A 61798-nucleotide genomic window follows, 5' to 3' on the forward strand; every position below is an offset into this window, starting at 1 on the left:
AGAGAATTCCTAAGCTGAACAGAAGTCCCATTTATTAATTGTTTCTCTCAGTGTGTGTGCTGCTGGGGTTCTATTTAGGAAGTGGTTCCCTGTGCCAATGCGTTCAAGTGTACTTCCCACTTTCTCTTCTGTGAGGTTCAGTGTGGCTGGCTTTATGTTGAGGTCTTTGATCCATTTGGTCTTGAGTTTTGTGCATGGTGATAGATATGGGTCTATTTTCATTCTTCTACATGTTGATATCCAGTTATACCAGCACCACTTGTTAAATATGCTTTCTTTTTTCCATTTGATATTTTTTGCTTCTTTGTCAAAAATCAGGTGTTCGAAGATGTGTGGATCGATATCCAGGTCTTCTGTTCGGTTCCATTGGTCCTCCTGTCTGTTTTTATGCCAATACCAGGCTGTTTTCAGTCCTGTAGCTCTGTAGTAGAGTTTGAAGTCAGGGACTGTGATGCCTCCAGAAGTTCTTTTATTGTACAGGATTGTTTTGGCTATCCTGAGTTTTTTGCTTTTCCATATGAAGTTGAGTACCATTCTTTCGAGGTCTTTGAAGAATTGTGCTGAGATTTTGATAGGCATTGTGTTGAATCTGTCAAAATATCATAATCTTTTAAAAACACTAAAAAATGCTTAGAAATGAATAAAACCTGAAGCACTGGGAATTTGGGATAATTTTGTTGCTGTTAAATGTGGGACTTGTGGGGAAAGAAAGACATTGCAGCAGGTATGGCGGAAACCAATCTTAGAGGGAAATGGTCACCTTTAAATATGATTAACAGGAACCAAAATTTAAAAAAAAAAGAGTAGTGTGAGCTAAGCACAGGTGAAGAGGGAAGGAAGTGAAAAGATAAGAACAGCAAAGCGAAGCGCCGAACTCGGAGCGGTGAGGGACCAATGCACACAAAAACTGGAGACCTCACGTAGACGTGGTGTTCCAGGAAAGAGGGTGAGGAGCCGGTGCACCCCACTCCGGTGTAAGGACTCTGCATCGCAGAAACGAGCAAGGAAGCACACGAGAGCAGAACATCTTCCGTGCTTCATAAGACGTGTATATACAAACCTGAGTAAAGGCGCAGTAAACGGCGAGCTGACGGGCATAGGGGGCTGCGGGGCGCTTCACAGACAAGAGTCTGGGGCCAGAGAGGTGGCTCAGCAGTTAAGAGCACTGACTGCTCTCCCACAGGACCTGAGGCCAAGCCCCTCCTCCCCCAGCACACACCGCTGCTCATGGGCCATCTTTGTGATCCCTGCCCAGATCCACTTGAATTACTGAGCACTCTCCGCGTTCCTTGATTTCTCCATCTTTTGGCAGAGGAGAAAAGCGTGGCTGGAGTGGGGAGCGTCGCTTGGGAGAACACAGTGACTGTGGATGTCAGAGGGCTACCACCCTCTCCCCTAGACCTCACACACATTGAAACCATCTAGGGCAGAAGGGTCCCCCCCCCCCCCCCCCGTAATCTCCCTCCCACCCACCGCGGTGAGAGTGCAGTTTGTCTCCTGACCTGTTCCCTGCCTCATCAGACCCTGGTCCCCAGATTCCCACACAGGTGCCCACATACAAGTGTCCACAGCCCATTGCTCTCCCTCCTAATCCTGTTGGGTTAAACTCCTTCCTGGCTTATCTTCATTTCTTTTTATGCCTTAGGTTTCTCTTACTTTTGTTATTAATTTATTCATTTCTGTGTGTGGGCATTTGGATTGCATCTGTCTGTGCACTGATCCGGGTCCTCTGGAAGAGCAGCCAGTGCTCTTAGCCACTGAGCCATCTCTCCAGCCACACCTTTCCTTTTCTGGCCGGCAGCTGACTTCCCAACTCTAATTCCAAAAGCAACTCCACAGACCAACTTTCTACACCCAGCTTTGTCTCCGCTGGAAAACAGATGTCTCCTGACGGTCCCCTCTGCTCTAAAGAAGCAATCGCCCCTTCCCTATTGACGCTATGGGAGGAACAACCCGAACACTGAGCAGAGACCGCAGAGACCACTGCTGTGGGCTCTGGGAATGCTGGGTGCATTCGTGGCTCTTTACATACGTGATCATAAGATCCCTCACAGGTTGGCAAGGTGGATCAGTGAGTGGAGACACCCACTGCCAGGCGAATGACTTGAGCTCAACCCCTAGAACCCACAGAGTGGGAGAAGAGAACCCACTCCTGCAAAGTGTCCTCTGACCTCTAGATGTGTGCAGTGGCAAGTTCCCTCGAATGTGCATGTCACACACACACACCACATACATGCACACACACACAGACACATGCACATATACACACACAGTAAATAAAATGCAGTTTCAAAAGGCCTTTTATGAGCTAGGCTGTTAGCCCCTCCCTCTCCCTCACACGGTGACTCCACCTCATTACAGTTTAACTTCTTCTTACGAATTATGATTTCGAAAGCTGCCTGCAGATGTTTATACAGGAGAGATACTGGGCGGTGCCGCTGGTTATGTCACAGGAGAGGCTCGACTTCAGCCTCACTCTGCCGCCATCCCTTCTCCAAAGCCGCAACAAGCTTGAGGAAGGCCAGTGATTCCAGCAGTTTATTTCTTAGGCATGGTCACTCACAACATAGTCATGGGGTGGGGCCTTCCGGAGGGCCCTGACCCCTCCTCAGATCAGCTCGCCTCAGAAAGAGCCCGGGACAGCGACTGGATTATGAATACCTCCAAGCTGCTAATATTTACATGGGGACAGGGAACCAAGTAGAGGAAATTATGATGCAAGAAAGCGGGGTGTCCTGAAGACGTTGGAGGCCGAGGAGGCATCCTCAAGAATCGGAATCTCCTTCTCTGTGTGGGATTCTGTCCTCTAGTGCCGTCCTGGAGACAATAGGAACCAGAGTGAGCGAAGATGGTCCGACAGACCAACATCTGTCCGTGTGACCCCCACCCCCAATGCCAGAGGCTTCAGACACTGACAGCGCCAGCACTCAGCTACCATGACAAAGACAAAGACGTGACCTCCAGCCCCTCCTCACAGGTACCCTGCAGGGTCGGAGAGGGAACTCAGGTTCCCTTCTTCCATTTCTAGAACCATAGCAGCCTGAGTGTGATGTCTTCACCCAACCACCCCCTTTGATAAATGGTCCTTGCTCTGAGCACCATTAACGGAACACAGCACCCCACCCCTTCTGAGGGTCAGTGAGCCCCAAATCAACAGGAATGGTACCTTCTGGGTAAGTGGATCCAGGGAGAGGTATGTAGCCTAGAAGAGGAAGACATTGATTAGACCAATCCTCGTGGATGGAAGAATCGAACTCTTTACAGCAGAAGACGTGGGAATGAGAGAATTGAGCACAGAGACTGAAGAACCGGGAGGGCTGGGAGGGCTCAGGGGATCACTCACTAGAGAAGCGGGACTTCCGCCAACTGTAGAAACCAAGACAGAAGATGATGAAGCCCAGGCCCAGGGTGGTTGCAGACACAGAAACCTTCACCGTCTGGATGGGGGACAGCCCGACCGCTGCAAAGTAAAGGAGAACCCTTAGAACTAATGTCTACAGCTTAGCCTCAGGCAACTTGGTTTCCTTCGGCCTGCACCTACAAGGGTCAAAGGTCTTTATTCTTTGACCCTTATCCCCAGCATCCAGCCCGGAGAGTCTGATGCTAACCAATTCACTCCCAAGAAAATGGCTTTTTTTGACCCCATCATCCACTTCCAGACATCCCTGGGGAACCTGTTTACCCAGAATTACCTCCCAGTTCTATCTCCCAATCCCCAGTTCTCCACAGCCTCCCTCCCCAGGTGGAGACTCTCAAGGCATTCTCTGTGGCTCCTCCATTGCCAGGGCACCCTCCCCAGCAGCCAGGGGTCCCTCACACCCATGGTGATGTTAACTCCCATCTCTGCTCTGAGCAGCTTCCTATTAGAAGGTCTCCTTTCTCTGCAGGCCTCCAAGGTCCCACGGTAAGAGTCCCCTACATTCACATTGCCCACATCTCCCTCCATCCTACCTTTTGCCACCCCGCCTGCCAGAGATGCTTCTATCTGGACTATAGTCCACCTGGATTCTGGCCCCATCACCAAAGGAACTTGTTGTATGCCCCACAAAGGAGACCGACCCTGGGAAGCTCAAGGGCATGTGTGCCCCCACTCTCCTCTTGCTTCCCACCTGTGCTGGCTAGTCCTGTGTCAGCTTGACACAGGCTAGATTCATCTGAGAGATGGGAACCTCAACTGAAAAAATGCCTCCATGAGATCGGGCTGCAGCTGCAAGCCTGTAAGTCATTTTCTTAGCTAGAGATCGACGGGGGAGGGCCCAGTCCGCTGTGGTGGGGCCACCCCTGAGCTGGTGGTCCTGGGTTCTATAAGAAAGCAGGCTGAGCAAGCCATGAGGAGCGAGCCAGTATACGGCGCCCTCCATGGGTCCTGCTTTCAGGTTGCTGCCCTGTTTGAGTTCACGTCTTGACTTCCTTCAATGCTGGACCAACGCGAGCCAATTAAACCCTTCCCTTCCAACTTGCTTTTGGGCGTGGTGTTTCATCACAGCCATAGTCACCCCACCCGGACACCATCCACTCCCAGGGACCCACTAAAACAGACACACACTCCCCATAGGGGAACCGACTCCCCGACTCTCTAGCTGCCCTCCCCTGTCCTCATTCTTTCTAAGATTTATTTATTTATTTTATGTTCACATGCCAGAAGAGGGCACCAGATCTCATTACAGGATGGCTGTGAGCCACCATGTGGCTGCTGGGAATTGAACTCAGGTCGTCTGGATGAGCAGGCAATGCTCTTAACCACTGAGCCATCTTCTTTTCCAACAATCTCCAAATCTGTATGCACCCCCTCATTATGTATGCACATCCTCATTACCTTTACGTACCCCCAGTCCTAGGGTTCAAACAGTGTCAGTGAGTTCTATATCAACTAACCCTTCATGTGTCCACCAAGTGTCTACAGCCACGGCTTCATCCCCTTAGGCTCAAAAGAGGCTGCCCAAATCCATCAGAGCCCTACACCGAGAGAAGAGCCCTTCTTCTTCAGTCTTCATCACTTTTTCCATGCCCAGTCCTGACCTGACAAGATGGCTGAATATTAGGAAAACTAAAACAGCCAATTTCAGAGCTTTGTTCCGGAAGTGTTATCAAACCTACATTCTTCTGGGGAGACAATCGGCCTCTCCTCTCTCCCTCAAACTGATGGATGACATCCACGCCATGACTCGTCTGTCCTTTAGTCCATGGCCCTAACTTGGCTGCAAACCCTTAGACTTCCCATCCCAGCATCCCTTTCTCTACCACGTACTAGGCATCTCTCCACGTCTCACTCGGCCAAATACCGATGTTCCTCTCCCAACCACCAACGTCCCAGTTCCCACCACTTACTCCAGTCCTGACGGACTGGCTCAGAGGTCCCTTCGTGCTGTACCACACAGGTGTAGATGTCCCCATAGGAGGGGGTTAAGGCTAGGTGAGAGACAGTCTGGTATGTCCAGTCCCCGTTGGTCTGGGCAGTCCTCTCTCTGTTGTTGTGAGGCATGACAAGGTGCCCGTTCTTCATCCACATGATGCTCACGTCCGCTGGATAGAAGCCCCACACATAACAGGCCAGCATCACGGGCTCCCTCGTGTTAACCGGAGCAGTCTGGGCTACTTGAACAGACGGCGGTCCTGTGTGGGAGAAACAACTGTGGTTTGAAAGTCCCATTTCGTTCCTTCAAAGACTTCTACAGCCACCAAGTGAGAGAGAAAGGATGCGTCCCCACCTGGCTGGATTTCTCTTCCTCTCTTGTTGCCCCTTTCTTTCTCCTTCAAAGTCATGTTTGATCACAGATGGGAAATGCCCCTGGGCCATGAGCTGTCTGGACAGTACCTGTGTTTATCTCGCATAGGCACATGCTGTGTATTTTCTGAGATGGAGTCTCATACAGCCCAGGCTAGCCTCACACGCACAATGTAGCTGGGGATGGCCCTAACTCTTAGTCTCCTGCCTCCCCACAAGTGCTGGTACCATAGGCCTGCACCACGGTGCCTGGCAATGGGATTATTGATATGGTCATCATCTACCAGGTTATCCCCCCAAGTGACTCTCCTGCTTGCCTCTATCAGAGTATTTTTTTAGCAATATTTTAGTGAAAATACAAGAATTTATGTTAAAATACAGACTCCCTTGGCTTCACCTAAGGTATTTTCTCCTTGTCTAGAGTGGGACCCAGGGATTTGTAGCCAAGCAACGCTGAAAAGGTGGCTCAGCAACTGTATCTTATGACACAGTTCTCTGACCTATGGAGATTTTCAAAGTTTACTTATACAACTTTAAGCCATTCTCATGAGCTGTTCTCAGTGTAAAGGATTCGGGGAGGAAGAGAGCTGGCATTGGAACAACCCTAGATGTCCCCACGCCTGCACCCATTCCAAACACCAAAATCTGAGCTAAAGAACCAGGAACAAGCCAGGTTGGGGATCCAGGCCTGTAATTCCAGCTAACTGGGAGGCTGAAGCTGGAGAGTCACAAGTTCAAGGTCAACTTGGGCAACTTAGGGAGACCCTGACTCAGAACAAATAGGAATAAGGGGTCTTGGACATAACCCAGTGGTAGAGCGTTTGCCGGGTACGTGCAAGGCCCAAGTTCAATCCCCAGTAGTGAAAAAAAAATTCTTTGACTAAAACAAATAAAAATAAGAGGCAGGAACATTTTGGGGAAAGTCACTGGGGGTTTCTGACTCAGCCCTAAAGCACTGAGATTCCTGCTTCTGGGCCTCGTCAGTTTCTTCTCTTTACACCTCCCATCCTGCGTCTTCTGTTCTGTTTCCATCAGCCACACTGCTCCCCTCGCTGTCCAGCCTCCCACTTCCTGCATTCCAGGTCCACACCGTTTCTCCTGCTCAGGTATCAACCCCTCGACGCTCAGTGATCTACTTGTCCACCAGCTCTGCTTCCGACGGCCCCTCTGCACCCCCTCTGCACCCCCTCTGCACCCCTCTGCTCACTTGTTCTGTGGGTCAGTGCATTCCAGAAGGGCTTGGTGTGCATGGCACAGTCCTGAAGCCCTTTGCCCAAGCGCTGGAGTAGCTGTTCATTTTTGTTGAGGTAATTTGAGATGGATTTAGCCAAGTTATAGAGCATCCCAAATTCACAGGGGGCTATTTTTCCTTCCTCTGGATCCCAGCAGGCCAGCAGATCTTTGTTGAAGGAGATACAGTACGTGAAGTCTTGTGGGTTCCCATCGTCATCCAGCAGGCATGTGCTCTCCACGTGGGCCACAAAGCCACCTGGAAGAGCCAGAAAACTTCCATCATTGTCTGCTCGCTGTGTAGTACCATTGCAAATACCATCTCTGCACAAAGTTCCTAAAACCCATATAACTGCTTGAGTGGTGGGAGCAGGGAATGGATACATTTTCTGTCCTAACATCTGATCTTTAACGTGTTTCTGGACAGAGCTCTGAATCCCTGGGAACTGGGTGACCACAGGGTCTCTTTTTCTAGTGGGGTAAATCTTAATAGAACTTTGGGATAGGGCCTGTCCATGGAAAGACTGAGCCGTGATTGGAGACCTGAGATTTGTACCTCCATCCTTGTGGATGGGTACTTGAAGCTGGGTTAAAAAATAATTCCTATCTATTTAATGAAGCCTAAAAAACCCAAATTGTAGGGTTCTGACACCTTCCCAGTTGGTAAACACATCCGCATGCCGGGGGAGTGGCTGACCCCACCGCCTCTGAGGGTCTGGACTTCCTCCTATAAAACCCAGACTGTGATCTCTAAAATACTCCTCGTGGGGCTAGAGATGTGGCTGAGTGGTTGAGAGCATGTGCTCTTCCTGCAGAGGACCAGGGTTCCAACTGCAGCACCCCCAGCCAGTGGCTCGCTGTAACCCAGTTCCAGGAAGTCTCATACCCTTCTGGGCTCCTCAGATACTACACGGGTGCGGTGCACACGCGGACAAACAGGACATGCACACATACACACAGATAAACTCTTGCAATAAGTGAACAATATTAAACTATTCGCAAAGATTGTTTCTCCTCTCTGTTACCCAAGGGGGTCTAGCTCAGCCAAGCTGGGCAGAAGCTGTGGGAGATGCTGGGCTTATGGCTTGAGCTCGTGTCTGACGTGGGGAACTGTCTCGTGGGTTGAGCCTTCAGCCGCTGGTCTGTGATAACTTCCGTTAGAGTTGGCACTGAACTGGACTGTAGGTTGTCTATCCAGTCCATGAGAATGGGGGGGGGGGGCCACCCACCCGTCACAGGAGTGTTGAATTAAGCAGCTGCAGCCAGTCTGGCCGAGATCTCCTGCCTCAGGCTGCGCCTGCCGACTACACTACCACTCTGGGAGCTCCGGCCGCCGCAGGAAACGGGGGAATGACAGCAGCAGAGACATTTTTAGATCCTTTCCTCTAATTTCCAACCTGAGACTTAACTATTTTTTAAGACTTATTTATTTTGTTTTATGTATATGGTGTTTTGCCTACATGTATGACGGTACACCATATTTGAGCCTGGTGCCATCAAAGGCCACAAAGGGGGCATCAGACCCCCTGAACCTGGAGTCACAGATGGTTATGAACCACCATGTGGGTGCTGGGACTTGAACCTGGGTCCTCTGCAAGAGCAGCCAGTGCTCCTAACAGCCGAGCCACCTCTCCAGGCCCTAAAACTAAACTCAGCCCTCGTTGTTCATGTGCAGTGGTCTTAAGTTTTACAACAATAAGTTTAAATGACTCAGTTTGCCAGGCTTTTTTGACAACAACAGCAAACAAAACAAACAGAAACACAGAAAAGTCATTTTAAAGTCAATCCACTTTTCTACCAATATAAAACCATACAACATGGTCACCTTCACACCATCGGAGGCATCCAGGTTGGGAATGAGCTAGAGATTCACGTGCACAAAACTAAAAACTGTTAGCGCCGCTTCCTCTACACCTGAGACTGGGTGACAGGGGAGAACAGCCCGAGGTCCCCACGTGGTAAGCCTGGTGGTCCACCCCAAACACAGGCCTTCAGAGTAGCTCATTACTGACAGGGAGCTAAAGGGCCAAGCGAGTGTGGTGAGCACCGTGGTAATCCCAGCACTGAGGCAGGAGGATTGCCATGAGTTCAAGGCTAGTCTGGCTATACCGTGTGACTCTCTCAGATGAAAGAAAGACAGAGACAGACAGACAGACAAAGGGGAAGGAGAGGAGAGAAGAAAACAGAGTCAAGAAAAAGAAGTCAGCCTTGCTCTATGCTGGAAATAGTCCTGACTTTTGACTCTGTACAAGTCTACAGAGCACTTACTGTATACCAGGTGCCACGCTGGGACCCAGGATGAAGGGGCACACAGTCCTAACCTACATCCCAGCAGGGGCATCCGTTACACAATCTACAAAACTGGCCCATTATTAAAACTGCTGTAAAAGCACAGTCCAGTACTGGAGGAGTTGCCGCAATGGGGAGACTGGATGGTGGGGGCACTCAGGCCTGCTAGAGCAGGACGTGGGGGGTTCCAGAAGGGGACGGAGGTTCCAGGGAGGAGGGTCGGGGGAGGTGGTTCCAGAAAGGGAGGGAGGGTTCCAAGAGCGGATTCCTTACCTACTCCCACACAGCCCAGGCTGAGGCCCAGCAGCAGCGGGAGGAGGATAGCCATGTTGTCCTCTCTGAAGGTGCAGGAAGGTCAGGCCCCTGGGCGGGATCTTGCAGGGACCACTAGATCGCTACTGACCCAGCCTGGACAAATGTCTCCACGCACTGAAGAAAATACGGTGCCTGTTGCTCTGGTCCCCTGTTCCTTGCTGCAGAACTGTCCCCAGGTCACTCAGCCCCCTCTAGATCCTAAATTTACATCTACTAACTCAACCAACCTGAAACCCAAAGGGAGAGTTGTCAGATTAGTTGGGTAGGCAGATCAGACCAATCACTTAGTGTCTCAGCCTAGCATCATCAGTTACTAGGTAAACCTCCTCGCGCCCTAGGCTTTGAGGACCGGACTGTAGGGGGTTTCCTGAGGTCCGTGGGGGCGGTCGCTGAAGCATTCCCAGGATACGCAGGCCTGACCTGCGCATGCGATTAACTTTTTTCCCCTTATGCCCTTCCAAAAGACCGCTTCTAGACAACCTTCTTGTCTCTGAAAGGGAGGTCACCTAGGAGGTAGTGCGTAAACCCCCCTGTCACTCAGAGGGACGCAGGTGGCAGAGGCGGGGCTGTGGGGAAGGAAGGAGGCACAGAGTGTCAAAGCAAGACAGTGAAAGACAGAAGCATTTAACCGTAGAGAGCCGGCGCGGGTCTGGGAACCCACTCCCTCCTGGGCGGTTTATCAAGCTCCCTTTCTTCCTAGGCTATAAAAACTGTTTTGGTGGAAAGCTGACCACGGACCCAAAGCTCAACTGTCCGCCCCACCCCCACCCCCACCCCCAACCTCTCCACTTCCCTGAATGTGTCCCCAAGCTCCGCTCCGCTCTATCTCCAGCTGGTCTCCGGATTACAAAGGTACTGGAATAGTGAGATGTGGCGCTCCCATTCTCCTGGAAAAGACAATGTCTATCGAACACGCTTTGTGTATATATACACATGTGCACACATGTTCCTGTATGAGGGTGTTTGTGTGCCTACAGGCATGCATGCACGTGTGTGAATATATATGAAGGTCACTGTGAGATCCGCCACCTGGTAGGTTGTTGTTGTTTAAGACAGCGTCTGTCACTGGCCTGGAGCTCGCCAGGTAGGCTGGGCTAGCCCGGAAGCCCAGGGATCTACCTAACCCCCAACCCCGTGCCTCCAGCACTGTGCCCACAGCCATGAATGAGCACAACTGGCTCTTTTCTTTGTTTAAATACGGGTCGTGGGGCTGAACTCAGACACTCACCCCGCGCAGTACTTTACCAGCCGCGTCTTCTTCCAGATCCTGCTGTACTTCTTCTGCTTTTGTTTTTGTTTGTTTGTTTTTGTGCTAAGTATTTGACCCGGAGCCTCACACATGCAAGGATGGATTTTAAAAGGGCATTGCCTCTTCCATCCAGCTATGAGTTACATCGCGGATAGTCTCTCCTTGGGCATCTAAAGCCTTAATTGACTCCCCTGCCATCAAAGGGCATTGAGGCTTCACCCTCTCTTTTCACTTTCTCTTTCTTTTCCTGATTTGGTTTGGTTTTTAAGCAGGGTCTCACTGTGTAGCCCTGTCTGGCCTCGAATTCACTATGTAGACCAGGCTGGCCTAAAATTCATAGAGATCTTCCTCTCTCTGCTTCCTGAGTGCTGAGATTAAAGGTGTGGCCACCACAACTGACTCAGCTGGATTTCTGAAACTCTTGGATTAACTAGTGAGCTAAAAAGGGGAAGAGGGACCGTGAGGGAGTCTCTGGACACCATGCTTACCTGGGGTCGCCAAAAATCCTCGACTCTAGGTGACTTAGGAAGAAAAAGAAAAGCATGGACCACATATAGTCAGAGCCAGTGTCAGGAGCAAGGGCTAGCTGGGGTGACCATGTCAGGAGCAAGGGCTAGCTGGGGTGACCGTGTCAGGAGCAAGGGCTAGCTGGGGTGACCATGTCAGGAGCAAGGGCTAGCTGGGGTGACCATGTCAGGAGCAAGGGCTAGCTGGGGTGACCGTGTCAGGAGCAAGGGCTAGCTGGGGTGACCGTGTCAGGAGCGAGGACTAGCTAGGGTGACCGTGTCAGGAGCGAGGGCTAGCTGGGGTGACCGTGTCGGGAGTGAGGGCTAGCTGGGGTGACCATGTCAGGAGCGAGGGCTAGCTGGGGTGACCGTGTCAGGAGCGAGGGCTAGCTGGGGTGACCGTGTCGGGAGCTAGGGCTAGCTGGGGTGACCATGTCGGGACCGAGGGCTAGCTGGGGTGACCGTGTCAGGAGCGAGGGCTAGCTGGGGTGACCGGCTGACATTAGCCAGATCAGCCCCATTTCCCAGTCTTCCCCAGTCTCCTGCCCTCTCCCTCCTTGGCTATAGACTTAACTTCTAGAATCAGCCAGTGGGCGAAGCTGCTGGGAAGCCAGAATGGATGTGATGTGCTCCAACACTGTCCCAGACACTGTCCTAGGGTTGGTTTGGGGTTTTTGTTTGTTAGTTTCAGACAGAGTTTTCTGTGATCCAGGACAGCCTTTGAATTCACTGCATAGCTCCCCGCCAGGGGTTGAGAGTCCAGACTCGGCTCTAAGTAGGTCTTCTGTCTTCTTTCTCATTTAATATTGAGATGTGTTAGTTGTCTGCCTCTTCAGAATGAAAACCAGTCTGGAGGTTCACAGCTCAAGTTTAGAGGCTTCAACGCCTTTCCTTATACAACTCCTATGCACGCATGCACACACACACATACATACATACACACAGACCATATACACACACGTATATTTATACACATAGACCATATACACACACTCACACACATGCTCACACACAGACCATACATACACACATATACACACACATACATACATACGCACATATGCATACATATATACACATATGCACAGACCATACACGCACACACATGCAAGCACACACTACAGAAAAACACAAATGTATACACTGACACACACATATACACATGTACATACACATACACACACATGGACACTATACACACACATATATATACACACTCACACGCACTTGCACACACACAGACACACACACCACAAGCTACGCCCACGCACTCACTTCATCCTGGGCTGGGATGAACCAAAATAACGGAAGTTCGTGATACAGCTGCTAAGAAAAGGAGGAAGAGAGGAGCCACCGTCCACCCAACCCCTCCCGCCACCGTCCACCCAACCCCTCCCGCCACCGTCCACCCCACCCCTCCCTCCACCGTCCACCCAAGCCCTCCCGCCACCGTCCACCCCAACCGCCCCGGCTCAGAGTTCTTTCTGCTCTGGGAGTCTCAGGTTCTTCTACTTGCTGTTAGGACAACTTCAGAACAGTGTGGTTCCCAGCCACCACCTTTCCCAGAATGCCTTCCTCCCCTTGCAGGAATCAGCGCTTGGCACCCTTTTCTGCGTCCCCACTTCCAGCCCTGAGAGAAGCCCTACTGTGCCTGCACCCTCATGGGCGTGGCCATGGCGGAGACTGTGTGGAGTCCCCTCCGGTGTCCAGCTCTTTACCCCAGCAGTCAAAGGAGATGTGAAACCTCCTGAGACACCACAGGAAGCAGTAGGAGATTTCACTTCCATATTCATGTGAAAATGGGAGGGAGGTTTTTAGAGTCGGAAAACCCAGAGACCTGTGCTCAGCAAAGCGGTTCCTCGCTCCTTTGCCCCCTCTTCTGTTACAGATGCAACTGTGATCTCCCAGTTGGTTCGGGCACCTCTGCTGCCCTGTCCTCCGTCACTTTATCATTACACAGGAACAGGACCCCCAGCCAGGGCCCCATGTGCTTTCAGCTCCTCTATGTGAAGACCCAAATGCTGAGTCCTCAATCCTCCCCCCCATACACACACACACACACACACACACACACACACACACCGCAGCCTCGTTCCCACATGCCTGCAGTGGGTAACCCTGGGGTTTATGTGCAACTTATTAATATAGGGAATCATCTGCCATAGCTGGGAAATATGGGCTCTTAGCCCCACATCATCCCATTTGAGGCCAGTAGGAAGCGGAGGAACACCTGCCGTCAAAGCTAGTTAGCAGGAAGGCCTGAAGAGAGGTCACCGCAGGCAAGGTGGGCAGGGGTCTCTGTGGAGGGGGCGGAGGCAGACCCTGGCTAGCAGGCTGGGTTCAGCAGGAAAGGGGAGCTCCCAAGCCTGGCAGGGTTGTGCCGTTGGGCGTGTATAAGGGGATGGGGCTGTTGGAAACAGAAGCAGGTGCCGGTATTGACACCGTCACTGGAGCAGGTGCCGGTATTGATACCGTCACTGGAGCAGGTGCCGGTATTGATGATACCGTCACTGGAGCAGGTGCCGGTATCGATACCGTCACTGGAGCAGGTGCCGGTATTGATACCGTCACTGGAGCAGGTGCCAGTATTGATACCGTCACTGGAGCTGGACATTAAGGGAAGTTACAGATGTGACTTGAGTGTGACCTTAACCATGTGAGTCTCTTCTAGGCATTTCCTAAATTCATTCTCTGGGAGCTCTCAGCTTCCTCTTCTGGACACATGGTTTTAACTCAAGATCCCATTTTATGACAGAAAAAAAAATGCTGGACCAGTCAATCCCTTACCATATAAAACCAGCAGCGGGGACCAGACCACAGGGCTCTGAGAGCTAGAATTAAACAGCTCAGGGGGTCAGGGGTCAATGGCACGCAGACTTCACTGGTGAACGGCCAACTGGAAAACTTTTGGGTTTTTTTTTTTTTTTTTTGAGACAGCCTCCCCAGTGCTGGGATTACAGGTGTGTGCCACACTGCCCGGGAGAAGCATTTTCTGTACCTATCCTGTCCCAAGCCACTGCATAGAATAGCTTGTTCCCAGAAGTAAAAAAAAAAAAAGAAAGAAACCTGAAAATACAGTTTTAAAATTGGCAAAATAGTGTGGTGTGGTGACAGAATCCAGAAACCCCAGCACTTGGGAGGTGGGAGCTGGGATCAGGAATCCAGGGTCATCCAAGCTACGTGAGACTCTGTCTCAAAAATGACAAAAGGTGACAAAAAATGTCTAAATCTGTAACTGAAAGAGAAAGGAACCGTGGAGAGGTGTTCAGCCTCATAACCAATATAAAAAACCCCAACTCTAAGAGATTCTACCAGCACCCACCTCACTACCAGTGACTCCTGGTGTTAGCGGGACAATAGCAGCCATCTTGCTCTAATAACTGCTCTCTGACCTCTGAACTGAGAATTGCAAACTTGTTGGTAAAAAGTCATGATCAGGAAACAGTATCATTACCCTGAAAAGTCTGCCCTTGAGAGTTGGAATAAAGATATGGTAGGCGCGGGAGGCTTGAGGGCAGCTTCCTCGGGGCTGAGTGTGGGCTGGACTGGCATTGGTTGAGACAGGAACAAGCTACAGTGAAGATAGGCATGGCTCCACCAGGGAAGAATGAGGAATTTGCCCAAAAATAGGATTCCTGCTGGGTAGCTTTTCTGCTCTAGGAGAAGGTGCCACCACATCTAGGCAATCCCAGCACTTGGGGGAGGAGCAGGAAGAACAAGAATTCAAAGCTGTCCTCAGCTACACTGGGAGTTCGAGGTCTACAAGGGATTTCAACTCAAAGGGAGAGAGAACCGGACTGAGGACAGCTCAGGATGCATCTAGATTAAGCTGGGGTATCCTTGAGTGCTCTACAGGGGTGCACATCCCTCCAATTGATGCACTCACCCTCATGTGATCCAGAAGCTAAGCCTGGCTGATGAGAGAGGCAAACGGAGTGGGACCTGCCTGTAATCCCAGCAGCTGGGGGTGCAGGATGCAGGATGGATGATGAGGAGCACAGGGTGAGGGTTACTACCCCTGCACAGCAAGCTTGAGGCCAGCTGGGGACCTTATCACCCACTCACTTGATCAATGACCATTTCCTCCAAGCCTGTCATCTGGTGGAGCAGGAACTTGAGGCTTGGGGAGGAGTTAGCTAGAGTTAGATACAGCAGGTAAGAATCCGGGAGGTGCCACGTGTTTAATCTACTCGGGATGGTGGATCTCTGTGAGTTCAAGGCCAGCCTGGTCTACAGGATAAGTTTCAGGTTGGCCAGAGCCATACAGTGAGACCCTGCCACAAAAAAATTAATAATAGTAGTAACAACAATAATAATAAGTAATAGTAATAATAAAATCAGTTTTAAGCTTTGATTGGCAGGAAATTGCTGGGTACATTTGAAGTAGAACAGAAACCAGAAAGCAGTACGGACCAGGTCCACAAAGGTAAAAGGAGAACAAAAACAAAACCATCTCCAAGGGAGAAAATCAAATACTGAAGACAGAGGTGAACCGGACTGGAGAGACGGCTCAGCGGTTAAGAGCACTGGCTGTTCTTCCGGAGGAACCAGGATTGATTCCAACACCCACACGGCGGCTTACGTCCGTGTGTAGCTCCAGAACCAGGGCGTCTGATGCCTCCTTCTGCTTCTGAGGGCACCAGACACACATGTGGTACACAGACGTATAGGCAGGTCAGACACCCATACATACACAAGTTTTTAAAAATTAAAGAAATTGAGAGGCAGAAGGAATTTTCTGGCGTCCTTAGGTTCTGTGGCGCTGCGGACAGACGGCAACAACGCTGTCACCTGCCCATTCTCCCCGTGAAGGTCTCAGCATTCGTCAGGTACTAAGATTCACAGGAGGACTGGCAGTGCTGGCTAGTGGTTAGAGCGCTTACCCAGCATGCATGAGGGGCTGGCAGCTAAAGCTCTGGCCACACAGTATGAGGACCAGAGTTCTGATCCTCAGAGACCATGGAAAGGCCAGGGAGATGCGGTGGCCCACTGGTAACTCCAGCCTCAGAGGTCAGAGAGGGGCAACGCTCGGAGCAGGCTGGCTCGCAAGACCAGCCACGTCAGTGAGCTCTAGGTCTGAATGAGAGCCTCTGTCTCAGTGTGTAAGGTGGAAGGAGGAGAGAGGATTCCTTTATCTACCTCCCAAATGGCTGTGTAACCACACACACGTGCAAAAGCGTGTGTACATGTGGAAAATGAAAAGAGAAGACAGAGCACACACACACACACATACACACACAACAGTCATTGGGGTTACAACAGCTCTTCAGGGGACACCATTGCTATCCTTCACTGACGTGAAGAACAGAGACAGCAAGTCACTCATCCAAGAGCACACAGTGAAACTCAGACAGCCGTGCCGTCTTTGTCAGTCAGTACAGGCTCTTAGAAATGACATGGTCTAGGCGAAGAGCCAAGGCCTGGGACGAACTGGATGGTTTCCCTTAGACTCTGATACAGTATGAAAATCGGAGATGGCCTTGCCAGTACCAAGCTAACTTCATGAGTTAGGCTCAGCTGCCGCCAGAGCCACCCCCACACAGCCGTGGTCGTGTGCTGCCAGCCCCCACCATCTGCCTGGGACGGTGCCCCACAGCTGCCCTGAGAGAGTTCCTGAGGGTACTGAACGCGTACTTGGAAGACATGTGCGTCTCTGCCCTTGCCGGCTGCTCCGCTTCACCTCAGGATCAAAGAGGACGGCTGTACTAAAGTGATCAGACCAATCAGAGAGCAGCTAGAGGCAGGCCCTGCTAGCCCTGAGCTGATTTCCCAGGGGGCTGAAAGTCAAACAGCTTCACTGGCGACACAGCACGGAGGGAACCAAAGGCACATGCAACTCCTCAACCTCTTTATTGGTTATTGAAGATTCTCTCTACCTCCCTGTCTCATGTGTTTACATAAGTTGGTGGGATAAAGCCATCATCAGCTATGCTGAGATCGGGGGACAGAAGCTGGGACAGCTGGGAGAGGGACTTTCCCACTTCCCTCCCTGATGGGCTGTGTCCAGGGATGAACCTGAATGACAAGCCACCCAAGTCAGGGGTCCAGAAGCAAATCCCACAAGTTAACCGAGTTCAGTGGGCTGGCGTGCGGCTTGGCGGTAGAATGCTTTCCTAGTATGGGAGGGAGAGGTCAAGCTAACGATAAGAAATAAGGTTTATTTCTTCAAAGTGGGAAGGTATGAGGTGGTGGTGGGTGGTGCCCTGGGCTCCTGGCTCCGTCTCTTCTGGATGCAAGTCCAGGGTCAACAGAACCCTCAGCCGAGACACCTGCACACTGGCACACACCCTGAGGAATCCCAGGGACTTCTGCTCCCATGAGAGGCCCTGCTTAGGCACGAGAACCCTGGGCATCCCTGCCGGCAAGGCCTGTGCTGTTCCAAGTGCTGGTCAGGAAGAAATCAGTCTGTGGGAAGAGCAGGGTGCAGGAGCGTCACCAGGACCCTCTTCCCCTGAACCCCGTCATCTCACAGACACTCAGCTGAGTCCTCGATCTCAGGCCATCCCCTTTGTATTTCTTCTCTGTGTCTTTCACGTCATACATCTCCATTCTGGTCATTTCCCCATCCCTTCGTATCCACCTCTGCCCTTCCAAGCATCTTTCCTCAGGTCCTCATGTCCCCTCACCCCCTACTTGAAGCTATCTCTGTGGTCCCCAATAACTGTGTGTAACAGGGTCCCCATCATGCTGCACACAGGCCCCTACACCCAAGGGCATGTGTATGCCCCCCAAAGCAGAGGGGAATCCTGGCACACCCACACTGGCATCCTTGTGCCTGGTTCTCTCGCTTTCCCAAATGACTTACCGACTGAGCAAGGCTTCTGGGACCAGATGAAGAAGGCGATGCCCATGACAATGCCCAGCACACCCAGGCCGAAGGCCACACCACACAGCACATTCTCTAGGAGCTCTGAAGGCAGGGGGTTCTGGGGTACTAGAGCAGAGGGAGTCAGGTCAGCCTGGAGGCCCGGCTGGGGGGCACTCTGCCCAGAGGGACTTGGGGATCAACAAGGGAGAATTGAGGCAGGGAAGCTTCAGTGAGACTAAACTGAAGATGTCCCAGCAAAAGAAGCCCCTCCCATGGGCTCGAGCCTTCCCACCCAAGGGACCAGACTTCCAGGGGAAAGGGCCTCACCCCAGTGGGCAATTGGTGTGTAGCTATCAATCTCGTGTGTCACGAGGCAGGAGTAAAGGTCAAAGGGCTCTGGTGTGAAGTTTAAATAAGAGAAAGCCTGGAAGGTGAGCCCGTCGATGGCTGAGATGTACGTGGGGCTGGCCCCCTCCACAGGGACCAAGTGGTGTTTCCAGGTCACAGTCAAGGTCGGCGGAAAGAGGTTGCTGATGAAGCAGACCAGCGTGTTGGGCTTGCCGAACTCCAGTGGCTTCAGTGTGTACACCTCAGGCACAGGCAAACCTGGTGGCCGGGGGACAGGTGCCAGGGAAAGAAAGGAGGCATTCAGACAGTGCCACTGTTTGGAGAGTTGAGACACACGGAGGGGAGGACAGAGGTGGAGCCGAGACAGATGGAGACATCTAGGGCTCTGGGAAGGGACTTCCCAGCAGCAATTGCAGCTAGGACCCTGTAGAGCCCTCTGCCTGACTTCCTGTCTGTATCCAGGTTGACTTCCTGCCTGTCTGTCACCAGGTTGGCATCTGACACTGCCTTCTGGTGAAGTTCACCCCCGGATCCCTCTCCATTCTCCCCGCCATCTTGCTGGCACAGGGACAAGGATGCTGACATTCGTTCAGTGGGGCCAACTGGCCTCTGTAGCTTCATTAGTTCGGTGAATTTTCAATGCCTTCGACCATCTGCTTCCCCCAGCAGACAGCGTCCAGCTGTACAACGTCGCCGATGGGGAGAAGCATTGAAGCAGCAAAGAAAAGCCCCGAGCAGAACCAGGAGGTGTGAAAGATGGGGGATAAAGGAAAGGAGACGTTTGGGGGAGTAAGACCACAGCACCTCCCGCCCCCCAACTCCACTCCTCGTTCCTGACCTCTGGACACTGGGATCACTCCTTCAAGCTGGGGGCCCACTTGCTGGACCAAGACCTGGCAGAAGTCTTTATCAAATGAAATGGCAGAGGCATCTCCCTGGTCCTGAGCCCAGGCTGCAAAGTTGGGCAGCCGGGGCACTCGGGTGTTCTGGGAGAAGTCGTAGGAGAAGAGCTGGTCCTCGTCATAGGACTCAGAGAGCCCCATGCTGGGGTTCCCATCCTGGCAGAAAACGGTGTGCCGGAACGTGTGGTTTTGCAGGCCATCCCACAACACCGGAGGAGGGGCTGCAATGACACGCGAGCTCAGGAACTTTCTCTTTAAGGTAGAAAACAGTAAGGGTTCCTTCTCCCCGTGAGGCAGAGGGAGAGGAAATGAAGGACTCTTTCCCAACCTCCCCACACACAGAAAGCAACCGTCTCTGCCTGGAAAGAGCAGAGCTGGGCACCGTGGCACACATCTGTGCTGCCAGGACTTGGGAGGAGCATCAGGAGTCCAAAAGCAGCCTCAATGACATATAGCCAGCCGGTGGCACATGAGACTATCTCAGGAAATCACACAGACAGAAAGCAAATGTCTGCAGAAGGAAGCAACAGAGGTGGTCGCTCTGTAAGGCACCATGAACGAACCTGACCTCCTCACCAAGCCCAGGACCCCAGCACAGTGGACATCTTCATCTAATTCGAAAGCCATGGGTGTGACTCCTGCCTTGAGAGGTGTAGGGAAGGGCCGTGGCCTCCCTGCACCCTAATGATGTGGGCCTAAGGCTACCCCTGTCACAAGTATAAAGTAAGGCAGTCTCTGTACCTTCTCAGCCACTTCGGGCTCTCTCACTGACAGCCTCTTTCCTGACTAAACCCTCCCAACCGTGCACTGACAGAACAGGGGACCTGAACCCCTGGCTGCAGGCAGTAACAATCTGCTTTGAAACTCCTGACAGGAATCCCCCAGGCAGAAGGAATCTTTCAACCAGCACCCAGAATAACAAACACACTGTGGCGGGACATTCCGGGTTGCGCTTACATGCCGCCCCGACTGTAACTGATAAGAAACGTAAGAGACCTGTCAAGAACGTGAATTGACGACAGACTAAGCTAGGACCCTGACTGGAGGAGTGTTAATCACTGTGCGGATGGCTGAGACCAGGTCTTGCTATGCAACCGAGGTTGGCCTCAGATCATCCTGCCCCCACTTTTCTAAGCGCTGGGGTTACTGTCCTGTGCCACCACACTTGGCTAGGCAATAACTCTTACTTTGTTCCAACCCCCGCTCTGTCCTTTTCCCACGCTGGGAATTCGCACAGATCTCTTAAGTCAGCCGGGTCTCTTTTCTTCGTCTGAAAAGTGGCTAGCACACAGACGGGGCGTGTGCAATACGTGGGCAGCTTGCCATCCGTGAACAGCACCCGTCTCCTTTGAGTCTGTTATCGTCTGCACTGCCCTCGGGACGGACGCAAAGGGGAGCCAGGGGCTTACCTGCGGGCACCGCCCAGGAGTGGGGCAGCAGCCACAGAAGCTGCAGCATCTGCAGCAGCCCGGCTCCTGACTTCTGCTCGTGGTCCATACCTTCACACCCTGGGTAAATGGGAGCTACTACGGAGTCCCGGGCACCCGGCTCCCTTCCAGACTCACATCACGTTTCCACAGAGCATCTCCAATAGTTGCCTGTCTCGCTTCGGCTACACCAATCACAGAAGTGCAGAGTTCGACATCATCAGTCGCTGAGGAGAGCCTTGGGGCCAGGCTCCTCCTGAAGACTTAGCCCGGCAGGGTGGAAGCGCCTGGGCCAGGAAGGGCGGCCCTGGAGACCTCCGCCTCCTGGTGGAAGGTCTGGCTCCAGCAGGTGGCTGTCTGGGGCGTCAGAGCAGCGCCGCCTGGCGGCAGAACGCCATACCGGGTCAAACCGCACTGAACACCGGACCACAAATTCCAGCGGGCCCCTCATCTTAGGTTGCATATTCCATAGGTCGGTACTTAGAATCAACTTCATCCTGCAAATATCTAGTAGAAAGTTACAGAAAAAATAATAATAATTATGGGGCAGGGCACATTTTGTTGCATTGTTTGGGGTGGAGGAGAGACGAGCTCAGGTGTTCCAGGCTGGCCTAGAAATCACTAGGGAGCTGAGGATGACCTTGACCTTCTAATCCGTCAGCCTCCGCCTCCCCTGTGCTGGGACTATAGGCAAGCAACCATCATACCTGGTTTATTCCGTGCTGGGGACTGAACCCAAGACTTTGCAAAAGGGATTGATACAGGGTCTCCCTCTGTAGCTCAGGCTAGACTGGAATTCACTGTGATCCTCAAGCCTTGGCAACCATGGCTCTGGGATTACAGCTAACAACCAAAGTGTCTGATTCATTTGGTGCTGGGAATTGAACCCCAGGCTTGGGGAGGGCAGACAAGTCTTACTATGTAGCCCAGGCTGGCCTTGAATTCTGTGGCCCTCCTGCCTCACCCTCCTAAGTGCTGGGACTGCCGGTGTGGGCCACCACACCCAGCATAACAAGTTCTCAGTTTCGTACCCTTCGGAGCCTCTGTGAGAATTCACCTCCCTCCATCCTGCCCCAGGTCTGAGTCACGTTAGCCCAGTGTCTCCTGGCATTCTCACCACCTGCCAAAGTACTCCCTGAGGTAACTGCAGAGAGTGCCTGTCTCTGGTGACCCTTGTTTTAACTAAGAATGGCCCCAAAGGGCAAGAGGAGAGGAGGAGACTTGGAGACACAGAAGGTCAAGATTTATAAGGCTTCCTGTAAGTGAGAGCTGAGATCTGTAGCTTAGGAAAGAAAGGGGAAAGTGGCTGACTCTCACGTAAGATTGTGTGTGTGTGTGTGTGTGTGTGTGTGTGTGTGTGTGTGTGTGGAGAGAGAGAACATGCGTGCACCCATGTGTGTGTTTGAACACATGCTACGACACATGATCAAAAAACAACTTTCACAAGTTTGTTCTCTCCTTTTACCTTGGGATCCAGGACTCTTTACCCAGCACCCATTTTGACCTCCTGAGCCATCTTGCTGGCCCCTCTTGTATAACATGCTGTTATTGGTGTTCTATCATATTGCTGTTGATGAATAAGTTTTATTATATATATGAAAATCACTGCATGTGTGCACACAGATATGAGTGTGTACTAGTTCTTTGCACTGCACATGTGCACACATACAAGTGTGTATTAATTCCTTGCACTGTGTATGTACACACATATACTAGTATTAGTTCCTTGCACTGCTCATGTGCACACACAAGTGTGCTAGTTCCTTTTCTTGTTGCTGTGGTTACACAGCTGGCATGCAGCGGCTTAAGGAGAGAGGGTTTGTTTTGGCTTAGGGTTTGTGGGGAGACAGTCTCTCATGGTGGGGAAGGCATGCGGCAGGAGCATAAGGACACTGGTCACATCGAATCTGGTCAGGAAACAGAGAGCTGCCTAATGGTCAGAGTGGTGCTGCCCACTGGCAGAACGCTGTGATGGGCTGAATTTTCTATTGGCTCTCAGACCCCAACTCTTCCTCCAAGATCCCATTCTCTATTTTATTCAGTCTGGGTCCCCAGCCCACAGGCTAGTGCAGCTCAAATTAGAGCAAGTTATCCCTTGACTTACACCCTTTCTGGAACACCTCATAGATACACCAGCAGTGTGTTTCCATGGTGACCTCTCTGGAACACCTCATAGGTACACCCAGCAGTGTGTTTCCATGGTGACCTTTCTGGAACACCCTCATAGATACACCCGCAGTGTGTTTCCATGGTGACCTTTCTGGAACACCCTCATAGATACACCCGCAGTGTGTTTCCATGGTGACCTTTCTGGAAACACCTCATAGATACACCCAGCAGTGTGTTTCCATGGTGACCTCTCTGGAACACCTAATAGATATACCAGCAGTGTGTTTCCATGATGACCTCTCTGGAACACCTCATAGATACACCAGCAGTGTGTTTCCATGGTGACCTTTCTGGAAACACCTCATAGAGACACCCAGCAGTGTGTTTCTATGGTGACCTCTCTGGAACACCTCATAGATACATCAGCAGTGTGTTTCCATGATGACCTCTCTGGAACACCCTCATAGATACACCCACAGTGTGTTTCCTTGGTGACCTTTCTGGAAACACCCTCATAGATACACCCAGCAGTATATTTCCATAGTGACCTTTCTGGAAATACCTCATAGATACACCCAGCAGTGTGTTACCATGGTGACCTTTCTGGAACACCCTCATAGGTATACCCAGCAGTGTATTTCCTTGGTGACCTTTCTGGAAACACCCTCATAGATACACCCAGCAGTGTTTCCATGGTGATTCTAAATCCAGCCATGTTGACGATTAAGATTAAACCACCAACGGCAGCAGCATGGACCAGGGAGCTCAGGTTGCACTTGGAGCCAGGCCATCCAAGGGTCTGCTCCAGTCCATGCAGGTCTTCACACAGAAGAAGATAGCACAACCATGGCAGATTGCAAATGGGAAAACAGTTTCATCAGGATGCACAGGCGTCCCCTGGTGGTGATGGAGCCACAGATACTGAAATACAAGCCACTGGAGTCTGTCCCCAGACAAAGAAGGGTTTGTGCTGTGGGCATCCAGGGCCAGGTGAGGGGCGTGGTCACGTGGTCCAGTTTCATGCTCTCCAACAGTCCATGTCCAGTGCCCGGTGGTCTAGTGCCAGAAGTATGCAGATGAGGCCTCAAAGATCAAAGGCATCCGTGGGGTGGAGAGAAGGCTCAGGCAGTAATAGCACTGGCTGCTCTTCTAAAGGACCTGGGTTCAGTTTCCAGCACCCACATAGTGGCTCACAGTCACCATAATGCCAGTTCCAGGGGATCTGACACCCTCTTTTGGCCTCCAGAGGCACCAAGAACACACATGGTGCACAAACATACATGTAGGAAAAACAGCCACACATAAAGGAAAAAAATATTTTAAAAAAAGACATCCTCACGAGAATGGCAGGACCCTGTTAGTAGCCAAACTGTCACTGCAAAGTTGAAGAGTGTGGAGGTCCTGGTGCCCATGCTCGGCAACAGGAATCCTACTGACAGCCCTGTCCTGAGCACCAGGTCTATCTGTGTGACAGACACTGTGGGATTTTAAAGTTCCCAGGGGAATTACCCACCACAATAAACATATATAAATGTGTGTGCATGTGTGTGTGTCTGTGTGTGTGTGTGTGTACACTGTCTGTTGCTTTAGGCATTTGCAGAGTTTTTGAACCGGATCCTTCATGAATAAGGGGTGCCACCATCTGAAGGCTCGTGTGGGGAGGAGGCTTGGCCCCAAGCTGATGGTACTCTCGGGCGGCAGCTGGGACATTAGAAGGTAGGGCTTGTTGGAAGACATGATGACCTGACAGACTTATCAACGCCCTTCCCTCTCCCTCGCAGCTACTCTGTGGCACCGCTTGCTCCCGCCATGTCCTGCCTAGCACAGACTCAAATGATCGGACCGAAAGACCTTGAACTGAAACCGGGGCCAAGGTAAATCTTCCTTTTATGGGACCTCATTTTGTCACGACAATGGAAAGCTGACACGCAGAGAGACACCTGCACGGCACAGTGCTGTCTTTAGGCACTAAAGGGCCAAGGACTAAGGACAGATGCAGTGTGTTTACATGAGAATGTGCCAAGGGCTGAGGGTGATGTGCAGCGGGAGGACACTGCCTGGCACGCCTGAGGCCCTGGCTTTGGTTTTGAGCCACAGGACAAGAATGTGTCAAGACTTTAGGAGGTTTGAGGAGGTTGGGGGAATAAAAGGGGCAAAGGACTGTCAACTTGTCACTTAAAATCACCATGGAAACAGACCTGTAGGTGTGTCTATGAGGGAATATCCAGGCTGAACTAACTGAGACACCCTAAGACACCCTAAGTATGGTTGGCATGGTCCATGAGGCTGGGGTGCTGCCCTGAATAAAAAGGAGGAAAGAACTGAACGTCAGTGTTCCCGTCTGTCTGCTTCTTGACTCTGCCCACACACAGCCGGCCACCCTTACTCCTGAGTAACTTTGTCACATACCGGGCTGTCCCCTCAGACTGAGCCAAAGCAAAGCCTGCCTTCCTTACGTTGTTTTTGTAAGCATTTTATCACAGTAATAAGGACCTGATGTAAGAGACTCAAGGAAAACCAATTTGAGCAGAATGTGAGAGAAGGGAAAAAAGCATTCCAGGGCAAGGTGGGAAGGTGCGGGAGGGTCTACAGCATCTGCAGCTCCGTGGCATAGCTATGAAAGGCTGTAAGGATGCCCACAAGTCCCCGTGGTGATGAGGAGCATTGTGAACACTAGAGGTCCAGGCAAGAGCTGGCTACGTAGGCCTTGACACAGCACAAAGAGGAGCTGACCTACTCAGCCGGCAACACTGACGTCAACGCTGGGGAACGTGCTGGGGATGGATGTAATTTGCTGGCAAAGTATCTGTTTTGTATGTGCGGGCACTGAGCTCAATGCCCAGTGTGGCTGGCTGGATAGATAGACAGACAGACAGGCAGGTAGGCAAAAAAAAAAAAAAGGCATGACACAAAATATTATTATTTTGAGAGAAAGTATCACTGTGTAGCCCTGACAGTCCTAGAATTCACTATGTAGACCAGGCTGGCTTCGAACCCATAGAGACCCATCTGCCTCTGCCTCTCAGAGCGCTGAGATTAAAGGCATGCGCCACCACAGCCAGCCAGATTCAGCATTTTTTTTTTTTTTTGGATTTTTCAAGACAGGGTTTCTCTGTAGCTTTTAGTTCCTGTCCTGGAACTAGCTCTGTAGACCAGGCTGGCCTCGAACTCACAGAGATCCACCTGCCTCTGCCTCCCGAGTGCTGGGATTAAAGGCGTGCGCCACCACCGCCCGGCTAGATTCAGCATTTTTGAGTGGCTGTTCTTGAAGTAATATGGGCGGCAGGGCTGCGTTCTCAGCACCCCTGGCCGCCTGCCCGGCTAGCTTATGCCCAAAATAATTACACAGACACTGTATTCTTTTAAGCACTGCTTGGCCCTTCTGCCCTAGCCCTTACTGGCTAATTCTGATATCCCGATCAACCCATCTCTAATAATCGGTGAGCACCGGTCTTACCGGGAAGATTCTAGCCTAGTCCATCCTGGGTCGAGCTTCATCCCGGGAGCGGGGCATGGCGTCTCTCTCAGGCGTCTGCTGCTGAGAGGAGAGCTTTCGAGTCTCTGACCTCACTTCCTCTTCCTCCCAGCGTTCTGTCCTGTTTTCTCCTCCCACCTATCCTCTAACCAATAAAATGGGCCAGGGCAGTGCCTTTATTAGCCAATGACCTTCCTCCATCATGTTCTGATATCTCAAACAACTGGAGCTTGGGAAAAACTAAACCACCGGCCAAATGTCTACATCACCATTAGTCCAGAGTGAAGGTGTAGCCTTCCTATCACAGCTAGGGACGAGAAGGTCCCAGGCAAGGTTGAATCAAAGGACTAGGACCCTGAGATACTGAGGAAGTGGGAGCTGGAGGGTTTGGCTGCTGAGCGGGCCTGGTGGTGTGGACCTGGAATCCAGCTACCAAGGCGGGGCTGCAGAGTGAGCTTGAGGCCACCTCGAGAAACTCACAGAGAACTTGTCTCGGTAAAAAAAAAAAATGTAAGTGGGGTAGCGAGGCTGTATTTCAGTGGGGAGAGAGGCTATAGTTCAGTGGGGAGGGAGGCTGTAGTTCAGTGGGGCAGAGAGACTGTAGTTCAGTGGGGAGGGAGGCTGTAGTTCAGTGTGTAGGAAGACTGTAGTTCAGTGTGTAGGAAGACTGTAGTTCAGTAGGGAGGAAGACTGTAGTTCAGTGGGGAGGGAGACTGTAGTTCAGTGTGTAGGAAGACTGTAGTTCAGTGGGGAGGGAGACTGTAGTTCAGTGGGGAGGGAGACTGTAGTTCAGTGGGGAGGGAGACTGTAGTTCAGTGGGGAAGGAGACTGTAGTTCAGTGTGTAGGAAGACTGTAGTTTAGTGGGTAGGGAGACTGTAGTTCAGTGGGTAGGGAGGTGTAGTTCAGTGGGTAGGAAGACTGTAGTTCAGTGGGTAGGGAGGTGTAGTTCAGTGGGTAGGGAGGTGTTCAGTGGGTAGGGAGCTGTAGTTCAGTGGGGAGGGAGACTGTAGTTCAGTGGGTAGGGAGACTGTAGTTCAGTGGGGAGGGAGACTGTAGTTCAGTGTGTAGGGAGACTGTAGTTCAGTGGGTAGGGAGGCTGTAGTTCAGTGGGTAGGGAAGTGTAGTTCAGTGGGTAGGGAGACTGTAGCTCAGTGGGGAGGGAGGCTGTAGTTCAGTGTGTAGGAAGACTGTAGTTTAGTGGGTAGGGAGACTGTAGTTCAGTGGGTAGGGAGACTGTAGTTCAGTGGGTAGGGAGGCTGTAGTTTAGTGGGTAGGGAGACTGTAGTTCAGTGGGTAGGGAGGCTGTAGTTTAGTGGGTAGGGATACTGTAGTTCAGTGGGTAGGGAGACTGTAGTTCAGTGTGTAGGAAGACTGTAGTTTAGTGGGTAGGGAGGTGTAGTTCAGTGGGTAGGGAGGTGTTCAGTGGGTAGGGAGCTGTAGTTCAGTGGGGAGGGAGACTGTAGTTCAGTGGGGAGGGAGACTGTAGTTCAGTGTGTAGGGAGACTGTAGTTCAGTGGGTAGGGAGACTGTAGTTCAGTGGGTAGGGAGGCTGTAGTTCAGTGGGTAGGGAGGTGTAGTTCAGTGTGTAGGAAGACTGTAGTTCAGTGGGGAGGGAGACTGTAGTTCAGTGTGTAGGAAGACTGTAGTTCAGTGGGGAGGGAGACTGTAGTTCAGTGGGGAGGGAGACTGTAGTTCAGTGGGGAGGGAGACTGTAGTTCAGTGGGGAGGGAGACTGTAGTTCAGTGGGGAAGAAGACTGTAGTTCAGTGTGTAGGAAGACTGTAGTTTAGTGGGTAGGGAGGTGTAGTTCAGTGGGTAGGGAGGTGTAGTTCAGTGGGTAGGAAGACTGTAGTTCAGTGGGTAGGGAGGTGTAGTTCAGTGGGTAGGGAGGTGTTCAGTGGGTAGGGAGCTGTAGTTCAGTGGGGAGGGAGACTGTAGTTCAGTGGGTAGGGAGACTGTAGTTCAGTGGGGAGGGAGACTGTAGTTCAGTGGGTAGGGAGGCTGTAGTTCAGTGGGTAGGGAGGCTGTAGTTCAGTGGGTAGGGAAGTGTAGTTCAGTGGGTAGGGAGACTGTAGCTCAGTGGGGAGGGAGGCTGTAGTTCAGTGTGTAGGAAGACTGTAGTTTAGTGGGTAGGGAGACTGTAGTTCAGTGGGTAGGGAGGTGTAGTTCAGTGGGTAGGGAGGTGTTCAGTGGGTAGGGAGCTGTAGTTCAGTGGGGAGGGAGACTGTAGTTCAGTGGGTAGGGAGACTGTAGTTCAGTGGGTAGGGAGACTGTAGTTCAGTGGGGAGGGAGACTGTAGTTCAGTGTGTAGGGAGACTGTAGTTCAGTGGGTAGGGAGGCTGTAGTTCAGTGGGTAGGGAAGTGTAGTTCAGTGGGTAGGGAGACTGTAGCTCAGTGGGGAGGGAGGCTGTAGTTCAGTGTGTAGGAAGACTGTAGTTTAGTGGGTAGGGAGACTGTAGTTCAGTGGGTAGGGAGACTGTAGTTCAGTGGGTAGGGAGGTGTTGTTCAGTGGGTAGGGGAGACTGTAGTTCAGTGTGTAGGGAGACTGTAGTTCAGTGGGGAGGGAGACTGTAGTTCAGTGGGTAGGGAGGTGTAGTTCAGTGTGTGGGAAGACTGTAGTTTAGTGGGTAGGGAGGTGTAGTTCAGTGGGTAGGGAGGTGTTCAGTGGGTAGGGAGCTGTAGTTCAGTGTGTAGGAAGACTGTAGTTTAGTGGGTAGGGAGGTGTTGTTCAGTGGGTAGGGAGACTGTAGTTTAGTGGGGAGGGAGACTGTAGTTCAGTGGGTAGGGAGACTGTAGTTCAGTGGGTAGGGAAGTGTAGTTCAGTGGGTAGGGAGACTGTAGTTCAGTGGGTAGGGAGACTGTAGTTCAGTGGGTAGGGAGGCTGTAGTTTAGTGGGTAGGGAGACTGTAGTTCAGTGGGTAGGGAGGCTGTAGTTTAGTGGGTAGGGATACTGTAGTTCAGTGGGTAGGGAGACTGTAGTTCAGTGTGTAGGAAGACTGTAGTTTAGTGGGTAGGGAGGTGTAGTTCAGTGGGTAGGGAGGTGTTCAGTGGGTAGGGAGCTGTAGTTCAGTGGGGAGGGAGACTGTAGTTCAGTGTGTAGGAAGACTGTAGTTTAGTGGGTAGGGAGGTGTAGTTCAGTGGGTAGGGAGGTGTTCAGTGGGTAGGGAGCTGTAGTTCAGTGTGTAGGAAGACTGTAGTTTAGTGGGTAGGGAGGTGTTTTTCAGTGGGTAGGGAGACTGTAGTTTAGTGGGGAGGGAGACTGTAGTTCAGTGTGTAGGAAGACTGTAGTTTAGTGGGTAGGGAGGTGTAGTTCAGTGGGTAGGGAGGTGTTGTTCAGTGGGTAGGGAGCTGTAGTTCAGTGTGTAGGAAGACTGTAGTTCAGTGTGTAGGAAGACTGTAGTTTAGTGGTTCGGGAGCTGTAGTTCAGTGGTAAAGTGCTTGTCTAGGATGTGTGAAGCCCAGGGTTGCACGGTTGCAGGAAGCAAGAGGGAGGGAAGGAGGAGGAAGACAGATAGGAAGGGGGGGGGGGTGACGACAAAGAGAATAAATGCAATCTTAAACGTGTTAAATTCGGGATACTGTGGGACAGTCCACAGAGGTGGTAGGTGCTGATGTGGTAGGAGAGGCTGATCTGGGGAGCTTGAGCACATGGACAAACCAGAGGCTCAAAACAGCAGACTGTGCTGAAGGAGGGAGGTAAGACAGACCTGCGGGTGTCAGCCTCATCAGCCACCACCCAGGGTGGCAGAGGCAGGCGGATCTCTGTGAGTTCAAGGCCAGCCTGTCTACAAGAGCTAGTTCCAGGACAGGCTCCAAAACCAGAGAAACCCTGTCTCGAAAAACCAAAACAAACCGAAACAAAACAAAACAAAACAAAACAACCAACCACAACTACACACACACACACACACACACACACACACACGGTTTCCATATATAGTTAAAACTGGCCTCAAACTAACAGCACAGCGGCCTTAGCTTCCTAGTGCTGGGATTGCACGCATGATAGGTCAACAGATCTATAAAGTGAGTTTCAAAGATGTTAGAGACAGAGACAGATGTTAGCAGAGATGGGTTTGAGGGACCAGACACTGTCCCAGCCCACGGGGCCAGAATCCCTGTCCGCACCTGCAGCCACCCTGTGCAGACACTGGCATCATGGAGCCTCTGCTGAGAAGCTGCCACCAAGCACAAAATCCTGGAGATGGTGTTTCTCCCAGGAGGCTGTGGTGCAGACTGCCTGCATGGCTACCTCCACCAACAAGGGCCGTAACTGTCAATCACCTGATTGGGGATAAGCTGGAAGTTTCTGTTTTCCTTCCATCTTTTGCCAGTGCCTCCGGCTGGCAAAGTCTGCAAGGAAGACAGCCAGGAGAGTCAGGAGGGAAACCCAGTTCTGGAGGATGGGTACAGCAGAGGGAGGGAGGGAGAGGGAGAGAGAGAGAGAGAGAGAGAGAGAGAGAGAGAGAGAGAGTCCCACTGCGTATGCTAATCCCCAAGAATCTGGAACAGAGCAGCAGTAGGTGATTGAATTGGGGTGAGGGTGGGGCAGGGGTGTGGGGGGTGAGGTTTGAGGTACCCAGCGCCACTCTGAACGCATGCAGGAAGGGCTGAGGAGGGTCAGATGGGGGATGCGCTACTGAGAGAGAGCGCTCTCGGAGTTGTAGTAGGAGTCAACTCCAGATTGCAGTGGGCTGAGGAGTGGGAGGTGAGGAAGAAACTGTCGTTGCCTGTGCTTTCAAGTCTGAGAGAGAGAAGAGAAGGGCGGGGTGGAGGGAGCTCTAAGAAAGCGCTAACCCGGCAATTAAGTAACCAAGCACTTCACCTTGGTTCTCAGTGGTGGCCAGCCCGTGTTACTGAGACGTGTTACTGAGACGATGACAAACCGCTCAGTGCAAGTGCATCAAAGTAGCAACTGTAGCTACTGTAGCCAATCGCAAAGGCAGAACAACTAAGAGCTCCTGCTGGAGCAGCCATGGGCTGGTGTCTGGATGGGGACGGCTTCAGGGTAGGGGTACAGCCTGGAGAGACACAGGGGACACAGCCACCTGCCGCTCCACACGACTTCCTTCTCCTTCCAGCTCTGGAGGTGGAACCTAGGGCACACACACCCAAGACGAGCGCTCTATCTGGGAGCCACAACCCAGCCACCCACCTGGCGTTCTAAACCGGAGTCTGCAAACTTTCTGTGAAGAACACATAGAAAGCCTCTCTGGCTGCCAGGAACAGCACTGGCAATGAGACCAGAGAGCAAACATGGCTCGGCTCTGCCCTGCCCCCGCCCCCCATGCTTCCCAGGCTGATGCTGCTGTCCCTGCTGGGCCTCTCTTTCAGCTGATCTCTGCTGATGGTCCCTCAAGTTCTGTCCTTAATTCTCTTCTTATTTTATGGGTACAAAAAATGTGAATTTATCATCATTTCCATGTGTCGTGAAACATTCTTGATTTTAAAAAAGTCATTTCAAAAAATGTGAAAATGTGAAACCGTTCTTAGCACTCAAAGCGTATGAGCACAGGCAGTGGGCTGGCTCTCCCTCACAGGAACAAGCTTTGGTGAATGCCATTCTGTGTGTGGAGACCCTGAATAAAGTCACCTTTCAGCAAAGCCCTAGAACCCCTGGCGCCTAGAACTGTGGTCGGGCATAAGCAGTGTGTCCGGGAGACAGCAGAGAATCCCGAGATCTTCTGGACAGCAGAAGAAAGGGGACTCTATGGTGTGGAGGACTTAGGGACAGGTGTGGCCAACTGGATAGTTATTTGGGGTACAGGGAACCAGGCAAGGGGGTTCAAGTTCTCCACAACCAGAAAAGTGGGAACCGGACGAGAGCGAAGAGAAAGGGACTCGGCCTCACCATGAGCCAGCAGGGCTTGGTAACCTTCCTCCACTTACTATAAATAGAAACAAGTGCAGCCATTGTAACCTCTACCCTGTGACCCACAATCTCCACGGGATTATCTCAGAGTCAGCTCCCCACCCCCGACAAGCCAACGTCCCTGAAAAGCTGGGGACCACTGCGACCCCACTTTTATACTTGCTAAAATCTCTCTCTCTCAACATGAGACGTTCCCAGTATCTCTGTTCCGCTAATCAGGGGGACTGTGAGTGGACCGCGCGCGTTTGACACAGTTGGCCCTGCCCTCTTCCGACTTCTGACCGCCCTGGAGGCATTCTCTCCCAGTGTCCCTCCCCCTCCTCCGGCGATCCCTCTTCAGTCAGCCTCAGGGATTTCAGGTTTTTCCTCCAGCCCAGCTGTGTCTTTGTTTTTGTTCTGAGGTAGAGTCTCACGGCAGCTCAGGCTGGCTGGAAGCTCCCTCAGTAGCGCAGGCTTTGAACTCGCATCAATCCTCCTGCCTCAGCCTCTCAAGTGCTGGGATTATGGGCGTGAGCCACCACAGCTGGCTTTAGGAACTCAAGTCCTCTGGTGCCTCCTCTTCAACCTTTGCCCTTCTTGCAGGGCAATCGCCCAGAAGGGAATTCATGCTCTCATTTACTCCCTCCACCCATTTGCTGGCGGCTTCCAAACTCACCTCCTCAGCTCCCATTCTGCTCTGGAATCCACGCGGCCAGTCCACTGCTTATAGACGCTGCACTCGAAAGCTGAACAGTTCCAGTTCTCAGACTGTGAAAATGCTACCTGTTGACATCAGCAGACACATAAACAAAGGACATTGCTAGCATGGAGCCACCTGTTAGGGCTGTTACCTGCGAACAAGAGAAACCAATTCTGGAGGCCAGGTATGGTGGTGTGTGCCAGAAAGCCCAGCACTGGGGAAGCCGAAACAGGAAGATTGCGAGTTCAAGGCCAGCCTGGGCTAACAGTGAGACACACCTTTAAGAATAGGAGAGAGAATGGGAAAGAGGAGAGGGAAGAAGAAAGGAAGGGAGGAAGCTAACCCTGGCTAATGTAATTTAGAAGTAGTTACAGGATAAACACTGGCTCAGCTTGTGGGACCTGAACAGTTGAGGAAGTTACTACCAGAGAATGGCCACGTGAGCCTTAGCAGCATGCCTAAATTATCTGTCACTCCTAGAACACAGCAGCCTTCGGCCTTCCTTAACTTCCTTATCTTGCAGAGAGAAGATCCAGCTGGTTCAGCCTAGGGTGCCCACTAGGCCCATCCGCTGTGGTCAAGTGTGATCACCTCCTGGTATTTCTAGAGTCATCCTTGGCCAGCAGCTATCTCCAACACAGCTAACTGCAGGCGCTTACTCCAGGCACACAGGCAAGGCTGAATCTGTGTGAGCCAGGCGTGCTGGGTCACACCGCCAATCCCAGCACTTTGGAGGCAGAGGCAAAAGGAACAGCACTGGTTAGGGGCAGCATAGTCTAGTCTACATACAAAGTACAGGGGCAACCTGGCCTGCAGGCTGAGCCTCAGCCTCAAAAATTGTTACCTGTAACTGGGTGTGGTGGTGCACACCTAGTCCCAGCACTCAGGAGGCAGAGGCAGTGGGATCTCTGGGAGTTCAAGGCCAGCCTGGAGTACGGAGCAGGTGTCACTCACAGAAGTAAGTGACTCCTCTTAGTTAGAATTTACTCATTAGTTTTATTCAAGTGCTTACAGCGCTTCTGTAATGGCTAATTCTGCAATGGGGTGTTCACTAGAGGAGACTGTTCGGACATGAGTTTAGGCCAATAGAGTCTTTGTTAGCAACTGGGGACTATACTGGGTGTTCGGGATCCCAATGTACCCCTAAACTTTTCTAGCATGAGCTTCTAAGCACGAAAAAAAAAAAAAACATGTTCTGGGTTGACATACTTCAGTTAACAAGAACAATTAGCCAGGAATAGAACTGCAGAAGCCAAAAAGCAAGGTTGGTGCATCGAGAGGCTTTCCCAGAACTGTGGACGTTGATGGACTGGTTCTTTGTTTTCATTTTTTGGCAGATGCTTCTGTCTGCCTGCTGAGTTTTACAGCCTGAATGGTACTTCGATCATGGAGTCAGTTGTGCTAAGGTCTGTGGCCGTTACACCAATCACCTTCCTTCTGATGTCATCACATCACCAACCAATAAAATAAAGAGCAGCTTTTTAACGCTGTCTAACCATCTGTGCTCACGTCCCACGGTTACCTCAAAGGGGCCAGAGAAGGACGGTTCAAAAGCCTTCACGTTTTTTTAAATGCCCTCCAGGGGAGGAGGAACGCCAGCGGTCTGTTTTACGTTCTACGCCGTCCCCAGGCGACGGCTCACTAACAAGCATTGGCCAAGCATTCCAGGGGCAGACTGGTTTAGAAGTTTAGCCTCTGTGTGCTCTCCTCCAGCGTCAGGCAATGGCACAGCTGGCCGCACAGTCACCGGTGCCACCAGAGTCATCCCCACAAGTCCTAGCAACCGACCTCTGACGGCTCTTGAATTCGCTTCCCATGGTCCTAAGTGAGGCTGCTGCACCAGACCCAGGGCCCTGAGAACGCTAGTGAGCACGTCCCCAGTGAGCTGCGTCTCCACCCTCACTTTCTTTGTTGTTTAAGATTTATTATTTTAAATCATGCATGTGGGTTGTGTGTGTGGCCAGACACATCGGATCCCCTGGAGCTGTAGTTACAGGCATTGTGAGTCACCCCACATAGGTGCTGGGAGTCAAACTCAGGTCTTCTGCAAGTGCAGTAAGCAGCCCTCAGCACTGAGTGTCTCTCTCCAGCCCCTCCTCTCCAGGGAAAGCCACCAGGATTCAGTGATGGGCTGCTTGGCAAAGACCAAAGCCAAGTCCAGTCGCGTCCTAAATGGGTGCTTCGTTTCGCCGTTAGATTAGATTACGTTTCTGTTCTGTTACCGCTTTGGAGAGTGAGCTCTTGCGTGAGCCAAGAGAATGGCATTCAAAGCGCAGCATCCACCAAGCGATCCGTAACAGAGGGACTCCTTTAATAAAGGCGGTGACTCTGGGGCCGGGAGTGCTCTTAGGCACAGGGTGGTGGTGGATCTACTCTGTGGATGCGGTTCTCTCCAGTCGGCGGGGGCGTGTCTCTGGTTCACCCCACTGCATCCACCGCCTGTCGCCATCCTTCCCATCCCATCCTAAACCCTTCCCAAGACTGTCAACTACCATTTTCTTATTTTGTCTGGGACAGGGTCTCATTCTGTGTCCCTAACTGATGAAACTCTCTATGTAGATCAAGCTGGCCTTGAACTCACATTCTGTCCTAAAATAAATAGAGGGCTGGGGTATGACTCAGTGGCAGAGTGTTTTCTTAGGCTGTAGAAGCTGACCTGCTTAACTTTTCCTTCTTAGAAGCTTAGGTGGTGGTGGTGCACATCTTTAATTCTGCCACTCCCGGAGGCAGAGGCCAGCCTGGTCTACAAAGTGAGTTCCAGGACAGCTAGGACTACACAGAGAAACCCTTCTCCAAAAACAAAATAAAGCAAAAAAAAAAAAAAAAAGGTAATCTCCCTCCCCTCCCTGGCTAATTTAAATGTCACCTTAAAGATAATTCTCGACCATTCCTCTCCTAGTCGTCACTTCTCCCGTTCCAATCCTAGACCCAAAACTCTGTGGATCCTGGATAACACTATTCAGAAGCAGATGTTATGGGTTCAAATCCAACTCTGCTACTTAGCAAGTCTGACCTTGGGCAAACGATTCAATACGCCTTCCTGTGATTTCACCTGAAAAACGGAGGTGATGCCAGGTGTGGTGGTGCACACATTAATCCCAGCACTCGAAAGGCAGAGGCAGGGGGATCTCTGTGAGTCCGAGGCCAGCCTGGTCTACATAGAGTTCCAAGCCGGCCACGGTTACATAGTGAGACCCTGTCTAAGAAACACACCCATACACCATCACCAGCAACACAGCCTCTACCCCAGGATGAAATCTAATGAAGATGCAGGGGTCACATGACTCAGGATGAAATCTAATGAAGATGCGGGGATCACATGACTCACTATAGAAAGTACAATCATAAAGGAATCAGCTTAGTTTAGGGGTCAAGAGTAGGCAGTATTTGGAGATGTTGCCCTTTTGGTTTAAATGAAGAGAAAGCATATCCCAAATAGAAGGAATGCACAGGGCAAACACTGAGGCACAAAAGAACATCCCTGAGTGCACACATCTGGGAACCTGCTCCACGCGTGGGGTACAGGGTTGGAGAGGAACTGGCTGATGTCAGGGCTGGAGGGCACACATCTGGGAACCTGCTCCAGCGTGGGTGGGGTACAGGGTCGAAGAGGAACTGGCTGACATCAGGTTGGAGGGCACACATCTGGGACCCTTGTGGGGTAGAGGGTGAGGCTAGCAGCAGGAAGCAGACCTTTCCAACAGACACAAAGCATTTTAAATTTTATTGTATAATGAGAAGCCATGGGGACTAACAAATTACAAGGGACAGAGTTCTAGGGAAGGAAGCGCATTCGGCACAGGCCAGGAGGGAAAGCCCAGAGTGGCGCTATCCAAAACACAATTCCACCAATTCCACCGCTGGGGAAGAAGCTCAGTGACCAGGCACTTAGCTAACACAGCAAGGCCTTCTACGAGATCATTTCTGTCATTTACAAACTGTGCCGCCTTGTGGGACAGCCACTAACCGTGTGTGGCTACTGAGAACTCAAAATATGGCTAGTGCCACTATGCAACGGACTTAAAGTTGTGAGGGAAGATAAGACTGGCACTCCCTATTCCAGACCTGGAGACCTGGAAGCTGCAGTCGGCTAACACCGGGGAAGGTGCGCAGCCCACGTCACTCTGAGCAGGAATTCTTAGTAGTTCTGCTCAGGAGACCGCTCTGAACTAACGTGGAGTTTGAAAGGCTTGTCATTAAAGATACCGGCAAGGATGCAAGCCTGTCAAACACCGCAGGAACAGCTGCCTGAAGGGCCTGGGGGAGCCTGGAGAGGGCCTGGGCACAGGCAATGCCAGGGAGGAATCAGAGAAGTGGTCTCATTTCTGAGGCCGCCAGGTGGGAGGTCCTGGTAAGGCGGTCAGACCCTCACACACAGCCGCTGAATGAACCGGGATATGAGGAGGGAGACGGGGAGCCAAGTCCCAGATGCTGGCTGTTCAGAGTTGAGAAAGACTGAGTGTTTACTGGCAGGGCACAATATCGAATGGGTTTTCTTTCTGGCTAAGAAACCAAAATGGACAGGAGAAATAACTCTAGGTTAACAGAGAAGGCTGATCAGGTCAAAGGCAGTTTCCTTAAACTGAGAACCCCCTGGTAGAACGAGAAAGAAACATGGCCCAGTCTACACAAGGAGAATGCAGGTGGTCTGTCGGTGGGGAGTGGAAATCCAGACCATACGCTTGAAAAGCAAAAAAACGACAGCACGCTAGAGCTTCACACCTTAGCTGCACTACATTTAGCGACCACCCTACATTTTAACAGGATAAAAACTGAGAGAAATGAAAGGAACTGGTAAGACTAGCGACAGAAATGTAGAGCACAGACAAAGTCAGGAAAGAACCATGATCAAAACGCGCAAAAATTTTGCAGTGGGCGCGTTGTTCAAAGGTCTACCTGCATAAGATCGGAGGAGCAAACTGGTGGCAAGCTTCGCAGAAGGCAGAATTCAGGTTTTGCAAGTCTCATAGAGAAAAGCAGTTTAAGGGACTCGAGAAACCCCACCACTCCCGATTTAAACGGCAGACAGAGCTCATCCGAGCGACCCCCACCGTTCCAGGGAGGCCCGCCCTGCAGCTAGGCCCAGGCCCGGGGCCCGCGCACTCCCGCCTGAAGGCGCCAGGCACCGCCCCAGGCCGCGGCCGGAAGAACCGACTCCCACCGCGGTGGGGGAAAGGCCACCGAGCCACAAGCCCGCGCGCTCCCGCCCCACCCATCGCGCGCTCCCAGCCCGCCCCGGAGGCTCGCGGCGGCGGCCTGCGCCTGCGCATTCCGGCTCTCCCTCACCCACCCACCCCCGCCCGGTCCGGTCACACCCTTGCGCCTGCGCTGTGCGTGTTTCGGGGCTGTGGCAGCCATGCTGAACCCGTACCGAGAGGCGAGTGGGGGGGGGGGGGGGAACGGGGTCGACCGCAGGGGCGCAGAAGGCCGGGGGCAGCGAGGCCTGGGGTCTCGGGACACAGGCCTGGGCACGCGCAGCCCCCGGGACCCCGTACACGACCCTCGGGGACATTCGGAAACGTTCGGAAACCTCGCCCTCGTGGCCGTGGGGGGAGCGGCCACGTGACCCGGCCCAGCCAGTCCGAGTGCTGCTGACGTGGCTGCGCGGCCCCGATGCTTTCCCCCACCCCCAGCGGCTAGGGAAGGGAGGGGCCGGGGGCGACGCCCCCTCCCCCAACGCCTCCTCGGCTTCCGGGGGGGTTGACACCCCGGATTCCGTGCTCCCCCCCGGCCGGGCCGAGGGCGACTTTGAAGCCCCCCCCCCCGTGGTTCCTGGACCCAGGTGAGCAGGGGCCCCCGGGGCAGGGAGGCCGGCCGTCGTGTCAATGCATAACTAAAGGTGGGGAGTGGGGCGCATTCTTGGGGTTCGGGAGAGGATGGGGGGACTTGTCTTTCAAACACCTGACAGCCAATGGGAGTGTGGACCTGGGCCAGCCCGAGAGGGCCACTTGGGGGAGGGGAATGGCCAACCTCGTGCCTACGTACCCACTGGAGGGCAAGGGGGCGAGGGTGGCGTGTGCCCCCTTTCGCTGGTCCCCTGGGGGTCCGGGGAACCTGCAGCCAGGTGAGAGGGGGTCTCTTCGGCGGGCGAGGCCGAGTGGGGGGTGTTGGCCGTGGGAGCGCGAGCTGGAGCTGGCAGCCCGACTGGTGCACCGATGTCGTCCCTGGCGCCGGCTCCCCGCTCCCCGGGGACCCCTTTGTGTCGAGGGGAGCAGGCTCTCCGCCGTCACATGGCGTGCTACAGGCGCTGCTTCGACCCTTAGCGTGTGTGTGCTTTCCCACGCGGACACGGCCTGTGCGGCCTATTATGGCAGCCGCCTGCCTTCGTGGGCCCTGCCGGGGTGGGGAGCGACGTGCTGGCCTGGGGTGGGTGCTGGGGGGGGCGCGGGAGGAATCGGGAGCTCGCTCGGGACTCGGGACGGCCCTCCGGTGCGAGGTCTAGGGTATCTGGGGTGGCGTGCTGTGTCGCCACCTCCTTCCCCTCCCGCTCCCCGCAACAGTCGCCTCCTTGTGCGCTGCGGGGGAGGGAACGGAAAGAGAGAGTTACTTTTCCAAATTACTAAGCTGCTGCAGCCTCCCCTGTGACTCATGTGGGGGCAGGGAGGGCTGCGAGCGACTGGGGCCCGGTGACTTTCCGGAATGCGGGGCGGCGGGAGCCTCGTCTAAAGCCCCGCCGTTCCCCAGCTCCCGAGCTTGTCCCCACCCCCACCCCCACCCCACCCCCACCCCCACCCCACCCCTGCCGGCCCGGGTCCCGACCCGCGCGCGGCCCCGGCGCGGGAACGCCACTCTGGAGGCCGGGCCGCTAGGGGGAGGGGAGCCGCCTGCAAAGTTGCTGTGTCATTGCCCTGCTCTCCGCAGCCGCCCGGGCGGGGCCGCGCGCACTCGGGCGACCCGGGCCTGGGCCCTGACGGGGAGTGGAGGGGCTGCGCTAACCTGGCGGCCCAGAAGACAGCAGCTTGGCCGCCATGTTAAATGCAGTAACCGAGGTTCGAGGTCGAGGGCTCCAGTGGAGGGAGGGTGACTCGGGGAGGGGGAGCCCGCCTGCCTTGCAGCCCCTCACCCACTCTCACTTCCTTGCCCAGACGAGCACACGAGTCTCCCTGGGGACGAGGAGGGGTTGGGGAAGCTCAGGTGGCCTCTGGCGGGCAGCCCTTGACTTTCCCGCGAGGGGCACCAGCCAGCTGACCTTGGGCTGTTTATTGCTACCCGAGTCCCTCTGGTTCCCAGAGCCCCCGTCCAGCCTGGGGGAGGGGGAGGGGGCGAGACGGCTCCCAAAATGGCTCCTGCCCCTCCTCGGAGGCGGCCAGCGAGGGGGAAGGGAGGGGGAGGGCTGCAGAGCGGCGCCGCCGCCTCCTCGGCTCGCCCTCCTCCCTGGCGCTGACCGGTGCGAGAGGCGCTCCGTGGGGAGGGCGCCGGCCGATGGGGGCGGGGGGCGTCCGTGCACCCACGCGGGGGCGAGAGGGGCACAGAGGAGCCGCGCGCTGCCCTCGCTCGCCGACAGCGGCGGGGAAAGTGAGAGAGAGGTAGGGTTTTCGGGGCAGGTGGACGCCGTGGGCTTGTGTGGCAGGCGGGTGAGAGTGAGTGGGCAGAGGCCGGGGATTGCCCGCCGCGGGGCACCCGGGGTGGCCGCGCTCTTTTGAGCTGGTGTTTAAGCAGCGCCTGGCCTTTGTCCCGATGGCGCCGGCTCGGGGGAGGCGAGGGTGTTGCGCGCCGAGCCTAGCAACGTTAGACTGCGTCGCGGGGCTACGGGGGACGCCGAGGTGTCGCTGCGGGAAAGCTGGCCGCTGCTCTTAAGATGGCGTCTGTCTTCCTCTTTTCAGGTTCTCTGCGGCCCAGCAGCCTCCCGCCGGCCCCGCCCGCGCGACCCCTCCCTCCCTGCGCCGACGGCGACGGCGCGACCAGCCTGCCCCGGGCGATCGGCGGCCGCCCCGAGCCTGCGAGCCCTGGACCCGGCGGGACCTGGAGGTGGGGAGACAGGCGCCCGCACGCCCTTCGGCCTCCCTCGCTCCCGGGAGTCGCCGAGCCACAGCGCAGCCAACTGGCTGGGAGACATGGCGGGCTGCCCCTTCGCCTTGTCTCGCTGCGGTACTCCACTGCCGGGTGATGGACGCCTTGGAAATGGAGTCTGTGACGTCACCCCGGAGCGGACCAATAGGAGCAGCTCCCGCGGAGAGGCGGCCCGGCCTCCCAGCCTCTGCTTCCTCACGCGCGTGAGCGAGCGAGCACGCGCGGAGGGGGCGGGGGCCGCCGCCAGCCGGGTGGCGCGCATGAGCGGCGAAGCTCCGCCCCCCCGACTATATATAAAGCGCTGGCGCGGGGCTCGGCGGCGCCATTTCGCGCTGGAGTGGAGCAGCGTCTAGGACGGGCTGGAGGATCCTGCCTGCCGACCCAGAGCTTCGCGGGCCGCCGAGCCAATCCGCGTCCATCCGCCTGCAAATGGCCTCCGCCCCCGCCCGCGGCCGGCCCCGGCGGGCAGTGCAGACCCCATAGAAGCCCCCGCAGCTCCCCTTTCTCGGGCCCCGCCCAGCCCGCGGAGTCTGTCCACTCCGCCCTCGGGAGGATTTCAAAGATGGAGGCGGCGGCTCTCTGAAGCCCCTCTCGGTGTTCATCCGCCTCCATCGGAGATCTGACGCAGCGCTCGTTGCCCCCTGCGGCCGCGGCAGGAAGACGGGGCCCCGGTAGACCGGCAGCGGGCGGAATTGACGGCGGTGCCGCGGATCGGAGACTGTCGGGGTTTGCAGACTGCTCGCCGGCCGGCAGAGGCCGCCGCCATTTTCCTGCCGCCGCCGCCTGCGGAGCGCGCCAAGCTGCCGGAGTTGCGCGGAGGGCGGTGCAGGAGACCGCGATCGCGGCGAGGCTGCCGTCGGGAGGGCCGGGGAGCGCGGCCTCTCCCCCGCTCCCCCGGTTATGCTGGCCCCGGCGGTGAGCGGCGCCGAGGCCACCCGGACTTGACGCGGCTGAGCGGCGGTTCCCCGAGGTCAAGATGCTGCAGAACGTGACTCCCCACAAGTACGTCTGCGCCGGCCGGGGTGCGGGGGGGGCGTTCGGGGCGGGCGCGCTGCCGTGCCGCTGCTGTTGACGCGAGCTCGCGGAGGGGGCTGCGACGGTTTTGGAGCGGTGGCGGCGGCCCAGGTACTGCGTCGGAGCGGCCTGGCGGCGTTTGCGCTGCTGCGGCCGCAGGCCCGTTCGGCCAGACCGAGTCGGACCGCTGGGTGGGGGTTGTGCGCGGCTCAGCCTTGACTTTGTCATCGTGTTTGTGGGGGGTCTCGCCCACTTCAGTGTCTGTAGAGTTGCCATGGTGACAGCTTGAGGGTTTGGTAGCGGGATTCCCACGGAGTAGAGACGGTCCCTCCGAGGCTGGGTTCTTGCTGCATAGATAGCCCTTCTCTGATCGGTGCTTCCTTTCGGTGGCGGTGGGTGTGTTTGGGTACCCCTGAGCTTCGTTCAGGGAGGAGGGGATGGATGGAGCGAAGGGTTGGCTCAGCGCTCCTCTGCGGATGTAAACAATGAGCTCTGGGTGTAGTGTCGCGGGCACTGGGGAACACCTGGTTAGAGTACCACCGCGCCCCGGTTGGCCTTTAGTCTCCTACCGCGGGAGCTGCTAGCGATAGCTACTTTGTAGCGGGACTTGCAATCAAAATTTAGGGCTTCCTGACCTTGACTGCGGGGTGTGATTTGAAGGAGACTTGTTTTAGGGAAACCTTTAGGTCTGACCGATATTTCCTTGTGTCTTTGGGTTAGTGTTTTGTCTGGTTTTCTACTGTGGCTTTAACTCGAAGGTTGCAAAACATGCCAAGATGAATTATTAGGTGTCGTGTTTATGAAGTTTATTCCCACCCTTTTCCTTTCCTCTGTTCATTGCCTTCTCAACCACCATGGCAACCATTAGGTCCCTAGCGAGGAAGAAGCTTCGCTTTCATAGCTCCACCTATTTTTGCTTCAGATTCCTCCCCATAAGGCTTGAGTTGTCATGTGACATCTTGGTTTTTGTGTTTATTTTAACCAAGTAGCTCCTGCAACTAGAGGATGTAAGAGCTAGATGGAGATGGTACAGCTATTGGGAGTTGATTTTTTTTTCATGTGAACCTCAGACAGCCAGAGCCCGAGTTTATAGGGGTGCATACTGCGAGTTAGCAACTTTTTCATCTTTCATGCCTTCACGTCTAATTCTGCTTCCCCTTTTTGCAGGCTCCCTGGGGAAGGGAATGCAGGGTTACTGGGGCTGGGCCCAGAGGCAGCAGCACCAGGGAAAAGGATTCGAAAGCCTTCTCTGCTGTATGAGGGATTTGAGAGCCCCACGATGGCTTCTGTACCAGCTTTACAACTGACCCCTGCCAACCCACCGCCCCCCGAGGTGTCCAATCCCAAAAAGCCAGGGCGGGTAACAAACCAACTGCAGTACCTGCACAAGGTGGTGATGAAGGCCCTGTGGAAGCACCAGTTTGCTTGGCCCTTCCGGCAGCCTGTGGACGCTGTGAAGCTGGGTCTGCCGGTGAGTGAGAGGGTGGGCTGGGGCAGGTGTGGGGGTGAGCAGGAGCGCGTGAGTGGGGGTGTGGGCTACCTAGTGTAGGTGCTGCGGCCCCTAGGGAGCTCCCATTCTCTTGAGGACAAATAGCCACCAGAGTTCTGGATTCTTGGTCCTTTGTGCTTGCTATCTCTATCTTGGCATCTCTCATTTTGTCCTCCATGTGTCCCTTCCTTAACTTTTGTGCCCTGGCTCCATTTTACAGATTCCCACCCCTGGTTGGGAGAGGACCACGGTGGCCAAAATTCTTAGCTTCTTCCTTTCCCTCATGCAGCCCATGGATAGCCATCCCCAGAGGTAATGTCACAGGATGGGAAGCCTCCAGAGTGGGTGGGAGGTGGGTGGCTAGAGAAAGGCATTAGGGACTTCCTAGTGGGAATTAAAAGATCTTACTCTAATTTTTCTGACCCATAGTTTCTTTGGGGCCGCAGTGTGGGGCATGCTCTCTTAGTGGCTAGGGTGTGCGTGCAGGTGTGTGTCTGTCATTCCTGTCAGTAGTTACCCTAGAATACGCATTTTCCATGGCTCTGACTTGGCCTATCTTTCTTTAGGATTACCATAAGATTATAAAACAGCCTATGGACATGGGTACTATCAAGAGGAGACTTGAAAACAATTACTACTGGGCTGCCTCAGAGTGTATGCAGGACTTCAATACAATGTTTACCAACTGTTACATTTATAACAAGGTAGGCTGTTGGGTTTGTTGAAGTGTTTATGTTTGTTTACTATAGCCATGAGAGGCAGTACATTTGTTTGTGGTTCTAGCTGCTGGAAATAGTGTCCAGGTCTTGAAGGTCCTAGAAAAGCCTGACCCTCCACATGCCACCCTTAGAGAGCAGGGCCCCTGGAGTGACAGGATTTAAGTCGGACGCGGTTCATTTGGGGGGGTGGTAGCCATGTTTCTCAGAAAGCTCTGGAGGCCTGAGAAGAGCAGGATGTGTAACTCATCAGCTCTGCCTTGGGCTTGCAGTGGTGCCCTGGGGCTGGGAGTTCTGCAGAGATGGTAACTTGTGTGTGTTTGTTCCTGCAGCCCACCGACGACATCGTCCTGATGGCACAGACACTGGAGAAAATCTTCCTACAGAAAGTGGCAGCTATGCCACAAGAAGAACAAGAGCTTGTGGTGACCATCCCTAAGAACAGCCATAAGAAGGGGGCCAAGTTAGCAGGTAGGAAGAGATGGGGCGTACGTGTGGCCTAGCGAGGGGAAAGCTGTACAGGTGACCTGACTAAAGATGAGAATGAATGAAACATACTGTTTTTCCCTTCCTAGCACTTCAGGGCAATATTACCAGTGCCCATCAGGTGCCTGCGGTTTCTTCTGTGTCGCATACAGCCCTGTATACACCACCGCCTGAAATACCCACCACTGTCCTCAACATTCCCCACCCATCAGTCATCTCTGCTCCCCTTCTGAAGTCCCTGCATTCTGCTGGACCCCCACTCCTCGCTGTATCAGCAGCTCCTCCAGCTCAGCCCCTTGCCAAGGTAATACATCAGATTGTTTGGGCGCCTGGGAGGAGAAGGTGTTAAAAGAAACGGACCCGGAGTGACCCCGTCCCTCACATTTCTACAGAAAAAAGGCGTTAAACGGAAAGCAGATACGACCACCCCTACACCTACAGCCATCCTGGCTCCTGGCTCCCCAGCTAGTCCTCCTGGGGGTCTTGAGCCAAAGGCAGCGCGGCTTCCTCCTGTGCGTAGAGAGAGTGGCCGCCCAATCAAACCCCCACGAAAAGACTTGCCTGACTCGCAGCAGCAACACCAGAGCTCTAAGAAAGGAAAGCTGTCAGAACAGCTAAAGCACTGCAATGGCATTTTGAAGGAGTTGCTCTCGAAGAAGCATGCTGCCTATGCCTGGCCTTTCTATAAACCAGTGGATGCTTCTGCTCTTGGCCTTCACGATTACCATGACATCATTAAGCATCCCATGGACCTCAGCACTGTCAAGGTACCCACTGCATGGGGCAGATGGGATGCTCAGGCAGTGATTGGGACCTAAAGCAATATCCATGTCTCCTTACGGGCACTTAGTAGATTTTCATTCTGGGTGTCTTGCTATTATAAAACTGTACAAGGCAGAAAGAAGGTCACATACTTTCAAGTCCTTGTTTCTTACGGTAAGGATAAAATTTCAGCAGTTCCTAAGAGTCGGGTTAGGGAGATGTGATGTGGGAGATGGCCTTGGTCACTTAGAAATGTTTCTTTCTAGACGTAGATCTCTCTTCAAACCTACCCCAAATCCTTGGACTTCAAACTTGAGCCCCAGGGCACAGATCTTAAGGTCATCCCCACTGTTGTTCCAAGAGAGGGCTGCTCTTGAGTCGGGTTGGCAGGGAAAGATGAGTCTCTGCCTGTGCAGCTTCTCATGCTGCCTCCTTCTGCAGCGGAAGATGGAGAATCGTGATTATCGAGATGCACAGGAGTTCGCTGCTGATGTTCGACTCATGTTCTCCAACTGCTATAAGTACAATCCTCCTGACCACGATGTCGTGGCCATGGCACGAAAGTTACAGGTGAGTGTGACTTGTCCTTTACACATACCTGGTTATGAGGAGAGGTTTAGTTTGCTGTACGTTCAGAATGTGTAAAACTTGGCCATTCTTTAAGTTGGAGCTAGTGAGTTGAGGGACTGGGCATTAAACAGTTTTGTCTCCCACCTGTGTTTTTAGGATGTGTTTGAGTTCCGCTATGCCAAGATGCCCGATGAGCCACTGGAACCAGGGCCTTTACCGGTCTCTACCGTCTTGCCTCCTGGGTTGGCCAAATCATCTTCAGAGTCTTCAAGTGAGGAAAGTAGCAGTGAGAGCTCCTCTGAGGAAGAGGAGGAAGAGGATGATGAAGATGAGGAAGAGGAGAGTGAGAGCTCAGACTCTGAGGAAGAAAGGGCTCATCGCCTGGCAGAGCTGCAGGAGCAGGTATCTCATTAGGCTTGGGCTTTGACTGGATAAGAACTTGGAACTATGTGTGTTCTTTGAACAACTGTGTTTCTTGATCCTATTGTCTTTTGTCCTGTGTAGCTTCGAGCAGTACATGAACAACTGGCTGCCCTATCCCAAGGCCCAATATCTAAGCCCAAGCGGAAGAGAGAGAAAAAGGAGAAAAAGAAGAAACGGAAGGCAGAGAAACATCGGGGCCGAGTTGGGATTGATGAAGACGACAAGGGGTCTCGGGCACCTCGACCGCTTCAGCCCAAGAAATCTAAGAAAGCCGGGGGTGGCAGTTCTGCTATGCTAGGCCACTCTGGCTTTGGGACTTCTGGAGGAAGTAGCAACAAGTGAGTGTTTGAGACAGTCTTGGGGTGTTGTGTAGGTCGGCCTCTGCATCCGGTGAACTCATTAGCAATTTTCTGTTGCCCATAGGTTGCCTAAAAAGGCCCAAAAGACAGCCCCACCTGTCCTGCCCACTGGTTATGATTCGGAGGAGGAGGAAGAAAGCAGGCCCATGAGTTATGATGAAAAGAGGCAGTTAAGCCTGGATATCAACAAACTACCTGGGGAGAAGTTGGGTCGAGTTGTACATATCATCCAAGCCAGGGAACCCTCTTTACGTGATTCAAATCCAGAAGAAATCGAGATTGATTTCGAAACACTCAAGCCATCCACACTCAGAGAGCTTGAGCGATACGTTTTATCCTGCCTTCGGAAGAAACCCCGGAAGCCCTACAGTGAGTATCAGATGAGGGCCATCCCAGTTCTAAGGGGTGTGTGTGACAGGCCACACTGGCTTGTGGGCTGCTTCATATTCAGGAATGGAAAGAGACTTGGCAGTTCTTGGTGACTAAAGGCAATATAATATACTATAGTGAGTCCTTTGCCCTTTCCTCCCAGCTATTAAGAAACCTGTGGGAAAGACAAAGGAGGAGCTAGCTTTGGAGAAAAAGCGGGAATTAGAGAAGCGGTTGCAGGACGTCAGTGGACAGCTCAACTCCACCAAAAAACCTCCCAAAAAAGGTGAGTGCTGGGACTCCGCCTTCTTTCTACTTATGTCACTAGGCACGTGTTCTGTTGTTGACAAATTCATGTTACTCTTGTGCAGCGAGTGAGAAAACGGAGTCTTCATCTGCACAGCAAGTCGCAGTGTCCCGGCTCAGCGCTTCCAGCTCCAGCTCAGACTCCAGCTCCTCTTCTTCGTCGTCCTCTTCTTCAGACACCAGCGATTCAGACACGGGCTAAGGGGTCAGGCCAGATGGGGCAGGAAGGCTCCGCAGGACCGGACCCCTGTACCACCCTTCCCCACCACTGTCCCCTTGCTGTGACACTTCTTCATCTCCCTCCATAGGAGAGCTGGCTCTGCAGTGGGAGGATGCAGGGACACGGACAGAACCAGACTGGCTGCTAGCCCTTTGGGGAATGACCTCTTGGGTGTAGTGTCCCTGTTCAGGATGATGGGGGTGGGCAAGGGTATGGGTGGGAGTGGGCATAGGCCTGGCACGAGGCCACCTAAGGCCATAGCTGTCCTGTTCACTTCTAAGGGCCCTGTTTTGAGGTTTTAATTTATTTAAGCTAGGTGAGGCTGTGAGGAAGGAGCACCATGGCCCTCCCTCCAGCCTCCATGGGGAGGGAAGAAGAGGGAGCTCCTTTTTTTACGTTGACTTTTTTTTTCTACTCTTCCCTTTTCCTTCTACTCCATTTGGGGCCTGGGGATTTGAGTCACCTCTCCATTTGGCTCCCTGGACTATCTTTTCTTTCTCTTGATTCTAACTTGTAAATAAAGAAAATATTATTGAAGTTTTGAGTTAGTTACCTTAGTGAGATTTGTTTCTGTATTCAAAGTGATTGAAAAGGAGTAAGATTGTCTCATTGGGTTTACTTATCTGGTGCGGGGAAGATGATTCCATCAGATACAGTGCTTTGAATCAGTGTCGGGTGTGTTGGGCATCACCCTTAGCTATCTATCATCACCCAGTTGCCCCTGTCTGGGGTGCTAGGAATTGATCTTGCTGGACAAGGACCTCCCCTCACTGAGCATTCCTGTCTGTTTCTGTGTTATAGGAAATGCCAGCGAGTAAATAGGTCATGCATTTGAAATGCTCCATTCTTAGTCTAGTGCAGATGAGCAGCAAACCCTCACTCATTCATGGCCTTGGCGGAGAGTTTAAAACTAGGTAGGCAAAACAGTGGGGGTGTGGCGTAGCAGGCCAGGTCTCAGGTTACAAGGCAACTATGCTGCCCCTTTGATGTTTCAAGTTCATAGTCCCAAATTGGGCAACTGATTGTGGCTTCTGGAAATGAGCCTCTAGGCTTGGCATATAGTGCACCAAAGGAAACTGAGCAGTAGAGGCTTACAAAGGTGGGGCCAAAATACAGTGACAACTGGGGATAATGAGAGCAGAGTCCTGAGCAAGTTGTAAGGTAGTGGAATGAGATGCTCTTGGTCTCGGCTCTGCCACTGGGAGTGATGCTCAGTTCTGAAGGAGATGGGGATTTTCCTTAGAATGGACAGAGGGTTTTGGTTGAATTTAATCTGAAGGGAGAATTTAAGGTTTAGAAATAGTTTTGGGGGAGGCTAGAAATGTCTTTATGATGTCTCTCTGCTCGTAGCCTTCTGGTATACTGTACAACACTTGAAAAACTGAACCCCAGCCTCCTTAAAGTGCTCCAGATCAGTGCTGCTGTGCTGGGAGGCTTTGGTCAGTCTCCTGAGAACATGCCCACCCTGACTGGCCAAAGGCCTGCCCTGTTGTCCCTCAGATATTTTGTAAGAACCTGGGCTTGTGACTTCATCTTGGTTTCTAGTGCACTTGGCTTAGATAAGCAGTCTGGGTTGGCAGTGGAGTGCTGGGGCTGAGGGGTGCTTCCTGTCTTCCGCTGCCACTGCTCTTCTGGGTTCAGCCTGGCACTAGGAGGGTGGGTACCTGCCGTGCTTTAGATTCCAGGCCTGCCCTCAGTCTGCATTGCCAGTGCTCAGTGCCTAAAGGGCTGGTTGGCCTTAAGGGGAAGTGGGCAGGGGTAAACGCATACTCACCTGCACCATGAGCCTCTTCTGTCTACACACAGGAAGGGGTAACATTTAGATGGCAGAACATAAGGGGGTGAGACAGGTGGTTCAGTGTATGACAAGCAAGCAGTGTGCCCTAAACAATTTGGTTGTCACGGTAACCATAGATTGGATGTGAGGCACAGGAGCTAGGCAGCTTCCCCAAATCAACTCACTGGAGGTAGGGATTGACGAGGCAGCCTGGCTTCAGAATGTACAGGGATACTCACTGCATCGGGCTTTCTGCTGTGCACTGAAAGTGAGCTGACTTCATGACAACAGGGCCACCAGGCTGGGAGGTTGAGTAGTACAGGGAAGAGTCCAACCTACAGTACTTAACCTGAGATTCGGAGTTTTGGTGCCATCTGTTGGCCATGCTTGTGACTTACACTTGGGTCAGGTTTGTTTTCTTTTTTAAGCAGGCGCCTTCAGTGCTTTCACAGGTGGTAGACCTTATCTTTATCTCCCTTACCTGTGCAGCCCCAACCTTTGCTAAGATGTCCCTTGTGAAGCTTGCATAATTCTCAGGGTTTTTAGCAACTATCCAGTCTGTCTCTAGACCTTAAGTAGAGTTCCGACTGACAGTCGTGTCCATTTGGAAAGCAGGTCTTTTTGACATGTCCCCTTGATATGTTCCCCCAGCCCTGGTTCTCGTGGTGGGTGGGCCAGGTGTCCCTGAGGTACATCCCTAACCCAGCAAGTCTGTAATAAACAGAACGTGTTTGCACGCAGAAATGCCTTTATTCAGCTAGTCCGGATTTATCCCATGCTTTTTCAGACCTAGGCCAGCTGGCCTTGGTGAGTTCCCAATAGAAAATCCCCATTGTCTTAGTGTGTGGGTGCACCCCTCGTGGTCCTGAGTTCCTTGCTCGTGCTCCGTCTCCTTGTGCTCCTGATATGGACCTTGAGATTTCTGCCCGGTGCTCCCATGTGGGTCTCTGTCTCTGTCTCCTTTCATCGCCTGATGAAGGTTAATATTCATGAGGATGCCTATGTGTTTGTCTTTGGATTCACCTTCTTATTTAGCTTCTCTAGGAACATGAATTATAAGCTCAATGTCCTTTATTTATGGCTAGAAACCAAATATGAGTGAGTACATCCCATGTTCCTCTTTTTGGGTCTGGCTTACCTCACTCAGGATAGTGTTTTCTATTTCCATCCATTTGTATGCATAGTGGACAATGAGGAATACTGAGAATTAAAGAACAATCGCAGTGGGTTTTTGATTCTACTGCACATACTGGCTTTGTGGGAGCCTAGGCAGTTTGGATGCTCACCTTATGAGACCTGGATAGAGGTGGGCAGTCCTTGGGCTTCCCACAGGTCAGGGAACCCTGATTGCTCTTCGAGCAGATGAGGGAGGGGGACTTGATCGGGGGAGGGGGAGGGAAATGGGAAGCGGTTGCAGGGACGAAGCAGAAATCCTTAATAAATAAATAAAAAAATATCTTTATTGCCAGTTAATCCCAGAGGTAGGTACTCGTGTGAGTGAACTGGAGCCTAGTGATAATACCGGTTTCCTCATTTCCTCGTCCAAGTCATCTGGCTATAAACTGTGTCTTGGGGCCCATTACCCCATCATCCCTGCCACAATTAAATCTGTCCCACAGTTCCCCACCTTCCCTATTTAGACAGAAACCAGACTACAAGCTCCAAGTACTTTTGTGTCCATGTGCCATGTAAACACAGGAAGTCCTCCTGTTTGCCAATCTAGTCCTCCAACAGTGGTAGCTGGGAGGGAGGGGAGGTACTGTCCTTTATAGGGGCTGTGCTGTGGACAGAAGGCTACCCCGCCTCTGCTGATCTTCCTGCTCATGAGCTGGAACAGAAAGTGAATCAGCTGCTAGTCCTGGGGCTGCCGGGCCTTTTTTGAAAGGGTGGATTGTGGAGAGGGTTCCTGCGAGAATGGCTGTCTCCTTGCGCTCTCTAGTTTGTCTAGTCTCATTCACAATTGATACTCAACAGGAGACACCCTCTGCATGGTTTGAATTTGGTTTTGGTTTTAGATGGGATTTCTCTTGTAACAGCCCTGGCTGTTCTAGAACAGGTTGTTCTAGTTCAGGCTGGCCTAGAACTCACAGAGATCGCCTGCCTCTGCCTCCCAAGTGCTGGGATTAAAAGCTTGCACCATTGAAAAAACATTTTAGGTTTTTAAGTTTGCTTATTTGCTTTCAGTTGAGATACAGCCACACAGGAACAAGAGCAAACACAGCATCTTTACCAGAAGAGAATGATGGTTAATCTGTCCAGGTCCATGGCTACCTACGATAAGTCTTTCCTGTAGCCTAGGATGGCCTCAGTCTCCTGGGTCCACCAGCTCCCACTTCCCACATGTGCCACTCTTCCTGATTTGAGGAAGCATAATGCTTCTCCACATCTTTTTCACTAAGTGACCTTAGTCACAAATCTATCAAGGTCACCATCACCAGCCCCTTGGGCTAACCTCAGTACTGGATCTCAGCACACTCGGAGCTCTACTGTGATTGCCGCCAAGTCTTCCCAGCTGAGTGTCCAAGAGAGCACTCAGGGAGGGAAGGAAGAGGCACGGGAGCAGCTGTGTAAGGGAGGGGAGCGGAGCTAACACAGCAGCGGGAACTATCAAGGCTCCTGTCCTGATCATCCACGTGCTAACACAGCAGCGGGAACTATCAAGGCTCCCGTCCTGATCATCCACGTGCGGGGAAATCTAAACAAAGGGTGCTGTAGATGTGTCCAGGAAGCCGAGTGAAAAAGCAGAGCGTGCTCTAACGGTGGTGTTGTGGGACAGGGGACTGCCGGGGGTTGAAGTATAGCCTCGTGGATTCTATAAAAACTCACAGGACTGCAGCCCCAGTTCACTCTGAAGCAGGGTCTCAGTAAATTTTCCCAGGCTGGCCTTGAACTTCTTGAGTCCACTCTCTTAGCCGGGATGACCTGCCTGCCAGGCGGGTGATGAGCACGACCTATAACCTCACTGTGTAAGCCCAGTTTAGAGACGAGGGACCACCTACTGAAGCTGGTGAGGCGGGATGAAACATTCCCAAGTTATTCCGTATCAGAACTTGCTGTCGATGCCCTAGATAGAAGCCAGCAAACACTTCAGACAAGGCAATCCAAGAAAACACCGAGATTCAGGGTGGGGAAGTGGTATGTCTAGAGAGACACAGTCCATCTTTTTTAATGTAAAATTACATTCATGCATGTATGGGCGTTTAAGGCTTGCAGGAATCAGTTTTTCCACGTGTGGGTCCCAGAGATAAGGGCACCAGGCTTGGCAGCTTTCTCTGTGTGCACCATCCCGCCAGCCCTCTGTAAATACATGGTCTGCCAACAAGCGCTGTGTGTGGTCAGGAGTTTTCACCAAGCCCAATTAACTGAATTTAGCTCTCAAATTGTTAAGAAGTGGGAAGGCGCAAACGGAACTCGTTCTACGAGCAGAGCTAAGGGAGCCCCCTTTGCTTCAGCTCAGGACGGGATGTTTTGGACTGACTTAGGAAGTCCTAGTAAGATTTGGGGAACATTTTGCCTTTGCTATTACTAATTTTTGTTAATCCTGCTGGTTTTCTAATTGGAGTTGACAATATAAGTCTCAAGCATAAGAAAGGAATTGGACCAGGCAGTGATGGCACATGTCTTTAATCCCTGCGCTTGAGAGGCAGATACCTGTGAGTTCAAGGTCAGCTGGGTCTACAGAGCTAATTTCAGGACAGCCAAGGGTACAAAGAAACCCTGTCTTGAACACGGTATATACTCACGGTACTGTTATTAGACATAAAGCAAAGGAAAACTAGCCACAGTCCACAACCCCAGAGAAACTAGGTAACAAGGAGGGCCCTAAGAGAGACATGCATGGATTCCCCTGGGAAGGGGAAATAGATTAAAAAAAAAATCTCCTGATTAAATTGGGAAGAGGGGAGAAAGGGAAGAGAGCATGAGAGAGAGAGAGACATTTTCCTTATCCATTCTTCAGTGGAAGGACATTTAGGTTGTTTCCAAGTTTCGACTATGACAAACAATGTTGCCAGCTTTTCTTAACCTAAATTAACCCAACTGCCTTTTGCCTCGGGACTCTTATCTTTCTCTATTTCTGGACACCTTTCTTTTCTTCTTCCTCTGCTGCTTGCTGGGTGGCTGACCCCTGATGTCCTCTTCTTGTTCTCTTGTGCCTCTTCCCTGGATTTCTCCTATTTATCCTCTCTGCCTGCCTGCCAGCCCCGCCTACCCTTGCCCCTGCCTCGCTATTGGCCGCTCAGCTCTTATTAGGACCATCAGGTGTGTTAGACAGCGTCACAGGGTTAAACAAGTGCAGCTTAAACAAAAGCCACACACCTGAAAATAACACTCCGCAACACAATCCAATCGAGAAACACTGAAGGAAAAACGAAGCGACCTGAAATCAACATTTCGGCAAGCCAGAAACTCAAGGGGAAGGGTCACATGGAGGACAGGACACCAGCATTTGAACTCTTGGCAGAGGGGTTTTTTCCATTAAGGAAATGGTACATTTTGAGACACACCTGAGCGGAACACGTGAGGTCTTTGAGACACCATGAAAAGACCAGACCTATGAAGTGTGGACATGGGGGAGCATTCCATTACCCAAAGCATAGCAAATACCTTCAATAAAGTCTAAAAGAAAAATCCCCAGCTCTAGAGGGAAAAGATCCCCATCCAGATACAAGGGCTGACAGAACGCCAGATAGATGAGAAACTCCCGTGTCCGTGCGGTCAAATCACTGAACAGACAGAAGAACACATTGAAAGCTGGAAGAAGACACGGTCACATCACAGACTGTCAGAACAGCTCATTTCTTTTCCAACGGAAACTGAAAGCCAGAATGTCTCAGGATGTCCTGAGAACCGCAGCTGCCAACCTAGACGACTCTACAAAGCATGGTCACAGTTGAGGGAGGAGTGAAACTGCCCCTGATAAACACAGACGAAATGAACGTATGAGCACACAGCCAGCTACTGTCGAGAGAAACGCAGGGCATCTAAGAGACCGTGATGCTAAGAACACGGCCCACAGAGCCGACTGAGCAGGCTCCCAGAGACCGCAGTGACAATCACGGACCCTGTATGGGTATGAGCTAGGTCCTCGGTGTGTACGTTATAGTTGCATAGCTTGGCACTCTTGTGGGACCCCTATCAGCGGGAGTGACGGTATCTGAGTTTTTTCCCTGTGCTTGGGACCCTTTTCCTCCTCCTGGATGCCTCATTCAGCCTTGAATGGAAGAGAAGAAAGAGAAGCAGCCCCAACAGTAGTTAAGTGAGGGTTAGGGAAACACTGCACACTACAAAGTCAGCAAAACGACAACTAGTTCACACCTTTAACTGGACATCAGTGGTCTCAGTTCCCCATCCAAAGACACAGAGGGTATCAGCACAGGAGCCCCCCACTTTGCTGCATCCAAGGAGCACACCCCAGCATCAAGGATGACGGATGGGCATAGGCACCCCGACCAAAGAGCCAGGAAATGAGCTTGAGTTGCTATCTAATATCTTGACAAGACAGCATTCAAACTAAACTCGGATGACGTCACTTTATACTGACTAAGGAAACAATCCATCAAGCTAGCATTAGGATTCTCCATGAGAAAAACAGGAGCCGGCTCAATTTCATAAAACACACACTGCTAGATACAAAGTTACAGATTAACCCCAAGACATAGTGGGTAACTTCAACTCCCTCCTGGCACCAAGGGACAGCTTGTTCAGGCAAAAATGACCCCTGGAGATAAAGGACCTCTGCAGATCACTCTCCCAAATGCTACAGAACTCAGTCTTCTCAGCGGTCCTGGGACTCACCCTAAAATAAGTCTAAACACATCAGGGAAGCAAATCACTCCCTGTATTCTCTCTGGCCATTGTGGAAGGAAGCGAGAAATCGGCTGTGAGAAAAACCTGCAGGACACAGAACTCAGGGACTGGGCGAGCAGGACACTGAGGAAACCAAGGAGAAACCGTGAGTATACTAGAATAGAAACAAAACCACCAAAGCCTGGGGGAGTCGATGGACCCTGTCCGGAGTGGAAGGTGTCCACTCTGCCTACATTACAGCGTCAGCGCCCTCAAACACGATGAGCCTCAAACAATGGAAAAGCAAGAATGAACCGAGTTCAAAGGCAGAAGGGTGGAGTAAGTAGGGCACTCGGGAGGCAGAGGCAGGCGGATCTCTGTGAGTTCGAGACCAGCCTGGTCTACAAGAGCTAGTTCCAGGACAGGCTCCAAAGCTACAGAGAAACCCTGTCTTGAAAAACCAACCAACTACCCAGGCGGTGATGGCTCACACCTTTAGTCCCAGCACTTGGGAGTCAGAGGCAGGCAGATCTCTGTGGGTTTGAGGCCAGCCTGATTTAGAGTGAGTTCCAAGACAGCCCAAGATACAAGAGAAACCCTGTGTCAAAAAAACAAAAAGAAAAAAAGAAAAAGAAAAACCAACCAACCAACTAAATAAATATATAAAAAGGAAAGAAAAGGCCTTATGCAAAAACCACCTTATGAGTGGGGTGGGAGGTGGCACACGCATTTAATCCCAGAATTTAGGAGGCAGGCAGATCTCTGTAGATTTGAGGTCACTAGTCATAGCTATACAGAGAAGCCCTGTCTTGAAAAACAAAACAACCCCTCACCAAAAAACCAAACAAACACTTTATGAGCTAGCTAGAAGGTCTGATTAAGTTTTGAAAGTCTGGATATACCATGAATAATGGTGCTCTCAGAAACCATAGCTACGCCAAAATCCCATTGTCAAGCGTGGGTTATCTCCCTGTGTCGCCGGCCAAGAAGCGAGAGGCTCTCAAGACCGGGTGGCTCTTGTCATGGCTCTTGGTCCCCGTTCCACTTTGCTTTCCGTTGCTGTGATGAAACACTGACCAAAAGCAGCACAGGCTTTGTTTAGCCTGTCCTTCGGGTCACTGTCTGTCATCGAGGAAAGCAAGGATAGGAACTCAGCGCAGAAGCCATGGAGGAACGCTGCTTGCTGGCTCACTGGCTCGAGTTTCAACAGATCTCATGTATGGCCAGGACCACCTGCCTTGGGATGGACTGGGCCATGTTCACAGTTTAAGCTAACTGGGACAGTCACCACCAGAACCAGATCCAAGACCCCATTGCTGAAGACACAGTGTGCACTCTGCAGCCTGCAAGCAGATCAAGCTGGGGCTGAGCTGAACGTGTCCTCCCTGGAGGCTGGCATTCACAGTGCCCGAAGGTGCTGTGTGAGCTGCTGGGGAAGAGAAAACATTTGTCCAGCTTGGTCCCTGTGTAGCATAGAGCACACTTCCTGGACAAGATGCACCCACTGGCGCAATAATAGCATAGGGGGTCGCCAAGAGCTTTCTGATTGACTCAGCCCTGCGCAATGGGAAGGTACACATACCTGGTACAGTATGTCTGGGTGAGATCTGATGTCCGAGGAGGTCACGAGCCCTGCTCGTGGCGGGTGGGGGCGACGTATTGCTGAGGTCAGACAAGCTGCCTTCTAACCCCATCTGTGTTCCCAGACTAGCACCGCCCACCCAGCCGCCAGAGAAGATGCTGTTTGTATCGGGCAATGACTGGGGCAGGCTCATAACTGGTCAAAGTTCTGGAACGAGTGACTGCTGATGGCTCCGCCCTGAGCAACACAGAGATTTTAACCTGTACATGGCCAAAGGGACATCACGGAACAGGGCAGGAAGTCTGTAAAAGCCTGAGGCTGGGGTGGAGGGAGGGCTCAGAAACACTGCCCAGCGGGTAGATGTGGCCGAAGCAGTCTTGAACACACAGCGCTGTGATGACCGTTTTCAGGGTGTTACCTACGAGAGGGACCCGGAGCAGATCCATACGCTGACAGCCTAAGGGAGGACAGCTGGGAAGTCAGTAGGGTCTGAGTGGTGTGGTACCCTGGGAGGGGGAGATAGCAGATAGTTTCCGCTGACAGAAATACCAAGAGGTCCCCTCCTAGACAGGCTTGTGCCCATTTGGAGACAGTCAGGGTATAAGGTGATCTTGAACCACAAGATGGAGCCAAATCCCAAACCATCCCAGGCAGTGTCCTAAGCCGAGGTGAGGTGACAGGGTTGGCTATCTGAGGTACAAGTTCACTAAATCGTGCAGGGACTCTTCCAACTTGTGATCCCTCTGCCTCCGCCTCCTGTGTACTCAGATGACTGGCTTGTATCACGGAAGCTAGAGGAAATTATCCCGAGGAGAGAGACCTGCTCTCCAGACAGAGGCAGGAAGAAACAGACTTCTCCGGGCCCTCGATACTGCATGAAAATTGTGGTACAGACCCTTTAAATGACCACGAGCTAAAGATCGATCCAACATGATGGCCTCACAGCAGGTCGGGGTGGTTTTGAGCCAGCGTTAAGGTTTAAAGATGGTTCCAAACTCTAGACTTTATGAATAAGGTATGAAATACATATGTATAACATATGAAGAGCACTCAGCAAGCTGGGCCTGAAACGCCAGCTACTGGAGGCTGAAGCAGGAGACGAAGTTCAGGGCCAGCCTGGGCTACAATGAGCCAAAGCCAGCCTGAGCACCTTAGGAAGATCCTGCCTCAAAATAGAAATGTAGACGGAGAGTACTGCCTAGCATGGCTCCAGTCCCAGTGAGAAGGCGACTCACTCATCACGTGACCTAGACGTGTGTCAGTCAGCGGGATGAAACCGGTGCAGGCTAGCGGAAGCAGGCTGGGGTGGGAACTCGTCAAACAGAGTTAAGCAGACTGTGCCAAGTGCTGGACGTGCCAGGCACAGAGCTTCCTTGTTCTCCAGGAGCAAGATGTGAAAGGCAGACACACCAGAGAGTGTTGTGTTTCATAGAAAGTCAGAATGGGAGGGGAGAGGGGGGAGAAACTTTCACAGAACTGACATTTAATCTGGGCTTGGGGGCCGCCAGGCAGGGTCTTGGCAGAGGAAGGTAAGTCTGGCACACAGAGTAACTTGTGCAAATTCAGACAGGCTTGTGAAAGTTGTGACGTGGGCAGCGGCGATTTGGGGTGAGTTTCTAGAGGTTAAAGTTGTTGCAGTTTGAGAAGGATCTTCACCCTGTCCGGAAGGGGCACGCGTGTGAGCGTGAGGCAGGAGGGAGGGGCACGCGTGTGAGCGTGAGGCAAGAGAAAGGGCACGCGTGTGAGCGTGAGGCAGGAGGGAAGGGCACGCGTGTGAGCGTGAGGCAGGAGGGAAGGGCACGCGTGTGAGCGTGAGGCAAGAGAAAGGGCACGCGTGTGAGCGTGAGGCAGGAGGGAGGGGCACGCGTGTGAGTGTGAGGCAGGAGGGAGAGGCACGCGTGTGAGCGTGAGGCAGGAGAGAGGGGCACGCGTGTGAGCGTGAGGCAGGAGGGAGGGGCACGCGTGTGAGCGTGAGGCAGGAGAGAGGGGCACGCGTGTGAGCGTGAGGCAGGAGAGAGGGGCACGCGTGTGAGCGTGAGGCAGGAGGGAGGGGCACGCGTGTGAGCGTGAGGCAAGAGAAAGGGCACGCGTGTGAGCGTGAGGCAGGAGGGAGGGCCACGCGTGTGAGCGTGAGGCAGGAGGGAGGGGCACGCGTGTGAGCGTGAGGCAAGAGAAGGGGCACGCGTGTGAGTGTGAGGCAAGAGAAGGGGCACGCGTGTGAGCGTGAGGCAGGAGGGAGGGGAGGTGCTGCCCAGACTCACACCAAGTCTCAGAACTCTGAATGGCCGTTGGCTTTTCAGCTGGAAGCTGAGCAACTAGAGACATTGCTTAGACGTTCTCGTAGGGACTGCTTCCACCTTGACCCTCATACTGCTCAGGACACTGTCCAAGGGTCAGCGAGGAAGAAGGCCATGTTCCTCTGCCCACATCGCATGCAGCTGGCCTCCTTTGCACGCGCTCTCTGAAGCCAAGGAGCACGTGACCCGACAGAACAAGGTCCCAGCCATAGAAGGGTAGTGGCTGGAAACAAGGAATGAGAGAGCCTGACGAGATGCCAGCATAGCAGCTGCATCACCGAGGACTAACTAGCAAGAGCAAACACTTCTGGGAGGCTTTTTACCTTCCTTTCCTTCTGTATGTATTACTTTCCTGCTTCTTCCGTGTCTGTCTGTCTGTCTAGCATCTTCCTCATTTTTCTCCTTCTTTCTCCCTCTTTCTCCTCTCAAGCCTAGATTCCTCCCCCTATTTATTCTCTCTGCCCACCAGCCCTGCCTATCCCTTCTCTGCTTAACTACTGGACCTTCAGCTCTTTATTAGACCAATCAGGTGCCTTAGGCAGGCAACACATCTTTACTTTGTTGAACAAATGCAGCATAAACAAATGTAACACATCTTTACATGGTTAAGTAACATTCCATAACATAAGCAAATTCAGCGCACCTTTCTATAGCTGAAGTAACATTCCACAACAGAAAGAGAAGAAATAAAGCCTAAAGGGAAAGAACTGAGATACATGCTGATGTATCTCTCATCCCAATGGAGGCTGACAGGTCACAGTGAGTTCTAGGCCAGCCTGGTCTACATAGCCAGTTCCAGGACAGCCGGGCTATGTAATGGAGCCCTGTCTCAAAACAGAAACAAGATCCATCAAGATGTAGTAATCCATCCCATGTGACATGAGCAGGCGATCACTACCAATGCTATCGCCCATCAACAAAATGCTATTACCCTTTAAAAGATGTATTTAGTTCACAGCTCTGGAGCATCAGGACACGATGCCAGTCTCCGGTGAGGACCCGGAGACTAAGGATTCCCCACAGAGGAAGTGCATGGGAGGAGAGACCGCATTGCCAGAGAGGAAGCAGAGAGAAGTCAGGATCAGGCTGGCCCTTACAACTCACCCACGAGAGCTACCTCAATCCCTCCCTGGGGCAAGGTCCCCAGGGACCTAAGAGCCTCCCCTTGACCTCATAGCTTAAAGGCCCCTCAACCTCAACATCAGCAACACTGAGGACCAAGCTGCCACACCGTGGGATGGGTGAAGGCAAACCACATGCAAATCTCAGCACAGAGGCTACTGGGACAGTTGAGAGTTACTGTCTCTAAGGAGGAGGCCACGGTAAGAAAGGAGGCTTGGAGGGGTTTGGTCACAAATCCTGTGGAGCTTTTTGACTTTTAGGCTACGCACAGAGGGGATCTGAGGAAGCCATCGCAGGAGTCTCAGTGAAACGTGGGGGAGAGTGGCAGGCTAGGCTGGAGGACAGAAGGGGGAACTGGTGCTGTCATCGTGGGGGGAGTTTGTGACCTGTGATGGGGGAGGTGGACCCACAGGAAGAGGTGGACCCTGCTGAGCCCAAAGGGAGCCAAGGGAACAAAAGTAATGACAAACGGTGATGTCTTCCGAGAGCTAGGCTATCCTCTCTTGCTGCAACCCAACCTGTGAGATCTAGTCCCTGCTCTAAGTACATTGGCCTGGGAGGGATGCTCGCCCAGGTTTGGCCAGTTGTTCATTTTCCAAGTATTTGAAAGTGTGACTGGGAGTTAGTCCTGTGGGTGGCAATGTCAGGTGAGGGCTGTGGCCAACATGTGACCGAGCATGGAGGGGCTGTGGCCAACATGTGACCGAGCATGGGGGGGCTGTGGCTCACATGTGACCGAGCATGGGGGGGCTGTGGCTAACATGTGACCGAGCATGGAGGGGCTGTGGCTAACATGTGACCGAGCATGGGGGGGCTGTGGCTCACATGTGACCGAGCATGGAGGGGCTGTGGCTCACATGTGACCGAGCATGGAGGGGCTGTGACTAACATGTGACCGAGCATGGAGGGGCTGTGGCTCACATGTGACCGAGCATGGAGGGGCTGTGGCTCACATGTGACCGAGCATGGAGGGGCTGTGGCTAACATGCAGGCCATGTGGCCCCGCAAGAAGACAGGCTACATTCTGCTGGCTTGTCAGGTCTCAGCTCTGTTCCCAGGGGACAGGACAAAACCCACCCCGAGTTCTGTGTGCTCCCATCCCTGTTCCTTTATGGTAAATAGTTTCTCCTTGGGTGTAGAAGATCTTGTCATTGCTGGCAAACAAAACCTTCGACTTAAGACAACCTCCCCCACTTCCTTAGAATTTTCTGGTAGTCTTACTCTCTCCTGGGAAGTCCACGATTTCTTCATCAGCCCTTTCCTTCTCGGGGCCAAATTCACAGTTTTTGTTCTATTTACATCCTGATCAACTTTGATGCTTTAGCAAACCACAAGCCCAGGTTCTCCAGAAGCCTTTTGGTCCAACTCAGACCTCAGGGTTCCCAGCCAAAGGCTCCCAGTAGCACCTTTGTCAGAGACCCTGTTACCAGACTCAGGCTGAGATCGGGACAGTGACGTCACATTCGTCACAGAGTTCCTGTTGCCACTTCCCTGCCCCTGAGACCCTAATCCAGAAGACCCCAAGAGACCCCTAAGGCATTCCTGCTTGGAAACCCCCGTCTGTGTCACTCATTC

At 52.7% G+C, this 61798-nt stretch overlaps 3 protein-coding genes across 5 annotated transcripts; 1 reads left to right on the top strand and 2 right to left on the bottom strand.

Annotated features, from left to right (window-relative positions):
• Positions 1–2290: 2290 nt before the first annotated feature.
• Positions 2291–9799, bottom strand: LOC121435298 (class II histocompatibility antigen, M beta 1 chain). Its single transcript, XM_041634532.1, has 6 exons — positions 9518–9799; positions 6933–7214; positions 5329–5613; positions 3344–3460; positions 3167–3202; positions 2291–2817 (listed from the first exon to the last, which is right to left on the bottom strand). Exons 1-6 carry the CDS (start codon positions 9570–9572, stop codon positions 2807–2809), a joined length of 786 nt encoding a protein of 261 aa, XP_041490466.1. The 5' UTR covers positions 9573–9799; the 3' UTR covers positions 2291–2806.
• Positions 9800–17158: 7359 nt separating this feature from the next.
• On the bottom strand, positions 17159–38983 carry LOC121435299 (class II histocompatibility antigen, M alpha chain). The gene is made up of 7 exons (XM_041634533.1): positions 38920–38983; positions 32911–33017; positions 20782–21306; positions 19309–19593; positions 18450–18728; positions 18120–18248; positions 17159–17719 (listed from the first exon to the last, which is right to left on the bottom strand). Exons 3-7 carry the CDS (start codon positions 20867–20869, stop codon positions 17715–17717), a joined length of 786 nt encoding a protein of 261 aa, XP_041490467.1. The 5' UTR covers positions 20870–21306; positions 32911–33017; positions 38920–38983; the 3' UTR covers positions 17159–17714.
• Brd2 (bromodomain containing 2) lies at positions 38343–48195 on the top strand. Of its 3 annotated transcripts, none has more exons than XM_041634424.1 (13): positions 38343–38716; positions 40758–41946; positions 43126–43429; positions 44014–44151; positions 44496–44634; positions 44739–44953; positions 45042–45416; positions 45853–45981; positions 46138–46383; positions 46486–46742; positions 46828–47132; positions 47296–47418; positions 47504–48195. In XM_041634424.1, exons 2-13 carry the CDS (start codon positions 41921–41923, stop codon positions 47638–47640), a joined length of 2394 nt encoding a protein of 797 aa, XP_041490358.1. In that variant the 5' UTR covers positions 38343–38716; positions 40758–41920; the 3' UTR covers positions 47641–48195. The 3 variants fall into 3 exon arrangements, with proteins under 3 accessions (XP_041490358.1, XP_041490357.1, XP_041490359.1); XM_041634423.1 differs by lacking the exon at positions 38343–38716 and adding an exon at positions 39791–39923; XM_041634425.1 differs by lacking the exons at positions 38343–38716; positions 40758–41946 and adding an exon at positions 43668–43759 and having other exon boundaries at positions 43294–43429.
• Positions 48196–61798: the final 13603 nt, after the last annotated feature.

The sequence above is a fragment of the Microtus oregoni genome, unplaced genomic scaffold, assembly GCF_018167655.1.
Source record: "Microtus oregoni isolate MIOR12 unplaced genomic scaffold, Mior012 000046F_ref0000063, whole genome shotgun sequence".
In the NCBI taxonomy this organism is placed as follows: domain Eukaryota; kingdom Metazoa; phylum Chordata; class Mammalia; order Rodentia; family Cricetidae; genus Microtus; species Microtus oregoni.

Coding starts and splice junctions, on each gene's coding strand:
- LOC121435298 (XM_041634532.1), bottom strand. CDS start 9,572: ATGGCTATCCTCCTCCCGCTGCTGCTGGGCCTCAGCCTGGGCTGTGTG. Junction 5,614..6,932: donor TGCACTGACCCACAGAACAA/GTGAGCAGAGGG, acceptor TCTCCCACACAG/GACCGCCGTCTGTTCAAGTA. Junction 3,461..5,328: donor GCCAGTCCGTCAGGACTGGA/GTAAGTGGTGGG, acceptor TTTACTTTGCAG/CGGTCGGGCTGTCCCCCATC.
- Brd2 (XM_041634424.1), top strand. CDS start 41,921: ATGCTGCAGAACGTGACTCCCCACAA. Junction 44,954..45,041: donor CAGCTCAGCCCCTTGCCAAG/GTAATACATCAG, acceptor ACATTTCTACAG/AAAAAAGGCGTTAAACGGAA. Junction 46,384..46,485: donor TGGCAGAGCTGCAGGAGCAG/GTATCTCATTAG, acceptor TGTCCTGTGTAG/CTTCGAGCAGTACATGAACA.
- LOC121435299 (XM_041634533.1), bottom strand. CDS start 20,869: ATGGACCACGAGCAGAAGTCAGGAGCCGGGCTGCTGCAGATGCTGCAG. Junction 19,594..20,781: donor CTCCTGGGCGGTGCCCGCAG/GTAAGCCCCTGG, acceptor GTGTCATTGCAG/CCCCTCCTCCGGTGTTGTGG. Junction 18,729..19,308: donor AGTGATCCCAGTGTCCAGAG/GTCAGGAACGAG, acceptor CCCGGCCACCAG/GTTTGCCTGTGCCTGAGGTG.